At 36.8% G+C, this 72,089-nt stretch overlaps 5 protein-coding genes and 1 long non-coding RNA gene across 7 annotated transcripts; all 6 read left to right on the plus strand.

The window, feature by feature from the left end:
• Positions 1 to 8,595: 8,595 nt before the first annotated feature.
• Positions 8,596 to 11,018, plus strand: LOC111784474 (heavy metal-associated isoprenylated plant protein 20-like). 2 transcript variants are annotated; one of them, XM_023665167.1, is made up of 3 exons: positions 8,596 to 8,716; positions 10,408 to 10,483; positions 10,634 to 11,018. In XM_023665167.1, exons 1-3 carry the CDS (start codon positions 8,636 to 8,638, stop codon positions 10,924 to 10,926), a joined length of 450 nt encoding a protein of 149 aa, XP_023520935.1. In that variant the 5' UTR covers positions 8,596 to 8,635; the 3' UTR covers positions 10,927 to 11,018. The 2 variants fall into 2 exon arrangements, with proteins under 2 accessions (XP_023520935.1, XP_023520934.1); XM_023665166.1 differs by lacking the exon at positions 8,596 to 8,716 and adding an exon at positions 9,758 to 9,878.
• A 9,165-nt stretch (positions 11,019 to 20,183) lies between these two features.
• LOC111784472 (heavy metal-associated isoprenylated plant protein 37) lies at positions 20,184 to 22,055 on the plus strand. Its single transcript, XM_023665164.1, has 3 exons — positions 20,184 to 20,448; positions 20,652 to 20,727; positions 20,934 to 22,055. The coding sequence occupies exons 1-3, from the start codon at positions 20,410 to 20,412 to the stop codon at positions 21,836 to 21,838; spliced, it is 1,020 nt and encodes a 339-aa protein (XP_023520932.1). The 5' UTR covers positions 20,184 to 20,409; the 3' UTR covers positions 21,839 to 22,055.
• A 3,373-nt stretch (positions 22,056 to 25,428) lies between these two features.
• On the plus strand, positions 25,429 to 26,116 carry LOC111784477 (probable calcium-binding protein CML31). The gene has a single exon (XM_023665170.1). The coding sequence runs from the start codon at positions 25,574 to 25,576 to the stop codon at positions 26,000 to 26,002; it is 429 nt and encodes a 142-aa protein (XP_023520938.1). The 5' UTR covers positions 25,429 to 25,573; the 3' UTR covers positions 26,003 to 26,116.
• Positions 26,117 to 55,205: 29,089 nt separating this feature from the next.
• On the plus strand, positions 55,206 to 55,918 carry LOC111784473 (extensin). The gene has a single exon (XM_023665165.1). The coding sequence runs from the start codon at positions 55,308 to 55,310 to the stop codon at positions 55,725 to 55,727; it is 420 nt and encodes a 139-aa protein (XP_023520933.1). The 5' UTR covers positions 55,206 to 55,307; the 3' UTR covers positions 55,728 to 55,918.
• Positions 55,919 to 55,979: 61 nt separating this feature from the next.
• LOC111784476 lies at positions 55,980 to 57,371 on the plus strand. Its single transcript, XR_002813541.1, has 2 exons — positions 55,980 to 56,089; positions 57,240 to 57,371. It is a non-coding gene; the product is annotated as an uncharacterized LOC111784476 (long non-coding RNA).
• A 4,071-nt stretch (positions 57,372 to 61,442) lies between these two features.
• On the plus strand, positions 61,443 to 61,865 carry LOC111784470 (extensin-1-like). The gene has a single exon (XM_023665163.1). The coding sequence runs from the start codon at positions 61,443 to 61,445 to the stop codon at positions 61,863 to 61,865; it is 423 nt and encodes a 140-aa protein (XP_023520931.1).
• Positions 61,866 to 72,089: the final 10,224 nt, after the last annotated feature.

Here is a 72,089-nt window from a genome sequence, read left to right on the forward strand (position 1 = left end):
TCTATCCCTAAAAGTGGGTAGGAGTGAATTCCGTCTTGCACCCCACGTCCCCAGCCATTCACCCAGTCTTACCCCTGAAATGGGAGGCCTGTTGAGTCGGCGAACTAGAGCCACTCTCACCCATGCAAATCTAAGGATAATTCCGAATAAACAGGAGTTCATGGTTAGCTCAGGATTAAAACCGAGTTACCTAGGTTATCGAATGAAAAGAAAATCAGTCTCAACAGTAAACGACTTTATAAAGTGAGAGTGGTTTTCTTCATGGTCCGATCTTATGCAATACTCATTGCATAGGACGCCCCCACTCACATGTCTCCACATGCACAATTTAGTGATCGCATTGTTTATATCATATACAAAAGTGGGCCGCATCCATAGTGTCCCCAGAATAAGGTACTCAGCCTTATCCTTATACTATAGATCATTTTGACTATATACTTGAACTTGATCCACTCTTATGTCTCTACATATAGTTCAAGTAATCATACTATAGCCAGAGTGTTCTTAGTTTATTGGATTTAGATTAATGATCGTAAAGTTCACTTTATTCAATAACAATCTTTACTGAATAAACAACAATAATAACTTTATTGAAAATAGAATATCTTTTTGTTTACAAACTATGAGTTTTAGGACATAAAACCCAACATTCCGCTATGTATATGTATATGTATATGTATAAATCATGCTGAAAGGAGGTTGAGAACTTGTGAACTTTGTGCTCCAGGAGCTTGATGGATGTTATTGCCCTGTTGAGCATGTTTGCTTATTTTTGCATGAATTATGTATGATGAAGCTAGATATAGCTGCTTGCACACTCAATTAGTTTTCTTGAACCAATGTAATAATAATTCTAGGGTTATGTAGTTAGAGTGACAAGTCACTAAGTATAGTCCTAACCCTTCCTTAGGAGCCTAAGAAACTACCACGGCATACGAACCACCTCTAGAGTACCCTTAGGCTACTTGTGTGTGATTGATGTTATAGCTTCGTGGGGGACCAGGGAGTTCCTTGTAACGCCCCTAATTTTCTTTAACCTAATTAGTGACGTCACCCATGCATTCATAATTCATTACGTGGAAGCTCATCATAAATAACCTTGGAAACAAAACAAATTCTTTCATAAAGATTCATAAATCCAAACAAAACCTAAACTCCGAAAATAAACCTTCAACAACTTAATTCAAAATAAATCCAAATAAACCATACTCGGTGCTATAACTTAAAATAGTCTAATAAAAGTAAACTCCTAAAACATCCCATCTCCAACTTCCATGGTGTCCTCAGCTCCACCGTCAACCGTACATTGACACCTTGCCTTTACCTGAAAAATGTAGGTAGCACGTTGGCTTGAGTATTTTATGAAATACTCAATAAGTCACCCCACTGTTGGGGTTAGGAATGCAAACACATGCAACATATGAGCGGGACCTAACTTTTCATAAACTTTTCATAGCNACCTGACCCGTGTTCCTCAGCTGACCAGACACTCTCGTGTGAGCTTGTCCCGGCGCGTGGCTAGCGCGTGGAAATGCGTGTAAGACCGTTTTCGTCCCATTCGACTCCTGTTTTCCCTATTTTCCTCTCGAATCCAATCCTAACTCTATTTTATATGAAATAGGATCTAATTGAGGAAAAATCAGTACTCTTGGACATGCTAATTGTGTGGAAATGCTAACGTAAGGACACACATCATCCAAGTAAGTCGCCACATGGAACTTTAGGAAGAAATACTTGTAGGAGTCGCTTTGTTATGCATGCAAGCTAGTTTAATTACCTTAGGTGGTAATTTGATTGTTACGAGTATGGATGTATTATGTCAAGTATTATGAGAATTATCTGAGTATTGCAATTCATTTTTAAGCTTTCGTGATGGTGTTAATATAACACATGCGGAAACAATTTGAATCTTAGGCACTTTTAGACATCAATTATAGTAAATAACTAGCATGTTCATACGTATTAAAACTTAATGAGTTTGAANTCACTAGCTAAACCTCATACTATTTATCAAAATAAACCCTCGACCTAATCTGTCTTTAATCTTTAGGAACTATACTGACCTCGGATGGTAAAACTAAGGGCAGAAACAGCTTGGGAAGGGCTAAAAACCTTGGAATCGATATATTATAGTGATACCTTGCTGCTAAGCCTAGTTGCCGAGCCGGCCAACTAAGCCGCCAAGTCGAGCTGCGGGAATTGACGGAACCGAGCCGATTTCGTACACGTGCGAGCCGACCCGCACTGTGTACGCATGTGAAGCTGCCGGAGCTACTGGTGTGCGTCTGCGGCTCGACCCTATTCCAAAAACCTTGCCTTCCTTACCCGACAAGCGACGAAACTCTAGTTTCCGCCTCCCCGATTCCGGCGACGCGCCGACAATTCCACAACGTCCTCAACACCGATTTTCGACAGTCAACCTTCTTTGACACAATGTTCCCAACATCAATGCCTTACTTCTACTCGATTCTTCCTCAGAAGAGCAACCCCAACGTTCCGGAGGAAAGTTTGGAGAGAAAATCGTTTTCAAGGGAGGTAAAAGGTTGGGTATGGGAATATAAAAATAATATGAGACATTTGCATTCAAGGGTTTTAGGATAAGGAAACTCAGATAAACAGGAATATAAAAGGTTTTTATGACTTTTTCTTTAAGCGAGTAACTTTCTTGTTAGAAATCGCACCCTTTTCCAGCGAGAATAAATGCTAGCATAATATCTTGTCATTTATAGAAATAAAAATAAAATCTTAACCAAATAAGGAAAAAAAATGGAAAATCTGAATCGTTACATTCCTGATCAGGACTCGACTGCTCGATAGCCATTTTAGCATGGAAAACAGGAGACCCACGTCGTAATTGACCATTTAGCTAAATGGGATAGGGGGAGGTAGTCCTCCCCAATACAGGGGGATTACCATGGGACTAGGGCGTTGCAGCTCACTTCCTAGGTAATACACCAGGTAATTCTCATAGTCATGTCGTGGTAGCTACTCACAAGGCACCAATCAAACACGGGTTGGCATAAGGGAACTCTTAAGGTTTAAATGAAAGGACAAAGACCCAAAGAAGCCCCAAGCGGCAAGGCCAAAGGAGCTAAGACCATAACTAGATGTTCTAGAGCTAAAGAAACGACCGTGGATGTTTGTTAAGTTCAGGATGCGCTAAGAGCCTACAAATAGGTGGCTTACTCAGTATAATTCTATACTCATTCTTGCTTTATCTTTCTTTTTCAGGTACGTGAGGTGTTGGGTCAAGAGAGGGCGTGTTAAAAGATGTGGATTGTCACTGAGGAAGCGTGTCCCGGGGCATCAGTCCGATCTTACCGATTAGTACACTTTGTCTTTCATGTTTTCTTCTTTGTCTAAAACTAGTCACCTATGTTCTCTTTGTATTGAAACGCTCTTCTTACAAAATAAATGATTGATTTTTTTGAAATGATGTTTTTCTTTGAATTTCTTACATACACACTACACGTCATAGTCATAATAAGTCACGACTCGAGGTTAAATTTCTGGGTCGTGACAGAGACCTTCTATTGACAAAAGAAAACATATTGTATGTCTCAAGAATGGGAAAATTGAGGAAGAAGTTCATCCAGGAATGTCACGATACTTTATGGACCAGACTCCCTTGGTGGCAACAAACTTATGCATTGGTCAAGAAATGGTACTTTTGGCCAAACATGCGTGATGACATAATGCAGTATACAAAGAAGTGCCTCACCTACCAACAAGATAAAGTCGAGGAGGCCAAGGTCTTGGGACTCCTTGAACCCCTACTTGTGCTGACAAGACTTTGGGAAAGTTTGTCACTAGACTTCATAACGCACCTCTCGAAAGTTGGCAAATATGAAGTCATCTTAGTTATCATAGTCCGGTTCTAGAAATACGTCATTTTCGTTTCCACCCCCAAAATGTGCTCGACCGAATTAACAGCCCAATTGTTCTTCACACATATTGTGAAGTCATGGGAAATTCTGTTGAGCATCGTTGGTGACAGAGATGATAGATTCATCGAAATGTTATGGATCGAGTTATTCGCATTCATGGAGACAACTTTAAACATCTCCTCAAACTACCATCCTCAAACTGATGGACAGGCAGAACGATTCAACTGCTTGCTCGAAGAATACTTGCGTCACTTTGTTGACGCTCGTCAGAAGAATTAGGTACAATTGCTAGATGTGGCTCAATTCTATTTCAATTGCCAAACGAGTTTGTTTACCGAGAAGAGCCCCTTTGAAATTGTAAGTGGACGACAACTAGCCATGCCCCATATTATGATCATCCATATGCAGGGAAGAATCCTCAAGCCCAAAACTTCTCAAAAAGAATGGAAGCAAACAAAAGATATAGCCTAAGCTTATTTAGAGAAAGCTTACAAACACATAAAGATATGGGCGGATAGGAAGCATTGCCCCCTCCAATTTCGAGTAGGGGATCAAGTCCTTATCAAATTGATGCTTGAACAAATCAGATTCCGCAATCAAAAGGACCAAAGACTTATTCAAAAATATGAAGGACCGGTTGAAGTTCTCAAAAAGATCAGGGCTACATCTTACAGAGTCGCGTTGCCTACATGAGTGAGAATTCACTCAGTAATTCATGTGAGTAACCAAAAGCCTTACCACCCTCGATCCAAGCGACGACCACCAAAATGTCATCACCACACTTGGTATCGATCTGAAACAGAAGAACACCAAGGAAGTATAAGCAATCCTAGCCGACAAAGTAAAGAAACTGGGAAGACCTGTACAGAGGATTCGAGAATTCTTGGTCAAATGAAAGAACCTTCCTATCGAAGAAATAAGCTGGGAATGCATTGAAGACCGAGACTTTGCTGCAATTCATATCATTGAGTTCGAAAATAGCCAATTGACAGGGACGTCAACCAATTAGGTGGGGGAGGATGTCACGATCATGCTCGTCTAGGGCGTGTTGCCCATGCCATGCAAAACCCTCTATTTGATTTCATGTTGTATTGCCTAACTATTTATATTTTCTGTTTGTATGATTATTTGGTAAAATCATGTCCACACCTAAATCACCTCAAAACGTACTCTAGGGTGAAGCGATTAATCATCAATTCTTCCTACCCGAAATTTGTCTGATTGTTCGATGAAATCATGTCTAGGCCTACCAGACCTGAATTGCCTCAAAATGTACATAGGGGGATGCAACTAGTTTTCAAATTCTTCCTACCTGAAGTTATATGTTATCTAACTCGTTGTGTTGTCTTTCTCGCTTATAGCCTATAACATTTCTTTCAAACTTTCTATCATCTTGCTTTCAAACTCTCTTTCAAAAGTCTCTCTACCCCCATTTTCTAAGACTTTCTTCTCAAAATGCCCCTAGAGACTTAACCATATGTCATCGGGCGGTAGGCGGCGCGATTATGAATTGGCTTGACTCACTTAGTGCTGAGAGTAAGTGCCGCACAATCACTAGTCCGCTGCCAAGAATATTGCGATTGCGATACTTTCCACCACCCCTAGGCCCTATGGCCTAAGTGAGCTATCCTATGGCACATACGGGTATCGCAGTGTGGACAAGTATTGCGAGATGAGCGTCTCAGACAACTTCCTTTGAAATGGGTCCTTCAAGAACAGTGTCAGACGGAACGAGTGTTTTGACATTGGGCCTAGTGTCGAAGGTTGGATTATGCACCCGCTATCTGGAACAGATTTCGTAACTGATTTGACATGGACCCGAGAGGGTCCACTGCCTTGATAAAATTTGGATGGGTGGGTGTTCAGGATGTCCGAATGTTATGAGAGACACATTGGCCAGTTCTAATAGACTTGTCCGAGCAAGCCAAGATGCCCGAGTTATCTCGAGACATGGGATGGATCACGATGCATGGGTTGGTTGATGAGAACCAAGATGATGACGATAATCGACTCTGGGACTCTAGCCAACTTGCCTCTATACTAAGATCCTTGGGTTGAGCCAAAATGTCACCGATCTCTCACCCTTTATCCTAAGGAGAATTATCTAGAAACTTTCCTCTTTCAATTCCTTTAGGATTTTCTTTCAAAAGGCTCCCACAAGCGTTGGTTTTGTGTTCGAGACATAGCAAGGAAGAACTTGTGGTTGTGAAAGAACTTTTGCATTGTTGCAACATATTTATTGGTTTCTTTTAATTCTTAATAAAATCAAAATGGTTCCCAATACTTCCACTGTAAGAATGAAGAGTTCATTCCCATCAAGACGCTCATCTCGCAACGCTCGCCCCATTAAACACGGTAGCTCGGTTAGGCCACAGGGCCCAGGGGTGGTGGAGAGCTAACACTATGCCTCCCCCTAAGGCACATTTTAAGATATTTTCAATATTCCTAGAGTAGACGTGATTTTAGCGAACGGTCATACGACCTCATGGAACATTCATCTAGTGTTCGATTGACACAAAATTTGGCAAACATTCATATTTCATATGGATCAACTTAACTCTAGAGCTGCATGCCTGAATTTTCTCTAGAACCTCGACTTTTGAGGTTAAGATCTGGGGCCTTGCCCGACCATGACACTTACATTGACGTTGTTGTCTTTGTCTTGCTTATGCCTCATCTTGATTTTCATGCACATCTATGTGGTGTGTTGGATCCATCCTCCTCAGTCGTGTGCCTCTAGTGGTTTGGGCACAGAAGAATCGTGAGATACGATTAGAGGGTGAGACCATCCAAACTTAAAGAGTTGAAATTGAGATTCCTTGAGACATAAAACCATGTTAAGATTGCCAAACCACCCTAGAGATTTAATAAACCACCACGACCACCCTAGAAGACAAAGGTAGCCTCCTAGGCCTATAGCAACCGGTATGTGTTTGAGGAGCTTCCACTTCCCTTCTCACTCCGGTATGATATTGTTGAACTAGGCATAAGGTTGGTTAGGGACGTTTGATTGGGTAGCTTGTTAGATTACCCAGCGTGGTCGATTTGTCCTGTGGTTGGGCGTTGATCATGTGAGTAGTCAGTAATTACCCAATACAGAGGATCCGTCCTGTGAGTGGACATTGATTATGCGGGTAGCTAGTGGAGATGGAACGTATCGGGGGTTGCACTCCCCGACCTTGGGCGACTACATGACTTATGGGATGGGTTCGCTAGCTAACCTCCAATGGAAGACGAGCAGACTTGTACTCACCATACTATCCCCACCTAGTATGAAGTCCTTTGAGGTAGTGCAACATCTACAGATATCGATTACCGCTGCGAAAGCCAAGCTAGCTACCCAAGCCTATGAATAGAAAGAGTTATATCCCTAGAGCCTAGAGTAAAGCTCGTGGTCTCCTGCTAGGTCAAGGATGCGATAAGAACCTACAAATATGTTGCTTACCGGGTATATTTATATACTCATCCCTTTCTACATTTTCTTTTTCAGCTGTGTGACAACACTAGTTGAGGTGAGGGGATGACTTAGGAGCTTAGTAGCCATAGAGGAAAGTTGACCCGAGGTGTTTGTCTGGTCCACACATATTGTAGTTAGCATTCCACATTTATCTTTTGTATCCCGACCTAAACTCGTTTCCTTTTTTAACGAACAATCCAAGCACAAGTGCATGTATTCCATTTTACGTTGATTTTTTTTTTTTTTTTTTTTTTTTTTTTTTTTTTTTTTTTTTTTTTTTTTTTTTTTTTTTTTTTTTNTTCTATCAAAATTATATGGCAATTTTCTTCCATTGTTTTCTCATACCTCCATCTTTTATCGCATAGTCTAGTAGTTACATCCAGTTTTTTTATGCGTCAAATTCGAGGTGTGACAAATAATGAGCTGGATTCATGTGAAATGGCTTTAGAAATCTTTGATAACGTCTATTTTATTCGAGAATATGATTTATTAGAATTTGATATAATCAACGTTTTATGGAATTGCAAATTTCTAAATATAAAGTTAAGTATTATGTAACACTTTCATTAAATCTTTATGATTCATATTTTATTTTACCTACCCATTTATTTAAGTATAAAATGGTGGGCCATTACCTATTTTATTATTTGATTGAAAAAATCAGTACATTTAAAGAAAATATAAAATACTTGAAACTTGTATAAATACAGGTACAAAAATTGAAATATATTATCTCTAAGACATAATTCCAAATCTAAATCATTGAAAGGCTTAAATAATGTTAATTAGAATGTTTTTATTATATTGCCAAAATTTAAGTCAATTTACATTTTCATGTTACAATATTTCATTTCACCAATGAGTTTAAAATGCTTGGTTGAGACATATTGGTTTGAAAAAGAAAAGATAAGAGCTAAAAATTGGAAGAACAAAATTAACTTCTTTCTCATTTGGATTAATTAAAGTTTGTGGGTTAAAACCATATATTGAACGAAGTCGAGCCAAATTTGATCGAGTGATGACAAGCCTTATCCGACCGTCATTACGAGATCAACACAACAAAAAATTAAAATTTTTGTAGCAAAGAGTTGTCTTTCGATGATTGGCGACAATACACAAAAGGTCAAATGTTTTTTTTTGTAGCTAAGAGTTCACTACTTGCACTCAAAGCTTATGTTTTGGTTTCGTTTGTTTATTTATATGCCCATAGAGACCAAACTTCCACAGTTCAAGGTGTTCTTTTTCTCTCTCTCTCTCTCTAAAAGTTCAGAGAATTAAGCAAAATTAGAAGATGGGTTTAGTTGATTTTCTTTCGGATTATGTTTCATACCGTTTTGGTTCGAGAAAAAAGAAGAGACGAAAGCCAAACCAGGTAATGCTCGTGTATGATGATTTTGTCTGTGTTTGTTTTGAATGTTAGAGGTTACGAAACTCCACAATGATATAATATTGTCTANTAAATTCTATCAAAATTATATGGCAATTTTCTTCCATTGTTTTCTCATACCTCCATCTTTTATCGCATAGTCTAGTAGTTACATCCAGTTTTTTTATGCGTCAAATTCGAGGTGTGACAAATAATGAGCTGGATTCATGTGAAATGGCTTTAGAAATCTTTGATAACGTCTATTTTATTCGAGAATATGATTTATTAGAATTTGATATAATCAACGTTTTATGGAATTGCAAATTTCTAAATATAAAGTTAAGTATTATGTAACACTTTCATTAAATCTTTATGATTCATATTTTATTTTACCTACCCATTTATTTAAGTATAAAATGGTGGGCCATTACCTATTTTATTATTTGATTGAAAAAATCAGTACATTTAAAGAAAATATAAAATACTTGAAACTTGTATAAATACAGGTACAAAAATTGAAATATATTATCTCTAAGACATAATTCCAAATCTAAATCATTGAAAGGCTTAAATAATGTTAATTAGAATGTTTTTATTATATTGCCAAAATTTAAGTCAATTTACATTTTCATGTTACAATATTTCATTTCACCAATGAGTTTAAAATGCTTGGTTGAGACATATTGGTTTGAAAAAGAAAAGATAAGAGCTAAAAATTGGAAGAACAAAATTAACTTCTTTCTCATTTGGATTAATTAAAGTTTGTGGGTTAAAACCATATATTGAACGAAGTCGAGCCAAATTTGATCGAGTGATGACAAGCCTTATCCGACCGTCATTACGAGATCAACACAACAAAAAATTAAAATTTTTGTAGCAAAGAGTTGTCTTTCGATGATTGGCGACAATACACAAAAGGTCAAATGTTTTTTTTTGTAGCTAAGAGTTCACTACTTGCACTCAAAGCTTATGTTTTGGTTTCGTTTGTTTATTTATATGCCCATAGAGACCAAACTTCCACAGTTCAAGGTGTTCTTTTTCTCTCTCTCTCTCTCTAAAAGTTCAGAGAATTAAGCAAAATTAGAAGATGGGTTTAGTTGATTTTCTTTCGGATTATGTTTCATACCGTTTTGGTTCGAGAAAAAAGAAGAGACGAAAGCCAAACCAGGTAATGCTCGTGTATGATGATTTTGTCTGTGTTTGTTTTGAATGTTAGAGGTTACGAAACTCCACAATGATATAATATTGTCTACTTTGAGCATAAGCTCTCACTTCCTCCAACCATCCTCCCTTCCAACAAAGTACATCATAGAACCTTTCCTGAAGTCTAGGTAGCCCTTGAACAGCCTCCTCTTAATCAAGGCTCGACTCTTTATTCTGGAGCCCTCGAACAGAGTATACATTTGTTCGACACATGAGTCACTTTTGACTACACCTTCAAGACTCACAACTTATTTGTTCGAGAATTTTATTGACATGACTAAGTCAAGGGCATGACTCTGATATCATGTTAGGAATCACGAACCTCCACGATGATATGATATTGCCCACTTTAAGTATGAACTCTCATGAATTTGTTTTTGGATCTTCACAAAAGGTCTCATACCAATGAATATGTATTTCTTACTTATAAACCCATGATCATTCCCTAACCTCAACTGGGTTTGTGATATATTTTGTTTCATTCGGATTTACAGACAGTAGAAATCATGGTGAAGATGGACTGTGATGGGTGTGAAAGGAGAATTAAGAATGCTGTTTCCTCCATCAAAGGTCTCCCCTTTCTACTTTTTGATTTATACGCGTTCTTACCAATTGAGTTATGTTAAACAATACTAAAAAGACACGAACAACGACTTAATTACAATGTATATCGACTCCTTTTCTCCTTGTTTGTTTGATATTTTACTGATTCCTGATAAGGAGTGAAGTCAGTGGAGGTGAACAGGAAGCAAAGCAAAGTAACAGTGATTGGATATGCTGAGCCAAGCAAGGTCCTAAAAAGGGTTCAAAGCACAGGAAAGAAGGCTGAGTTTTGGCCTTATGTCCCCTACAACTTGGTGGCTTATCCTTATGTTGCTCAGGCTTACGACAAGAAGGCGCCTGCCGGGTACGTAAAGAACGCCACTCAAGTGCTCTCGGTTGCGGAGGCGCCCGACGAGAGGTTGATAATGATGTTCAGCGATGAAAATCCTCATGCTTGTTCTATTATGTAAGAAAATGTATGGTTTGAACATGGAGGATTAGGGTTTGTATGCTACATGTTTTGCTGAAGAGAAAGATGGTAGTGGCTGTATCATGGTAGAAAGATGGTAGTGGTTTGAATCTACATGTTTTTCAAGTACCAAAACTATTATCGCCCAAATCCATATAGATTCAAACCAATAACTTAATATGTGAGCATAAATTCAAACCACCTCTTAAGAGCATAAATTCAAAGCATAAAAGCGTGGAAGGGATAAAAAACAATAAATCAATGCATTAAATCAATTAAATCATAGTATCTAATAGCTAATGCGGAGGATGGTTGGAGTCCTATATTAGTTGACTAAGGGAAAGATTATGAGTATATAAATAAGAGACACTATCACAACGTTTAGATGTTATACGCACGAAACTATATTAGAAACATGGCTTGATTTCTATCTTCCATTACAAATCTTCGTAACATAGAAAGTATTTAAGAATAATCTCGGTTTGACTTTTACAAATCTTGTTTTTGAGTGATTTCGTTTTTGAATTAGTGGTATTGTCTACTTGTGAGACAATATGGATATGTGATTCTAAATAATTATGTGTTGTCTATTTTACTATTTTAAGGAAATTCTATATGTTCCTTATAGATAATTATGATGTAATCTAGAGTTCCAAAAAAGGGAAGCTTCTTAGTGTCTTTCTATTTCTCATTCTCTTCTAATTTATCGAATTGATTTATGTAGAAACTATATGAGTTTTATCAACAAGCTGGATCCTATATTGAACATATATAGACTGAAGGGCACTTACGACACCTAAGCACGTTGAATTAGGTATATCGACCCTTGTTTTCCTTCCTAAAATTCAAAATATATGCATAAAATAAGATCATGAGATTCAACTCTTGAAACTATGCACTAGATAGTTGTAAAAAGAAGTGTCAAAAGTCAACTTACTCGAGGGGTCTCAATGGTTGAGAGAGAGTAAGAAAGAGAGCCGAAAAGGAAAAGGGAGAAGGAAGAGGTGAAGGTTTTGGGAGGAAGAAGAAGGGAGAAGTCAACTTGCCCCAAAATCTGCCATTGGAGATCGATCCAAGGCAAGGAACTCCGAGTCGACACTCCGCTTGGTGCTAGAAGAGAGTTTTGGGTGTGGATATGCTCTTTACGTCAAGAAAACCGAAAAACACATCAAGGTATGGTTTTGGCCTTTTCGTTTCGATTTTACCTAGATTTGAGAGTTTCTTGAGTGATAGGTTTGAAATTTTTGAAATGATTAACTGAAAGAGGATCACACCTATTTCTTGAAGAAAAATCGGACGAAAATCAGAGTCCAAGTAAACCAATCAAGCATAGGAAAACATGAGTTTTTCCGCATCCTTAAACGTCCTTATTACACTCTGTATTCAAGTAAAAAATATAACAAAAGTAAGTCAGCATAGGTGGACAGAAACTCTGTGATGTTGGTAAAGAACCAAGTCCATTTGAGTTGTGTGCTTTTAAGTTACAAAAATTCGAAAGAATTGAATTGAAACGTGAAAAATGCTAACATTTTGGAAATTTGAAAATCGTAGAAGAGACCCAACGTATGGAGGAGCGCGGAAGATTAGGATTCACCAATAAAATTTCAAAATTTTTGGAACCCTCTCCGGTAACAAATTTGATCTCAGGAAGGCGCGCGTCAACCATGTAAGTAGCCATTCGGATTCCCATGAGCAATACTTGTAGGAACCGTTTGGAATAAGCATGCATGCTGCCAAACGGATAATCGCAGACTCGTATATAAGCCATGGAAAAAGAATTAAATAAGAAAATTAATGGTATTTATAATCGGTTGACTATGAAATTACTTCGAGTTGAGATTGTGATATTGTTTGCATGTGAAAGGAGCAATGGAAACTTGTGAAATTTGCGCTCTGAATGAAGATGAATGCTATCTTCCCGTCGAGCATGCTTGTTAATTTTGCATGAACTGCTGCATGTTAATCAATTGTGTGATTGTTTGTGTTGTCTTTCTTGTTGAAAATATGAAGAAACGATGAACCTAGACTAGGGTGCTTGTGACTAAGTAGGTTAGACAAGACTTAGAACATGGTACCTCTTGGAGACCGTACATTCAAGGTCACGAAAGGATAACCGGCGAAGCGAGACCCCAGTATTCCAAGCCATGACAGGTTTGAGAGACTTTGTGCGAGAATCCTAGGGATGAGTGAATCCAAGTCCAAGTGACCACGATCTACCCTAGAAAGATCTAGTAGAACATCATGATAACTGTAGACAACCGAGGTAGTTCGCCGGACTTGAGCAGTGTGAATAGCGCACCAGAACCTCCATTTCCCTCTCAGCTCCAATACCTACCATCGAGACTGTACTCTGATATCGAGATCATTGAGCTAGGCTGAGCCAGATAGGGTAGTGTGATTCGTGCCCCGACCTAGTGGTGATAGCTAAGGAGTCTCTTGAATAGGACCTCTGAGCCGTAGAAGCTTGTCCCTAAGCAGGGGAGCGTGGGACCACGTAGGATGACCTAGTAGTTGACCGGCACATAGGGGAACGCAATCCCCCTCCCCTCCTCTGATTTTAGTGGTAGTATGGTCCCGTGGGAGGTTGTTTAGCTAACCTCCACGGATGATGCTCAGAGAGCGATACGAATTGAAATCCAGCCATACTATCCCCTCAAGTTTACTCATGAGATCGCGTCTAATCCAAGGACACTAACCATTCACGGCATGAGATGGGCAAGCCACCTAAATTGTAGAAAAGAGAATTGGAGCTTAGTACGCACTCCCTAGAACCTCAAGACAAGGCCATGGATACCTTCTAAGATAAGAATGCGAAAAGAGTCTACAAATAGGTTACTTACTGAGTATTCTTATACTCATCCCTTTCTACTATTCTTTTTTCAAGTGAGTGATGCCACGAATAAGCCATAGAGGAGTGTCTTAGAGCGTCTAGAAGTCTGTACATGTCATGCATTGTTACATCATACCATTTTGTACCCACAAACTTTTTGTTTTAAGAAATTCATACCCAACTTGAACAATTGTTTTTTTATTGGATTTCTTTTTCTTAATTGCTAAATTTTTTCCTAGTTTCTTCTCACTTATCTCTTTTTACATGTTTTGATTGGATAGTTTGTTAGTCCCACTCTTGATTTCAAATCACAAATTTTAGATGGTGACAACTTAAAGCATCTTTAGCCCCTTTTACTACTTTGTGGGTCATTTGAAGCTAATTTTCAATCTCAAAGGTCATCTAGGCAACTTTGAGACTGTTTTGTGAGTGGGCTAATTTAGTCATATTATTAATGCAAATATCTTCCTAAAATATTGAACCTATCAAATATCCAAATATTTAAATGTATTAAATGATGTTGAATTACTTCTCTACAAGTAAGATAGACAATAATAAATAGGTTAGGAAAAGACAAAAGTAAAAATAGAAGAAATTGTACGAGTTAGGTTATTCATAAATACATTTGCATTCAATTTTCTATGGTACACCGACATAGAATGCTCCCACACTCCCTCTAGAATTAGGTCATAAGATCCTTTACAACTTGATTCTCAACCAATTGCTTAAACAAAGTTTTGTTCCGAGTCTCCCTTTTGTAGGCTAAATATCAAACTTATGCACTATAATGGTTAAGAGTTGTCCTGAAATGAGGGGCTTCCTCTAGGATTTTTTTGGTGCCACAAGATAGTGGAAGCATTAAATGCACATCACAAATGTTTCAATTTAATGTGGTGTTGTGGTGTGATTTCAAGTATGTCTTTATGTACTTTTTTTTAGGTTTTTATAACTTCGACTTCACTTGAACGTTTTTTTTACTACAAGACTGTACAATTTTAATATTTAGTCACTAACCGTAGAGTCTCTATAATTGAGTCACCGAAAAAAGAATGTACGCCATGTGAGAGAGGGGAGAGGAAGTAATGATGTCCCTAAAAACTTAGGTTTTAGGTGTGTGGGAAGGAAATGAGAGTGTTATTTTGCAGTGAGGAGAAGAGGAGGAGTTGGGTTTTACTCTTTACTCAGTCTGCTCGCTGCTCTCTTGTCTCTTTCTCTCTCAGTCTGTACCTAATTCAGACACAGAACCACCACATTTAACACCCACACACACCCCCAAAACAAACCTCAAAATTCACCCATGACCATGCCCTCTACTACTTCCTAACAAACTCTGGTTCGGTTTTTGTTATGGATAAATAAAGTATTAAAATGTGTCTTCCAAAGTAAAAGTTTTCGATTCTTAAAAAATGTTTCATTACTCTCTCCAACCGATATGAGATCCAACAATTTACCACTTTGAAAGTCGAGTGTCTAAGCTAGCCTCCTGATTTTAAAATAGGTCTGGTAAAGAGATTTTCATACCCTTATGAGGTTATCTCCAACTAATATGGGATTTTATAATCTACCCTCCTTCGAGTCCAGCATCCTCGTTGGCGCACCGCCTAATGTTTGTCTTTATACAATTTATAACAACTCAAGCCTACAACTGAAAGATATTATCTCTTTTGGCTTGTTACATAATCTCAGTTAACTTCAAGATTTTAAAATGCATTGAGAGAGACTTCAACTCGTGTCCAACCAAATTGAAATCTCTAAAAAAAAAAAAGAAAAGAAAAAAAAAATCAAGCTTTTTGTCACTGTCCCCCAAATTTAGGGTTTTGGTTGGGTTGGTTGTAGTAATAGGTGACCTAGGTCTATTGTGTTTCTTTTAATGTCTGACTTCGTGTTCCTTTTTCACCTCTCAGTTTTGCCTCTTAAAAGTTGGCCAACACTCAACACACAACTCTTACCATTTTCTTAAAAAAAAAATTAAATAATTTACAAAAATTATTTTAACACGTGAGTAACAAAAATGGACAATAATAAGAGGGATCTCAAAAATAGGATGACTGAGAAAGATTTTAAAAAAATTAAAAGTTATTATTTATATTTATAAAAATACATTTTTATTTTCCATAACTCAATTATATAAACTTCAAAATTAAGTGTATAAATTTTATTGAAAATCATGTGAATGAAAACAATACATTTTGAAATGACTCACGTTAGTTTGTGGGGATGATCTTCACTTCTTGAAACGAAAAATAATTAATATGACATGTTGGTAGAGAAACGATGAGATTATAGTCGAGATTTATTAAAATTAAATGGAGTGAGTTTTAATATTTAATATTTAAAAGTAGTAAAAATGAAAGAAAGTAAAACAAGAAAATTCAAAATTCAAAAAGTTATTTTAGCCAAACATTTTCTGCAATTCATTAATTACTACCATATATATATCATAGTCACCCTTCCAACTATATCCTTTATTTTACTTCTTTTACAAATTAATGCCCCCGCTAAATTTTACCTTTTTTAAAAAAAATATCATTTTGAAATTTACTTTTACCTTTACCATGCAAATGTAAACTCAAAAGAGAAGAGAATTAGATTTACTTTTACCTTTACCATGCAAATGTAAACTCAAAAGAGAAGAGAATTAGCTTTAAAATAAGAGAATTTATCTGTACTAGTTAGGTTTATAGATTAAAATATTTCATGAATTTTTTTAAAAATTAAATTGGATTGAACTGGAAACAAATGAGTAGAGAGTGTTTAAAAAAAAAAAAAAAAAAAAAACATTGTCCTCGTAACTGAAACCGAATTTGTGGGTTGGTCCCACCACTCACGGGGAGATGTGAAACCACCATTCAACTGCTCTGTCATTGTGTCTTTTTTCCCTTTCTTTGTTCGATAAAACAAAATCAATAATTATATCTGAATAATTATTCTGCACATATCCATACAACATCATTTGACTTCTAATGTTTGCTACCAGGATAATTCCATTCTTTTTTGTTTTTTAAATATGTTCTTTTTTTTGTACGATTTAGGAAATAAATGGGAGTTTTTTTTTTTTCTCAAATATGTCAATTTTTTTTTTTTGAAGTTATTAAAAAAAATTGAGGCCTATGGTTTGCTCTCATTATAGCATTCCATTATTCAAATTATTGATAGACATTCACCAGTGAAAGACCATTTTTAACTTTTTGAGGTTAAATTGTCACATTCACACTTACACAGATGAAAATTAATTATTTACTAAGGTGAAAACGAAAAACTCTTAAGAAAATATATTATCGTATTCAAAATATAAATGCATTTAATTACAATTGTGTAATGGTACCATTCAACTAGTATTGTCACCGATAGTGAAGAGGTTGTTTCAAATGAATCTTGATGTCGTGGCCTCCTATTTTAGGATATAGGAACGCTCCATCGTCTCTGATGTGAAGAAGAGGTAACAAGGGACTCAACGTGACGTACACGATGTCGACGAGATAAAAGGTAGGATCCAACACTGTAACGAACAACACTGTCACAAAAGCAACGAACAACCACTCCAGACACGCCACGACAAGTTATACGACACCCTTTTGTAGTATTCAACTAGTATTGTTACGGCCCAACATCACAATCCACGCGCCCGCATTATCTGACTCGAGACCTGTGCCTCGATCCAATTTATGACCCGCATGCACATTAACTCCCCCAGCAACATGTATTGTGCATGCAGACACCGACTCCTTAGACTCACGCGACTTCATCGGCTCGGCGACTCCTCGGCTAAGAAAACTTGTTATTCAACCTAGGTTGACAATTTTCACACCTTTCCATATGTTTTTGACACTTATGGAGCTTATTTTGACCTTAATTAAGGCAATTGAGGTTAGTATAACTTCCTATTTCCTAAATTTAAGTTGAATTTAGTTAGAAATGTGAATTGTTAACTAAACGAGATGGACGTTCTAATAGGAAAAAACGTGAAGGATACTTGGAACAACTTTGAGGGACGTAATCAAGCATTCATATTTAGGGAGAACGTCAACTAAGGGCAACCAAGTAAGTGGTCTTACTGTTGGCTCGGTCAAAAAACTTGTCTTATGTATGACGACACGTACCCAGTGGCCCTTGCACGTGTTCTTTATGCTTTATGTTATACGATGATGTGATTAAGTTATATGATGATGTGATGATGTTTATGATGATGTGATGACGTTATATGATGATGCGATGATATTATATGACGATGTGATGATGTTATATGATGATGTGATGATGTACATGTTATGATGACATGATGGTGATGATGCATGATAACATCGTGATGTAAGATGCATAATGACGAGATGAGTTAATATGATGATATTTCATATTAAGATGATGTACATGTATTAAATGTCATGACACATTATGATGACAAGTTTCCTAAGACACATCCCTAATTAATGTTAATGATAATGAAGGTATGAAGGTCAATTCATGCGTGTTACCTAGGGTAATGTGTGAATGATGTATAGGATTATGTCATAAGATGAAAACTATATGAACCTCATGCATATTGTATATTCATATGGGTTACTTTTTCATTTATGATGATGAGTATGGATGCATACACTATGATGATGATGATCATCATCATGCCTTGCATAATACTCGGGGATTTGCTAACCTTCGAACATCCAGCTACATACAACTAGCTCGACTGTGATGGGTCTAGAGAGTGCGAACTGTCTGGGGACTCATGCTTGCATGTGTGAGTCGTGTGTAGGGAAGTACTACACATCCAGTTTTGTCAGGACTGGATGTCACCTCTATGATGGTTTTAACGATAGGTCCATAATCATGAGTTGTATTGTTTGCATTCCTTGACCCAATAGTGGGGTTACTTATTAAGTATTTCTTAAAATTCTCTAGTCTTGTGCTACTTCTATTTCAGGTAAAGACAAGACACCCCTATACGACTAACGACGATATCGCAAGTAAAGATCATGACACACATAGGGTAAACTGTATTTTAATTCTTAGACTTTAGGCTAATATATGATGTTTTTACTTTTAATCTTTATTGGTTTTATTTAGTATTTCGTTGGGTTGTTTTAAAGATGTTTTCAAACATGTAAGTCAATGACAGTGTTTTATGACGAAGTTTTAAATGTTTATTTATGCATAAGAGAGTATGTTATGATAACTGTGGCGATTTTAAGTTAGTAGAAATCTAGAGTCATTCTAAAAGGATTGTCTACTAACCTCTAAATCACAAGTTGTAACCCATTTGAATTCTCTTTTATCTTACCTAAAAACATGGTTTGGAAAAGGTTGTGTATTTAAAAAATTCATTAGGTGACCTATTGTTGGGATAGAGAAATGCAAATACATATAACATAACTATGACTATTATGATTGGAGGGACGTAAAACTTGATTCTTCCGAGGCTCCACTTTTTTGAGGTCTAATCAGGCTTATTACTCTTTTATACATGACTCATGCATACGCACATAGACTCATTGGGTGATCTTCCCTTCCATCTTCTTTAATCCCCATTTTGATTATTTAGGGTTTCAATAGTTTTGTTTGACAAAAAAAAAAAAAAAAAAAAAAAAANAAAAGCAAAATGTAAATCATGAAGTTACACATACAAATAAATCATAACCGGAGAAACAATTCACGACTAGAATAATCACACAAACATGCATGAGATCCCTCAACATTTTTGTTTTCCTTTTGTGCTTCGGGTCATTGTTGGATATTACCTCCCGTTGAATTTGCATGAATATTTTTTGAGAATACATTATGTTCTTCGCGCGATAATGAACATCATCTCCTTGTTGAGGTTGTATATATACTAAGAGTGATTTTATTGTGCTAGGTCATTGATAATGTCATCTCCTTAATTAAAGCATGAATGAATGTACTAAATTAAGAGTAGAGCACTAGAATTAGGATGACTTTACGTAAACCTAGGTCAGGACACTTTCAGTAGACTGAATAACCCAAGATCGTGATATGAGATTAGAGAATTTGAAACTTTAAGCACTCCAATAACTTAATACATGTATCTAACTTTCGTAACTCCTCAAATACTAATCAAGTACATAGGTCTCTCGTTGTACATAGATCCCACATGTTCATGTATCTTGCATAAAAAAGAGTTAAAAAGACAACCAACAATGATGTCCCTTATTTAAAAAAAGGTACTTGAGTTAGACCCAAAAAATTGGGGCATTCATCCAAAAACAAACCAAGTCTGTGGAGTAGAAAGAGAGAGAGAGAGAGAAACAGATAACCATAGAGACAGAGAGATTGACTAAATGGAAGGTTGTAAGCAGCCAAAATATGGTAACTGAGCGATAGACAGAGAGAAAGAAGTGGGGCTGTCAAGTCGCTGTTGTTTTATTTGTTTCCTCAGTGTTTAACGTTAAATCACATCATCTCACAATTTCAAAACCCCCCTTCTCTCTATCTCTCTCTCTCTTCCCACTTTTTCAAAATCAAAATCAAAATCAAAATCTCTCCTTTTCTTTTACCCCTTCTCTCCCATGTGCCCCCTTTCCTTTCCTTTGTTTGCTTTTGAGGTAACTCTCTCAGTCCTCTGAATAAATTAACCCCCCTCCTCCCATGCCTGCCCATTAACCCCCCTTTCTCTCTACACTAACCCCGTCCCCCCTCCAAGAAATGACCAAAGAGGATGATTTTAAGCTACTAAAGTTTCAGGTTTTCCCCCTTTCTCTACAACCCACTTTCCATAATTCTCTGTTTTTCTTAAAAAAGTTGCCTTTTTTTTCTCTTTACTTCCTGCTCCTATTACGTTCGCTAAAGGAACATTTTGTTGTGTGTGTGTGTGTGTGTGTGTGTGTGTTTGTGTGTGTGTGTGACTCTTTAAATCTCTGTTTTGAGTATTTGTTTTCTTTTTATAGACTTGTGATCTCAGAGTCAACATTTACTGTGATGGGTGTAAGCAGAAAGTGAAGAAACTTCTTCACAGGATAGAAGGTTTGTTCTTCTTTTTTCTATGTTCTTAGTAATGTAAAACAATGTTTTAAGTAGACTGCTGTTTAGTTGGATCTAGCTTGTTTGGTTACTGGGAAAGTGAGAGAAAATAAGAAACATTTCTGTTTGGTTTTGAAATTTTGTGATGAATCTTGTTTAAAACAGAGGAATTTAAGGAATCTTTTGATGAATGTATGTTGTATGAACAGGGGTTTTTCAGGTTGCTATAGGAGCAGAGGATCAGAAGGTTACAGTTTTAGGAAGTGTAGATTCTGCCACTTTGATCAATAAGCTGGTCCGAGCTGGAAAACATGCTGAGCTTTGGTCGCAGAAATCCGACACCAGCTCGAAACCAAAGAGCAACGACCATAAATCTTCTAACAAGGGACCGAAACTGGCTCCACTTTACTGCCACGATGATGACATTGATGGTTGTTTTGGTGGTGAGGAAGGAGCGTTTCAGTTCAGGGCAGCTAATCTTGATCTCCACAGGCAGCGAGCGACTCCCAGGAAGCCAATAGGCCCAGGTCAGGCAGTTGCCAGAAAGAACATCCCCTCTAGGATGGACCAGAAAACCTTGGAACCTCTGAACATGAACATTCCTCAACCGTTTGGCATGGGCAGAGGAAGTATCAATCCCGGGGAGCCGAAAAGAGCGAATAACAATGACCTGAATTCAATGATGAACATGGCGGGATTCAACGGCGGCAACCATTTAAATTTTGCCACACCTTCTTCAATTGGTGTTAATTCAACAAACACCTCTCAAGGAGGATACTTCAGCTACCAGCCATCTTCAACCTCTGGATTCCCCATGGCAACTGGTCAGTACCATAATCATCATCATCATCAGCAGCAGCAGCAGCCATTAATGAACATGAACATGAACAACATGGTAAACAGGCAGGCAATGAACCAGCAGCCTCAAATGATGTACAATAGAGCTCAATTGGTTCCACCAAATACAGGATATTACTACAATTACAATTCTAGCCCTGTTTATCCAAGTTATCCTTGTGCAGAGGATGGTCATTACTACCATGGACAAAGTAGTAACTCTGCAGCTGACATGTTCTGTGATGAGAGCACAAGCAGCAGTTGCTCAATCATGTAAGAAAGAAAGGGACAAAGATGATTGTGATGTTAAGGTTATTGGGGTGTTGTTTTTTCTTTGTATGTTTTAGGTGGGGGTTGTTTTTTTTGTGTTGAAGGGGTGTTTTCCTTTGTTTTTTGTCTTTTGGCAGTGGCAGTGGCAGTGTATTTTGTGGATTGTTCTTCAAAGATTATGTTTTGTGAAATTTGAAGCTGTCTCGTCGTTAGTTTTGTTGTTCCCTTTCCTTTGTTTCATATTAAAACTGACTCTTGTGTCTGGTTATGAGGGGACCTGTGGAAGACCAAAAAAAGGAAAAAAAAAAAAAAAAGTTCTTTTTGAGGGTTTAGGGAGTGGTTGGATTTTGAACAGATTTGATACTGTGCAACTTTGATGAAAAAGAACACCATTTCGAGACTCTTGTGTCGCAGCCTTGTTTGTCTACATGTGGGATTATGAACCTATTGTTTTCCTAGTATGGCGGTCACACTCTCTTAACTACAATCTCATCTTGGCCATATTTCTTCCCAGAGCAAAGAGTCCTTTCACTTGTGGGCAATTGTTGCATTGGCGCCCCTCTTGATTTTGCTGCACTTTCATTCTTCTATGGCTTTGACATCCAACTTTGTGCTTCTTCTCAAGCAAATATTGGTCTTTAAGACATTTATTGTAAAATCGCCCTCTCTAGACATGGGATGATGACTCAAGGAATATATGTGTGCTCACTTCTAGGAGCACTTATGCGTATGGGTGTACATTCAACCCGACAACCCAGACCAACCCAACCCGAACTATAAAGGTTGGGTTGAGTTGGATTATCATTTCGGGTAGGGTTGGATTCATTTTTCTGAATTCGAATTGAATCGATTCGGTTTCGGGTTTGTGGGACAAATCTTCGGGTTGACTCGAGCGACTCAATCCAAAATAAATATATAAAATATATTAAGAATCATGTAGTAATAATGAGTTTGCCAGAGTGGTATTTTGGCCGTTTGGTGAGGCCGACGCCCGAATTCGACTCTAGTCTCTTATATGTCTCATTTTATTATTTTCTTTTATTTCTTTTTATCATTTTTTATATATATACATGTTTCTTTTTATTATTTTGTTTAATTTCTTTTATATTATTTTGTTATATAGATATATAATATAATTAATTATTTAACTTATATATACACATATTTCTTTTTATTATTTTGTACCTATATATATACATATTTCTTTTTATTATTTTGTTTAATTTATTATATATACACAATTATTTAACTTATATATATACGTATTTCCTTCTATTATAAGTTTATTAATTATGATTTAACCAATTATTTTCTATTAGGGATGGGTAGAGAAAGACTCTGATCCTACTCCTTTCACTCGTGAACTTATCTATCCTTCCTTTATTTATTGAGGTTGTCAATTATTATTATTATTATTATTATTTTGTTACTTTCACCCATTCTAAAAAAATATTTGTATTTAGTTGTCTTTAATTTTATGACAATTTTGAACTATGTTAATAAGTTAGAATTTTCGCTGGTTGTTTTTTTTTTCTTTTCTGAATTTCTCTTTTTTGTTTTTGTATTTTTGTGTGAATAATTATAGATTGATTTTGGTTTGTTTGTGAAATTTTAATATATTTTATCTAAGATTGTATCGGAATAATTATAAAGTGTAGATTAATTAAACTAAAAAAAATGACAACCCAACCCCAACCTGAAAATAGAGGGTTGGGTTGTGAAAAATTTTGGATGGGGTTGGGTTACCAATCCAACCAACCCGAACTTTTGGGTTGGGTCAAAAAAAATCCCTCAACCCAACCCAACCCGACCATATACACCGCTACTTACGCGGCCTTACTTGCCTATCTCGTGCTCACTCTGCTTGGAGTACTTCTACAAGCATTGCTTGTCTTTTTCTTGTTCACTCCTCTCTTAGAACTTCCATCTTCTTGCTTCATCGATGGGTAAGACTCCCCACTCAAGGAGTTTGGCTTCAACCCACAGATACTTTGCCCAATCTGACAGTCATGATGTACTTATGAAATATTTAATTAACCTTTAAGTTTATTTTTTTGATTGTCTTGTCCGATAGTTTTTTTTTTTTGTTTTTTGTTTTTTTTGTTTGTTGTTGTACATATTCAACCACGCATTCAACAAATTTTGAATGTCACGTTTCTAAACAATGTCAACTAGATCAATACTATATAACCTACCGATCTTTGAGCTTCCACTATGTTTTTAGACAGTGTCAACTAGATCAACCTTAGAGCCAAACAATCATTGAGTTTCTACTACATTTCTAGACAATATCAACTCGATCAACTTTGGTGCCTATTGAACCTTGAGCTTCCACTATGTGTCTGGTTAGCATCAACTAGATCAACCTTAGAGCCGATCAATCCTTGAGTTTCCACGGCGTTTCTAGGCAGTGTCAACTAGACCATCCCTACAACTTACCGATCTTTAAGCTTCTACTGCATTTTTAGACAGCATCAATTGATCAATCCTGGAGCCCATCAATTCTTGAGCTTCAACTGCGCGTGTAAACTGGATGAATCCTAGAGCCTACTAATCCTTGAGCTTCCACTACATTGTGAACTAGACCAACCTAGAATATAAAGCAACAATAAAACCTTGGGCTTGTGATTATTGTGATTGGTTTTGCAGGAGAAAGAGAATCCTCCCAACCTATGCGGCAATGGGCAAGGTGGTCGTTGGCGACAGCCAGCGGCGTGCCTTAGCGCTGCAACTTCTTGATCTTGTAAGTGGTTTTGTTCTGATGTGAGGCAGATCCATAGCTGCCTCCAGAAACTCAGATTGCGCTTCTGATTCATCTGATTTTGAAAGAGCATTCCAGAAGACAAGACTTTTCCAAGAAACAATCATTGGATATTGAAAATCCTGCAGGAGCTCTGTTGAATTTATGTATCTACAAAGGGAACAAAGGCAACCATTCTTCAATATTATTCCTTCATCAACACCTCTCCCTCCCACTTCCAACCTTGTTCATAACATTTTCATAACTTCTATTACAAATCTCGAATCAAAATGATTCCTTTACGAAAGTAATAGGTATTTTTCATAAAAATTTTAATCAATCATACTCGGGTCTAAAACTCATCCAAAACTAAGAACTTAACACATTTTTTTACTTTGTAACACCTTCTTCCCATCAAAATATACTAAAATTTCTTAAATTAATTTCAAAATAAACTCTCGAATTTGAAAGAAAATTAAAATCAAGAACTTAAAATTCATATCATATGGATGGAATAATTCAAACCCCCAAAATTATTCTTAGAATTTGGTTAAAAAGTTATGGTTGTTGTGTTTAAAAGTTTTGGTGTTAAAATTGAAGTTTTGGTTCTTAGAATTTGAAGAAATCAGGAAGTTTCCTTCCAATGATAAAAAGAGAAGAAAAGTGTAATAGTCTTCTCTTTCTTTTCTTCAATGCTGCTGGAAGCTACCACCACATTCTCTAATGTTCTATTCACAACATTAAACTTCAATTATCCATATTCTTATTGTAATCTTAATATTCATATAATAATTTATTTAAAGTTTCAACCCAAATTCAAATAAATGATTTATTATAGAATTTCCTTTCTCATCCACCGCGTCCACGGATCGAACCAGTTTCCTCATCCCCTTCGTTATCTCTGTATTTACACGCAATCCCAACGCGCAAATTCCCTCTACATAAACACCTCCAACTCAAATTCATCACCCAAAACAAATCAATCTTCCCCAATTCCTGGAGATGCCCCAATTCTCGCGCTACGAGAGAGTGTTCAACAGTATAGACTCCGACGGCGACGGCAAGGTCTCCTCTCAAGATTTGCTAACCCGGTTCGCGGCGGTGACAGGGGAGGAGCTCACGGAGGAGGAGGCGGCAGCGGTGGTGGCGGCCTACGATTCCGACGACGACGGGTTATTGGAGATTGCGGAGTTCGAGAGGTTCGTGGAGGAGGGGGATGGAGAGGGGAAGGAGATAAAGGAGGCTTTTAAGATGTATGAAATGGAGGGATTGGGTGTGATTACGGCGGTGAGCCTGCGGCGGATGCTGATCCAGCTGGGGGAATCGAGGAGCATCGGGGATTGCAACAGAATGATCGCCAAGTTTGATGTCAATGGCGATGGAGTTCTCTGTTTTGATGAGTTCAGGATTATGACAGAACATAAAATGTAGTTTGCACTTGCATATATATTATAAATTTATTTTATTTTATATCGGTTCTTTTGTCCATCACAAGCTCACTCGGTGTTTAGAGGATGTTTACTTGGGGCTGCGAATCTACAGGATGGATAGCCTATCTTAGTTTGGGATGAACTATTTTTATTATTTTTAACTAGTATTTTGGGTTGAGGGCAACATCATCATATCTGTTTGGACAATATGGCATCATATGTGTAAGGTTAGTTGTTGACCCTTAGCACAAGACCATGAAATGACACTAAACCTAAGGGAGCTACATGTGTGCCAGCTAACTACTAGGTTTAACTGCGTGGTGGCTCGTCCATCGACAACCCTATTTAGGAGGTTAGAGCTATTTTCACACATGCTCGGGGCACTCTGTAACGATACACCTTTCCAAGGAGAGAGAGAGAAGAAAAAAAAAGAAAAGGGAAACGCCGAAAATCTCGCGATTTTCGGCGGGACCAACGCAGGCCCTCTTAAACCCTAGGAGCGGCCGCCTCCTTTAGGTAGGAGCAAACGCTAGGGGACTTCGGACCAAGGAGAGGCAGACGCGCCACTGGAGACGAACGAACGACGACGCTTCCACCGGCGACGGTAGCCAAGCTCTGTGATTAGGGTTTTCGAACGAGGAAGACGAAGCGGCAGGCGTGGGTCGACCCTCGGCTAGGTTCGGCTTGGCAGTACGGCTTGGCAGCGCGGCTTGGTGGCTTGACGTTCAAATAGGATACCGATTCCTAGGTTTTCGACCCTTCTGGAGCCATTCCCACCCTTGTTTCAACCATCTGAGGTCAGTATAACTCCATTTTGACGAAATAGTTTGCAATAGGGACATACCTTGGTAGCTAGGCACAAGGGATAGTGGTGAAAGAGCTCTAAGTGTATCATATTATCTTATAGGAGGTAGTTAGGCGCCGAAGTTAGCGTTGTAGGTAACTTCGGCCAGGGCCAAGGAGGTAAGTAACCTTACTGTTGGCGTGAGTTATGTATGTATGATGGTGCGTGCCTTGTGGCCCTTGCATGCACCATGTATGTTGTTGATGTATGCTAGGCGAGGTGTTCCTTGCAGTGAAATGCTATGTATGCCATGTTTATATATGTGATCCTTACAGTGAAATGATGTATGCCATGTTGTGTATGTGATTCTTGCAGTGAAATGCTATGTATGCCATGTTTATGTATATGACGTTTTGTGACACGGTTGCTACCCTGTATGTATGAGCTTGATTGACATGTCGTGAATGTAATGAGAACCCCGCATACCATGAATGAGACAACTAGTATGGTATGATATGCTTGCTCGATGCTGACCCAGTTATGCTATGTAATGTGGTGAGGGGATGGATCGTTGCATGTATAACGCCATGGAGGTAAATCTTACGAACCTCATGCACGCTATGGTTATGTACCGGGGCACTCCCCCGTTATGCTACTGATGGTATGGATGCGTATGTTCGATATTGTGTTCGCCACAATATCATGCAGGCCCTCCTTTGTCCGTGGCGTTCGGTATTGTATGTCATACATACCCGACCAAGCCAAGCCCATGGAGTTCGTTTGCGAGCTCGCCTGGTGGGCCCATCGTCACACGCATGGGCCATGTGTGAGAAAGTATCATGCATCCACCCCCGCCCGGACAAAGCAAGGGCCTAAGGCCATGGGAAGGAATGGAAGCAGACCCCTCTCATGGTTCCTCTCTTTTAACACTTGTGCTCATGTAGGTGTATTGTGTGCGATAAGTATGTGTATTGTGTGCGACTGCTTGTATCCATATGTATGATTATGTGCTTACCCCAACAGTGGGGCGACTTACTGGGTATTTTATATAATACTCAAGCCACGTGCTACCCATATTTTCAGGTAAGGGCAAGGCTCCCATGTACGGCTGACGGTGGATGCTGCGAAGGCCATGGAAATTTTGAGGAGTTTGTAGGGTCGTAGGCACCTTGTTGGATTATTTTGGGTTCATAGTTATTGTAACTGTTTCCTCTTGTTCTCTGTTGATTATTTCTAGGTTAGGTTGTCGTTGTTGTTTTCCCCAGGTATGAATTGCTTATAATAATGAATGCATTGTCGTATTTGAGACTGTTTTATGTGGATCCTTGTTCTGTTGATCATGCAAGTATGAAGTAACGTCGCTAATTAGGTTAGAGAAAAATTAGGGGCGTTACACACTCATCTTGAGCTAACTACTCATGTAGTCCCTAGCTCCCTCTGAAGATTAATTTACAGAATCATGACCTCAACCTTTGACCCATTTTTGTACACGATAGTAACTCAAGTAGTCTTGTGAAACTATCATGTCTGATCGATTTGGGACAAGCTCGACTGTACGTGTAACGCTATAAAAAAAAAAAAAAAAAAAAATCNTAAAAGGGGCATTTTGCCCCTCAGCCCATTATAGGGTCTTAAGGATTTTCCACAGAGCACCTGCAAAAGAGAAAAGTGTGAGAAAGAAAGTTGGGAGAAAAGAAACTTGATAGGGGAAAGTAAACCTCCGGATTTCTCATCGGGGAACCATCGTCGAAGTTCATTCTCAACCGAGACTTACACGCTGGAGTTTCTTCTTGAAGAAAAAGAAGACTCGTGTTGTTGAGGTTCCATTTTCCGTCAAGATCCGAGAAAAATCCGTAACGTAAGATCTCGAACGTTCCTCTTCAGATATGAGATCTTCCTTTGGGAATAGGGTGCTAAAGTTTGTTATCTTAATCTAGGGAAGATCTGCCGCTTATGTCGTGAAGAAAATCGGACGAAACGTTGAGATCTGAGAATCTTTCCAAGCACGGTAAGGATGTTAACGAACCTCCTTCCGACGCTCATAACTCATCGTATGGTTAAGTAAAAATCAAGAAAAAGATACTAGCACATAGCTTGTAGTACGATCTAAAACTTTGATGAAGAAATCATTTCGGTTTGGATTAGAAATCGAGAGATAAAAAATGAGAAGAACGTCGGAAAACTAATCGAAAACCCACTTTTCTGTTAGGAGAGAGAAGGCGATGGCGTGCCACGTGTCAACCAGCGAGAGGTTTCTCGCATGCTAATAACCACCGGACACACATCAAACTCCGCCTGGAGTGACGCAGTTCCAGCCTTCCAGCGATACGCGTCCATGGCAGCATCAACCCGACCCACGTCCTCAGTCTTCCCGATACCCGCGGTCCACTTGGACCATCGCACCTGAACCGGACCGACGACCCACTGCTGCAGAAAAGCGCGCGCGAATGGCACTCGCTAATGGAACCTGCGAGTGAGCTTGTCCCAGCGCGTGGCTAGCGTGTGTAAGCTTGTTTTTGTCCCATTCGACTCTTGTTTTTTCTATTTTCCTTCCGATTCCAATTCTAACCCTACTTTTATATGAAATAGGATCTAATTCAGAAAAATCAATATTTTTGGACACACTATTTGTGTTGAAACGCTAATGTAAGGGCACGCGTCATCCAAGTAAGTCACCACATAGAACTTTAGGAAGAAATACTTGTAAGAGTCGCTTAGTTATGCATGCATGCTAGTTTAATTACCTTAGGTGGTAGCTTTCCATGATTGAATGTAGGTAATTTGTTTTTAAGAGTATGGATGTATTATGTGAAGTATTTTGAGAATTATCTGAGTGTAGCAATTATGTTTTAAGCTTCCGCTTTATATGTTTATGTTTAATTCATGCTGAAAGGAGGAAGGGAACTTATGAAATCTGCACTCTGGGAGCTTGATGGTTATATAGCCCCATTGAGTATTTTTGTTTATAGTTGCATGAATGTTGATGATGCTAGATAATGGGAACACTCTGTTAGCTTTCATGATTCAGTTTAACGATAAGTCTAGGTTTTGAGGTTGGAGTGACAAGTCCCTAAGTGAAAACCTAACCCTCTCCTAGGAGCCTAAGAAACTACCATGGCATATGAACCACCTCTAGAGTACTCTTAGGTTACTTATGTGTGATTGATGTTATAGCTTCGTGGGTGATCAGGAGGTTCCTGATCAGAACTCAACTGCTCTAAAGCCGTTTTAGCATGGGAAACGGGAGACCCACGTTGTAACGGACCATTTAGCTTGATGGGAATGGGGGAGGTAGCCCTCCCCGAACAAAGGGGGATTACCATGGGACTAGGGGGTTGTAGCTCACTTCCTAGGTAAGACACTAGGTAGTCTCATAAACATGTCGGGATAGCTACTCGCAGGGCACTAGTCAAACAGAGGTTGGCATAAGGGAACTCTTAGGGTTAAATGAAAGAACGAAGAACCAAAGAAGCTCCAAGGAGCCAAGACCAGAATTAGGTGATCTAGAGCCAAAGAAAAGACCGTGGAAGTTTGTTAAGATTAGGATGCGATAAAAACCTACAAGTAGGCGGCTTACTAAGTACATGGAAGTTTTTTATACTCATCCTTGTTATATCTTTTTTTTTTTTCTTTTCTTCAGGTACATGAGGTGTTGGGTCAAGAGAGGGCGTGTTGAGGGATGTGGATTGTCACAGAGGGAGTGTGTCACGGGGCGATAGTCGAGTCTTACATTTTAGTATACTTTGTCCTTTATATTTTCTTCCTTTGTCTAAAACTAGTCACCTATGGTCTCTTTGTATTGAAACGCTCTTCTTACGAAATAAATTATTGATTTTTGAATTGATGTTTTTCTTTTAATTTCTTGCATACACACTACACGTCATAGTCATTATAAGTCACGACTTGAGTTTAAATATTGGGTCGTGACAAATTTGATATCAGATCACCAGGACATAGGTCCTGTAGACACTTGGATTAGATTTGAATTTTGAATCACGTGCCGCTCGCGACCAGACAATCTCACAGATTTGAATTGTGAAGTTAAGAGCTAAGTTGTTGTCGTGTAGGAAATTTATCATGACTGTTTGTTGTGTTATAGTTGCACATTTACTAGAGGATGTGCTTTGAATGAACTGTAATCACAACTTTTCTATTGTGGTAGCTAATGGCACCAAAGAGACGTGAACCCTATCTTGGGCTTGGTCCCAGAAGGGGAAGGAGAAGAGTCACTCAGGACACTGATGTTCCATCACCTGAGGTGGAACAACCTGAACCTGAAGAGGTTGGTGAAATGCCCCAATGGTACGAGAGTTCTATACCACGGGCACCAAGATCAGGAATGAGTCAAAGGAGAGCGATGACTCAAGACTTACCTGACGCAAACTCTACTGCTCTTTTTCCTGAGGCGGTTCCACCGGTGCCCACCAATAATGTAGAGGTTCCACCTAGCCAGCCAACAACTAATCTCATTACGGATGTGCTACAGGCATTTACGTTATCCTCTATGGAAAATCAGACTTAGATGACTCAGATGATGTAGACTCTGGTGGCTAACCAGGCGACAATGCAACGGACAATACAACAGACAACAATGCAACAGACAACATTGTAAGGGATCAGAGACTTAGGGACTATGACTGTGGAGTCTCTTTATCTAAAAGAACAACAATGCAACAGACAACATTGTAATGTATCAGAGACTCAGGGACTATGACTGTGGAGTCTCTTTATCCAAAAGAACAACAATGCAACAGACAACATTGTAATGGATCAGAGACTCAGGGACTATGACTGTGGAGTCTCTTTATCTGAAAGACTTTCAGAGGCATAACCCACCTTCCTATGGAAACAACCTTCTTTTTTATGAATTGTCCGTTGGAATATCAGGTCCATTGCGGAACTTATATGTTGAAGGGAGAGGCTCATTTCTGGTGGAAGGGTGCTGAAACAATTACTACATCGCATGGAGAGTTTATCACTTGGTGTCAGTTCCAAGAAGCCTACCTCCGCAAATACTATCCAGTCACTACCAGAATGAAATTGCAGGTAGTGTTCCTTAAGCTCAATCAGGGTGACAAATTTGTGGAGGATTATGATTTGGAATTCATTAGATTGACAAGATTCTCCCCAGTATTTGTCAGCATTGAAGAGCTAAAGGCTGAACGTTTTATTGCTGGTTTAAGGGAGGACATTAAAGGTTATGTGGCATCTCAGGCATCCACAGATTATACAGAAGCCCTCAAAATGACAACCCTCATTGATATGCCTCATATTGACAAATTACAGTTAGGATCAGCCCAAATACCCCACACCACAGCTTGAGGGAAACAAATAAACTGAAACCTTCCTAGAACTGGTAGACCACCCTGTGGAGGCATTATTAATCGAGGAAAAGCCCCAATACAGAATAAGAACCCATGTCCTAAGTGTCAACACCCTCACCTAGGGGAATGTTGACAAGGAGCTGCTGTATGCTACAGTTGTGGCCAAACCGGACACTTTGTAGCAAACTGTCCTCATAGGAGAGATCATACCACTAACCGACCTGCAATAAAGAATCAAAGGGGTCAGGGTCCCAACAACAGCAGGGGCGAGCTATAGCCCATGCAACCACAGGTACACTATCCGTCTTTGGTCATTTGGCTTTTGTATTATTTGATTCAGGTTCTACACACTCGTTTGTGTCTGAAGAATTGGTTGAGTTAGCGCACCTAGAAAAAGAACCCTTAGAGACCATTCTATCAGTGTCCACCCTGCTCACGAGCTATTGATGGCTACTCATAGAGTTAAGGGAGGTAGTGTGACAGTGTCGGGACGTGCCATAGAAGCTGCTTTAATAGTGTTAAGTATGCAGGACTTTGATGTCATTTTGGGTATGGATTGGCTAAGCGAGAATCGCGCTCTAATAGATTTTGAAACTCGAATAGTTACTCTCAAACTCCCGTTAGGGGATAGTTTTACCTATAAGGGAGCCACTTCCAAAAGAACCCCAAGCGTCATAACAACACTAAGGTAGGAATATGATCCACAGTGGTGCAAGCACATTTTTAGCCAGTGTGACCCTAGACAGTAGTTATGAACAGACAATCTCGTTAGTACACATTGTCAGGGAGTTCGTTGATATTTTCCCAGAGAATTTGCAAAGTTTTCCCCCAGTTAGGGAAGTTGACTTTGGGATCGACCTAGAATCAGGAACTGCACCGATCTCCAAGGCACCCTATAGAATGACACCTACAGAACTCTGGGAATTGAAGTTACAGTTACAGGAGCTGTGAGATAAGGGTTTCATACGACCTAGTGTATCGCCCTAGGGAGCCCTTGTTCTGTTTGTCAAGAAGAAGAATAGATCCCTGCATCTGTGTATAGACTATAGAGAGCTAAACAAGGTCACCATAAATAATAAGTACCCCTCTCGAGAATCGATGACTTGTTTGATCAACTATAGGGAGCAACGGTTTTATCCAAAATTGACTTAAGGTTAGGGTACCATCAATTGAGAATAAGAGAAGAAGATATACCCAAAACGACATTTAAAAGTTGCTATGGACATTACGAGTTTCTCGTCATGTCCTTTGGTTTTACAATGCACCAGCCGTCTTCATGGAACTAATGAACAAGATGTTTAAGGAATTCTTAGACACTTTTATTATATATTGACGACATTCTGGTGTACTCTAAGTCAGAGGAAGAGCACGAAGAGCATTTGAGGAAAGTTCTGACCGTAGTGAGAACTTAGTGACTGTACACCAAGTTTTCCAAGTGCGAGTTTCGACTATCTGAGGTAGCGTTTTTGGGTCATGTGGTGTCAAGTAGAGGAATCATAGTGAACCCAGCTAAGATAGAGGCAATGATAAAGTGGCCAAGGACAACCACAGTCATAGAAGTACGGAGTTTTCTGGGATTAGTTGGATGTTAATGAAGGTTTGTCCAAGACTTGTCTAAAATATCGTCGGCGCTAACTCAGCTAACCAAAAAGGGCAAGCCCTTTGTGTGGACATCAACTTGTGAACAGAGTTTTCAAGAACTCAAGGAGAGGTTGGTGACAGCACCAGTCCTCACCGTTCCAGATGGATCAGGGAATCTAGTGGTGTATAGTGACACATTAGGAAAAGGTCTAGGGTGCATGCTCATGTAGAAGGGTAAAGTGATAGCTTACGCTTCTAGACACCTGAAGAAATATGAACCAAATTATCCCACTCATGACTTCGAGTTAGCAGCAGTGGTGTTTGCACTGAAAACATGGCGACATTATCTATATGGAGAGAAAATCCAAGTATTCACTGAACACAAGAGCCGTAAGTATCTATTTTGCAGAAGGAGATTAATATGAGACAGAGAAGATGGTTGGAACTAGTAAAGGATTATGACATCGAGATCCTGTACCATCCAGGCAAGGCCAATGTTGTAGCGGACGCAGTGAGTAGAAATGTTGTTCATACTTTCGCGATGATCACCAAACAGGAAAGGATACAGGATGAGATGAAGAAGGTTGGAATCGATGTTGTAATTAGAGGTGGTATTGCCCAGATAACACATATGACCATGCAACCCACCCTGCGAAATCGAGTTATTGACACCCAGAAGTCTGATGAACACCTTAGGAAAGTGTGGAGTCAGACAGAGACAAAAAGGCCAGCGAGGAGCTCTATCTCCTCAGACGAGGGCCTACGTGGAAAAACCTCATGTGTGTCCTCGGAAGGGGAAAATCCTGAAGGATATTATGATGGAAGCCCATGATAATTCTTACACGTTCCACCCTGGAAGTACAAAGATGCATCAGGATCTTAAGGAATGTTATTGGTGGCCAGGGATGAAGAAGACATAGCAGATTTCGTAAGTTGATGTTTGACCTGTCAACAAGTGAAGGCCTTGGGACAATGCCCAATAGGATTGCTACAACCCTTTAAGGTCCCTCAGTGGAAATGGGAAGCAGTTTGTATGGATTTTATCTCGGGTTTGCCCAAGACCAAGCAAAGTTTCAACATAATCTGGGTAATTATTGACAGACTTACCAAGACGTCTCACTTCATCCCAAGCAAATCCACATATCGTGTGGATTGGTGGGCTCAGTTGTATATCAGAGAGATAGTACGCCTGCATAGTGTACAAGTGTCCATAGTATATGATCGGGACGCTAGGTTCACCTCTCAGTTTTGGAAAAGTCTCCAAAAAGCATTGGGAACTCAGTTAAGGTTTAATACAACATTTCATCCTCAGACGGACGGATAGGTCGAAAGTCTGAACCAAATCTTAGAAGATATGTTGCGAGCCTGTGTCATGGATTTCGCTGGGTGCTGGGACGAACATCTACCTCTGATAGAATTTTTTGAGAATAACAGTTATCAAGCGACCATCCAGATGGCCCCTTTTGAGGCACTGTATGGGTGTAGGTGTCGAACACCAGTCTTTTGGGAAGAAGTAGGCACGCAGCAACTATTGGGACCAGAGTTGGTTCAGGTCACCAACTTAGCGGTGCAGAAAATTAAGCAAAGAATTCTCACCGCACAAAGCCGACAGAAGAGCTATGTAGAGTTGCGTAGAAGAGACCTCGAGTTCGAGGTGGATGATCATGTGTTCCTGAAGGTAGTCCCTATGAGGGGGGTGATGAGGTTTGGAAAGAAGGAAAAGTTAAGCCCAAGGTTTATAGGCCCTTTCGAGATGTTAGAGAGAGTTAGGGTCGTGGCATATAGAATTGCTCTACCACCAAACCTCGTCGCCGTTCACAATGTGTTTCACGTTTCTATGCTGCAAAAGTACACCCTAGACCCTACTCGTGTGATCGAACATGAAACGCTTCCTATTCGGGAAGATCTGTCCTATGAGGAAAGTCCTAGCAGAATTTTGGCTGGAGACACTGAGCAACTGCACAACAAAGTCATTCCCTTGGTGAAGGTCGCATGGGGTAACCATCGAGATGAGGAGGAAACCTAGGAATAGGAAGATGAGGTAAGGAGAGCCTATCCTAAACTCTTCCAAGAGATACTAACTTTCGGGGATGAAAGTTTCTAAGGAGGGGAGAGTTTGTAACGCTTAAAAAAAAACAGTCAAATCAGAGGGGCAAAAGGGGCATTTTGCCCTTCAGCCCATTATAGGGGTCTTGAGGATTTTCCACAAAGCACCTGCAAAAGAGAAAAGTGTGAGAAAGAAAGTTAGAAGAAAAGAAACTTGAGAGGGGAAAGTAAACCGTCGGACTTCTTGGCGGAGAACCATCATCGAAGTTCATTCTCGACCAAGACTTACACACTGGAGTTTCTTCTTGAAGAAAAAGAAGACTCGTGTTGTTGAGGTTTCATTTTCCGTCAAGATCCGAGAGAAATCTGCAAGGTACGATCTCGAACGTTCCTCTTCAGATGTGAGATCTTCCTTTGGGAATAGAGTGCTAAAGTTTGTTATCTTCATCTAGGGAAGATCCACCACTTATTTCGTGAAGAAAATCGGACTGAATGTTGAGATCTGCGAATCTTTCCAAGAAAGGTATGTTAACGGATCTTCTTCCGACGCTCATAACTCGACGTATGGTTAAGTAAAAATCAAGAAAAAAAATACTAGCACACAGCTTGTAGTATGATCTAAAACTTTGAAGAAGAAATCATTTCGGTTTGGATTAGAAATTGGGAGATAAAAAAAAAAAAAAAAAAANAAAAAAAAAAAAAGAAAGAAGAACGTTACAAAACTAATCGGAAATCCACTTTTCTGTTAGGAGGAGAGAGAAGGCGATGACATGCCACGTGTCAACCAACAAGAGGTCTCTCATGCGCCGATAACCACCGAACATGTGTCCAACGCCGCTTGGAGTGACATGGTTCCGGTCTTCCAGCGACACACGTCCACGACAGTGTCAACCCGACCCGCATCCTCAACTGATCCGATACCCACAGTCCACCTGAACCACCGCACCCGAACCGAATCGACAACCTGCAACTGCATAAAAGCGCGCGCACGTGGCACTCGCGCATGGAACCTGCGAGTGAGCTTGTCTCGGCACGTGGCTAGCGCGTGTAAGCTCGTTTTTGTCCCGTTCGACTCCTGTATTCCCTATTTTTCTTTCGATTCCAATTCTAACCCTACTTTTATATGAAATAGGATCTAATGGGGGAAAATCAATATTTTTGGACATGCTATTTGTGTTGAAACGCTAACGTAAGGGCACGTGTCATCAAAGTAAGTCACTACATGGAACTTTAGAAAGAAATACTTGTAGGAGTCACTTAGTTATGCATGCATGCTAGTTTAATTACCTTAGGTGGTAGCTTTTCATGATTGAATGTAGGTAATTTGTTTGTTAAGAGTACGGATGTATTATGTGAAGTATTTTGAGAATTATTTGAGTGTTGCAATTATGTTTTAAGCTTCTGCTTTATATTTATATGTTTAATTTATGCTGAAAGGAGGAAAGGAACTTGTGAAATCTGCGCTCCGAGAGCTTGATGGTGCTAGATATAATGGGCACACTCGGTTAGCTTTCATGATTCAGTTTAACGATAAGTCTAGGGTTTTGTGGTTAGAGTGACAAGTCCCTAAGTGAAAACCTAATCCTCCCCTAGGAGCCTAATAAACTACCACGATATACGAACAACTTCTAAAGTACCCTTAGATTACTTGTGTGTGATTGGTGTTATAGCTTCGTGGGAGACCAGGGGGTTCCTGATGAAGACTTGACTGCTCTAAAGCCATTTTAGCATGGGAAACATGAGACTCACGTTGTAACGGACCATTTAACTAGATGGGAATGGGGGAGGTAGCCCTCCCGAACAAAGGGGGATTACCATGGGACTAGGGGGTTGCAGCTCACTTCCTAGGTAGTCTCATAGCCATGCTGAGGTAGCTACTCGCAGGGCACCAGTCAAACACAAGTTGCCATAAGATAACTCTTAGGGTATGAAAGGACGAATAATCAAAGAAGCCCCAAGGAGCTAAGACCAGAACTAGGCGATCTAGAGTCAAAGAAAAGACCGTGGAAGTTTGTTAAGATTAGGATGCGATAAGAGCTTACAAGTAGGTGGCTTACTGAGTATAATTTTTATACTCATCCTTGTTGAGAGTGTTTGATTAATCCACCACACCTAAATGGTGTGAAAGTTATCTTATTTATAATCAAACAAATTACAAGGATATGAAAATAGTAATAAATGGAAAGATACCTATGGTAATAAGGCAAATATCTAATATTTGCCTTATAATAAAATATCAAATATAATATATATGGTAAACTATAATTTATTACTAAATATCCTTAACACTTGTTGTATCTTTTTTTTTCAAGTACGTGAGACATTGGGTCAAGAGAGGGCGTGTTGAGGGATTTGGATTGCCACAGAGGGAGCGTGTCCTGGGGCATTAATCTGGTCTTACCTTTTAGTCCTTTATATTTTCTTCATTTGTCTAAAATTAGTCACCTATGGTCTCTTTGTATTGAGATGCTCTTACAAAATAAAGGATTGATTTTTGAAATGATGTTTTTCTTTGAATTTCTTGCATACACACTACACGTCATAGTCATTATAAGTCATGACTTGAGCTTAAATATTGGATCGTGATAGTACGGGTTCTTGATTACCTACGGCTTGGTAGGAGAACTCCTTGGTTTTAGTTTGGTTGACAAATAGTGCTAAAAAGTACCATAGGAAATAGGATGTGATTTTGGCTTTGGTGATATCATTCATACTGCCTCCTTAATAAGTTTTCTTAGTCATTGTTAGTTGTTGAGGTTTCTGAGGTTCTTCGGATATCTAGGTGGTTCAAATCTCAAACTCATATTTTAAGGAAACTCGACACTAGCTCTTCAGGGCTAATATAATTCCTAGAAGTGTTATAATTCGACCACAAATCGCCATTCACGATCCTAGGGTGCTCAATCTATTAGAAACGTTTTGACCTAAATTAACATTAAACCATCCTATTTCTAGTGTCCTAATCTTAAATTAGTAAATTCATGCATGATTGTTAGGAAGATAATTCTATCAGTCCCCTAAAGCACAAAATATATTATTTGAATATTCATGCAAGTTGAACGAAGAGATAATGTTCATCAATCACCTAAAGCATAGATCACAACATCCCTTCCTCATTTCTAACCTAGTGAAAAATATCTAAAATAGCATGCATATAAAAATCTCATCCTAAAGGAATTTTAGTAATTTATACATCATGCTAACCATCTAAGATCAAATATACTTGCATGCTAACATGTCCTAGCGAGATTCCTAGCTTAAAGAAAGTTTAAATGGTTACTTAGGCGACGTGCAAGTTGTTTTTGGATTTGCTAGGAGTTCCAAATTTTGTGAAATTTATGTGTACGGTCCTGATTGAAGTTAATGCAAGGTGAATAAGGAAATTAGGACGAAAAATAGTTGAATGGAGGTTGAATTAGACAAAAACTCACCCTCCACGCGCCTCACGTGCGTGTTAGAGAGCCTCTCCCAGCCGACCTGCTTTCCAACTCAAGCAGACACTGATATTCTCATCCTTCTGCATTCTCAGCTTCCATGTTTCCTTTCTGTGTTTTTTTGCATCTTTAATAGGTTACACGTGGTCCCTCCTCTGCTGGACGCGCTTCTCCCCCCTTGCTTGATGCATGTTCTCTGGCTTCCTCGAGGGCATGAGTTCGAACCTATTCCAGCGTGTCAACATCAAAATTCAACTATTATTTTTAAAATTTCTGGATTTCGTTTCAGTTTTTGCGTTTTTCCTATTTTCTCTTGATTTTCTTTTATCTCTTTCTACATAAATTGATTGGTTCTTTATTAGAAGTGTGACATCTTGGTAACTAATAAGATGCCTAACAAGGACATATGACTTAAGATCCAAGTAAGATACTACTAACGAGCTACTTATTGAGTATTTTTAAACTCGTTCATGCAACATATATTATTAACAGGAAATTAAGCTGCCCCATTGAGCTGAGAGCATTGACGAGCGATAGGACTATTGGGGTAGAGGTAGTTTTGAGTTTTGATGTCTAACTTTTGATGACTTTCATGAATATGTTTTGGTATTGTATTTTTTAATTTGTCTCTCATTGTCTTTTGTATGAACTTGTACTGTTTTATCTTGATTTAAGTTAATACATGCATGTTCCTAAATTGATCAACTTATTGTATCGTATTTTGAAATCATGCGTTAGTGAGTGGCGATCCATGGTTTGTGTACTTGGAAAGTAGATTTTTATAGTCATTCAATAACAACTAAATGATTACCTCACTCTCACATCGCCACATAGTTCCTCCACATCTCTCTCCTCATGGTTGCATACACTCACATGAGAGACCAGACGGTACAAGTTCACATCTCTCTCCTCACCCTCACGTGTAGACCGACCAAACGGTAACTCAACTCTCAAAAGACACTTATTCGACCATGTGAGAGCCAAAACAGATAAGTGTCATGATATGACTAAAGAAGACATTGCATCATTCAACAAATCAAGAAAAATGTGCATTGAAACCAAGATGAGATATACACAATATAAAAGCAACAAGTAGACAAGAGTGTCAAAGATTCGTCAAAATCAATACTATTCCTATCGGTCTAAATATGTCTCTCTAGGATATGGGGCCTATGTGACCTACCCTGGGCACATATGTGTGTCATAATGTGAACAACTATGTGCCGACATAGTCACCTGCTATCTGGTAGGTATTCATAAATGACTTAGCATTGATTTGGGATAGTCCATACCTTGCTATAATGTAGATGGATAGATGTCCGAGATGTCCTAATGATAAGTTGACTCATGGATTGATTCTTGATGGCTATGTTCGAATAAGCTATGATGGCCGATGATATCCTAGAACTTGGGATCACATCACAATATGTAAGCCATATTATTGAAAGCCTAGATGGCAAGAGATGAGATGTAACAATGCATATGAGAGACCTTCACCTAAATTAAAAGAAAGTTCGGATGACTTGGCTTAGTATAGAAGCAAGTCAGCTAGAGTCATAGACAATTGAACATGCATGCACGGTTGGTGTGTGCGGCTGAACAAGTTTTGATCCTACATAAGTTCAGATGGCGAAGACAAATCTTTTGTAAGATCATGATGACTGACCATAAACAAATTTTAATTCACATCAGTTGTGTTCAGTTGGCCAACCTAAACCTTTTCTAGGATCATGATACCTGACCATAACACAATATACATATCTATGAAAATATATTCAGTAGAAAATATATTCAGTTATGATTTTTTTTTCCTTTATAGTATATTTGATATATTTTATCTCATTTTTAAGATTTGTTCAAGTAGAATATTTCCTTTTATTAGAATTTAGTTTGTATTCTATTTAACAAACACGAACTTTCAATCCCCAACCATATTTCTTAATAAGATCACGGCTTGTTTCCACTAATTTTGGGTGAACTATTCAATCATATATATATTTTTGCTAGTCCTGTCTGATTCAGCGGATTTGTCTCAGTCCAACTGGCTCTGTTTGGTTTGATCCAGTTAGGTTGATTGATTCTAGAAACTTCAAGATCCATCATTCGCCCTCAATTTCAACTTTTTAGCAGGTAATGTAATAATCCAAAAATAATAATAATAAAATTAAGAATATTTAGTAATAAATTATAGTTTACCATATATATATTATATTTGATATTTTATTGTAAGGCAAATATCTAATATTTGCTTATTACCATAGTTATTTTTTTATTTATTGTTATTTCTATTTATTACTATTTTCATATCTTTATAATTTATTTGATTATAAATAAGATAACTTTCACATCATCTAGGTATGACTTATTAATCAAACATTCTTAAGTAATAATAAAATGATTCAAACATTCTTTTAAGTAATAATAAAATGATGTATATGTTACTGTGTTTATATTTGTTAATAATAATAATAATAAAAATAATCAAAAATCAAAATCAGAGGAATGTACAGGTGGATTGAAGGGGAAAAGAAAGACAATTGGAGTGTATGGTGGTGTTGAAGGGTGGTATGAGATTGTTGTGTTGGTGAAAAGTTAGGGTGCTGTGCTGTGCTGTGGGATTACAAACGAAGAACAGAAAAGAAGGAAAAACAGAAAACAGAGGAAGAGGGAAAGCAGAAAACTCGGGAAGGATGTTCTAATCTGTGCTAGTAGACGGGCCATATTTGTCCGAGAGCGAGTCTTACGTACGAGTCCGAAAATTCTAGATAAGCATATAGATAGAGTCAGTAACCTAAGTTGGAGGTAGCTGAGATACCTCGTTAACGAACGGATGACCCTAGTAAGAGAAACTAGGAGTCAATGACGAATAAAACTTAAAAACACCTGGAAAGATTAGTTATAATTCACGAAAGATAAGTTAGCTACTTGTCGGGTAATTTAATTACTCATCAAAATTATTTTAACTTTTCTTTCCACATTTAGATGATGCAGGACGAGACGAGCATGCTAGAGACTATTGGAAATCCATGTCTGGGTCTGTTTGTGTATTTATGCTTTCGTTGTTTAAAATTTATGTAGGTTGTTTTAAGTTTTAAATGGTACTGATTTTAAATGTTTTAGATATTTTTTTTAAATTATAAATTTAATTCTTTTAGATATTTTTTTTTTTTGGTAGACTAATTGTGGGTGGTTCATCTCCATTACTAACAATAATAATAGTATCATGATCGTTAGGAGCTTGATCAACTTAATAAGAGTGGTACCTAATCCAACCATACTCTTGTACTGTTGGGTTGATCGGCAGTCAAATCAACTTAAAAAGAGAGAGTTGGGAGATAACAATAAATCACCTAAGTTTTTCTTTTTCTTACTTTTGTAATTACCTATCATGATCCAATTTCGAAAACTTCGAAAACACGGACCCTGATCAAAAGGTTAAGCAGAGTAAATATGTGTAAACGATAATGATAAAAAATTTTACAATTTAAAATTATCAACACCATTTCTAAATCCATTACAATACGTTAGAAAATGTGAGATGTTCAAATTGTTCACAAATCAAGAAATGGGTTCAAGATACAAAATATATTCAAAGACAACCATTAGAAATGTAGACAACATAAATCCCTCAAGTCGACACCCCTTTGTGGCTGTAGAACTTCCGAGCAATCCCTTATCTCGACCAACGACATCATTCACCAGAAAAAGAAAATGTAGAAAGGGTTGCTTAAAGTGTTCTATCCTTGTGTTCTTAGACTAAGGTAGCTTACTTTGTCTACGTAGTAGATGTTCGATGTCTTGGGATGAGAAACTACCTTATAATACTTTATTGGGACTGTATGATGTTTGCTAGCTTGAACATCCATGGGAGGTTAGCTGGCGACCCCTGAGTGCTTGCCAGCTACTACGCTACCTGTGTGACTCCACACCTCCTTTTAGGATGGATTCTGATGTATAGAGTAGAGCATCGGTCGTCTCAATACACTACGCTATCTTGTTATCTAACTCAATGGATCAAGGTCAAACTCACTAGTGCTCCTGTCAAGCAATAGGCTTCTAGGAACCATATCGTCGAGCTTGACCAAGGTCAAATAGGATGGCGCATTTTAGCGACTTGAGAAGTTACTATTGTGTGTAGAAACAGGTTAAGAGCTTAAGTCGTGATTCCGTAAACCAGTCTTTAGAGGGAACGAGGGACTATATAAGTAGTTTAGCTTATGATAGGTGTCACTCTCGTGTGAAAATAGTCATGAGTCTCCTGAACTGACTCAAGTACTATAATCCCCTTGAGAGGGACGAGGGACCGTATGGGTAAATTGAGTAGCTAACAAGCACACAGGTCACTCCCCTAGATGTTTACAGTATGGTTTTCCTATGGTGGTGCCTCGTTAACTTTACACATATATGTTTAGACAAGATGTTATATTATCCTATGAGATAAGATGAGGTCGCGACTCAACCTACAGTATCGATGACTCATTGATTTGACTATGCAAGCTTACTGCGTATGAGAACATAAATTCAATTCACCTCGAGATGAGATTCGTCGTCCAGCAATTCTGCGACGCTAAGACCTGGTGAGTAGCTTCAAGAACCCAATAAGATGTGTGACATGGAAGAGAATCACTTGAACCTTTGACCCATTCCCAAAAATTCATATAATTGTGCTTCCTATAGCCTACATAAAAATTTGTGAAAATCTACTGGACTAAATGCAACGAGAGCCTACTTACTAAATCTTTTTATACTCACCAATTTCTTCATTTCTTTTTCAAGTGTTTGCTAACAACTAATCGAAGTGGGAGAGCGTTTGAAAGTTGTGTACTCATAGAGGGGGTTGTCCCGGGACTTTAGTCCTATTTGTATATTTTGGGTCTTTCATATCTTGTTTAAAATTGTATCTCCAACCCATTTTCTATTTGTATCGAATCTTCTTGTATTCGGGTTTCATTTATTTATTTATAATTTACTTACTTTTGGTGTGTTTGTGTTTGGGAATATGATTTGAGAAGGATATATTCAAAGAAGGCAGAGGCATGGCCCTCACAAAATTCTCTCTTTTATCGCTTACTTTTCTTCTTTACTAACCGCCCTATTAGATGCGTCTGTCTTTCATATTGGTCCTCATGTCAGCCGCCTCCAAACTCTCCTCTTTCTTCTAATCCACCTTTTTCTTCTCCAAAATCATGCCATCAATTATACAAACATGTTGCTTTTTTTTTTATGCCATGCTTCACAAAATTTATCCTTCCGGTTCAACCCGTGTAACGTATAGGTACAACGTGTGCATATTAATAAGATTGATCGAGCAATTTGGTCGTACTTTTTCATATCTTTTATAAAATTGTGTAGTATATTTATGACCAATTATGCAAGGAAATTAGGAATATTTTTTTTTAAAAAGGAACCTCTAAATAAAAATAATTGATGGAATAATATTTGAAGTGAAAGACAATATATATAAAGCTTGGTGTTATGAAAGAAAGCTACTTTCCATCAAACTTTCTTATCATTTTCTCTGTCATTATTAACACCTCATGCTTTTGCTCTACCTTTTCTAAAACATCATTTTATACAACCACATCCATCCCATTAATTTCTCTTCTAACAAAAACACATCACCATGTAGAAAATATTTTATAAACAAATTAGTATTTCACTTTTTGAAATAAGTTTAAATTCTTTTTATTAACGTTAGGTCCATCGTCAGTGATATTTTGTTGATATTCTTATAGTTGGTCGATTATTTTATGACATAATGGAAATACCTATTTAGCGTTCATGTGGATGTTGAGTTGCTCGAACATTCTTTAGCATGAAGTCATCCATGGTTGTATAAAACGAAACATGCCTAATTTTACGGTCCTTATGATTAAATCGTGAAAAGGGAAGATGCATCTTGTTGGTACAAGTAGTACGACTAATTTTTTTAAAAGTACTTAATGAGTATAATTTCATATTGTTGGAATCACCCTCATTCAAATGTGGTATTAGTTCATTTATGTATCTCTCGTACGAAAGCGAAATTTTTTCTAGTAGGATGTGGTTAAAGAAGCTGGTGAGCATATGATGCTATAGTAAAGATGGGGTACATGAATGAACTGATACCACATTAGTACGATTACAAGAGTTTGATGGTTAAGAAATATTTTTTTTTTAAAATGGTAGTAAATACCTATACCAACATGATACACCTTCCTTTTCAGTAGTTGAATCATAGAAACTCTACAATTAAGCGTATTGACTTAAAGCAATCCTATGTTGGGTGAGTGCATCACCAGAGGATTCAGTCTCTAGAGATCCCAACCGAACTAGACTTGAGTAGTTCGAATAGAGAAACTTAGAGACGTAAATCCAAGTTAGAGCCACCAAGTCAGTCTAGGGACCTAGAAGACCACCACGAAAACCTAGGAAGACAAAGGTAGTCTCGTAGACCGATAGTATTCGGTACAGTGTCTGGAGAGCATCCATTTCCCTTTCCACTCCGATATGAGTATTGTCAAGCTAGGCATGGGGCATGTTAGGGATTGAGTGACTGCATGGGGCAAGTTAGGGATTGAGTGACTTGATAGTTCTGTTGGATCACCCTACGTGGCAAATACGTTCAATGGTAGGGCATTGATCATGTGGATAGTCATTGGAGTTGGCACGTACTGGGGGTTGCAACCCCGACTTTGGGTGACTATATAGTCTTGTGGGACGAGATTGCCAACTAACCTCCCATGGAAGACAAGCACGCTAGCACCACCATAATGTCCCCACTAGAGAGTGAGATCAATGATGTAGCGCCTCAACCTAGGACATTGATCAACCACTAGTACGCTAAGCTATCTATCTAAGTATGTGAATGGAAAGAGTTGTTACCCTACGACCAAGAGTATCATGATAAGTCCAGAATGTGATGAGAGCCTACAAATAAGTTTCTTAAGGGTTATTTTATGCTCACCCCTTCCTACATTTTTTTTTTCCAGGTAACTAATGTTGTTGGTCAAGGCGAAGTGGTCCTCAAGAGCTTTGCAGCCACAGAGGGTTGTCGACCCAAGATGTCTATCTTGTCGAAATATTTTTGTAGTTTGGCATATCATACATATCTTTGTATCTCGATCTCGTTCCCTCTTTAAGAATCAATTGAACATATGTACATGTATATGTTTTACACTGGTTTTGACTATGTTGATGAATGTTTTTAAAATTGTGTGAACTTTATGGTAGTTTTCTACTGTGTTCTCATACATCCATGTTGCATTGCATTATGTTTTGGTTTGGACCTAGTTTTTAATTCTCGAAGTTTCAAGTTCTGAATAAGGTCAAGTGTCTTATCCTAAAACACTATTAATATAACTCACTTTATAATTGTTATAAATGATTTGATGTAAATCATTTATGGGGAGAAAATGTCAGTGGAGGTATCCTGTATAGAGTTTGTGTAGAAAATGTCAGTGGAGGTATCCTGTATAGAGTTTGTGTCATAGTTCAATTTTCATGGTTTTGAATCTCGTATGCTTTTATCTCATGTGAATAAAAATATTTAGTAAGCAACCTACTTGTATGCTTTCATCCCATCCTTAACCTATCAAGTTACCATGGGCTTTTCTCTGATGTTTAAGAAGTCTGGGTCTAATTCCATAATTATTTGAACTTCTGATTTTGTCTCGAAGTTTGGAGCGATTCTCTTATGTGTCTTAGACTTTTTGGAATTTGGAAGCTATTTACCGAATTCTAGTGTCATCTCATAGTGAACTAATTTTCTGTTGTGATGCTTAGTACAGTTACTAAGCCCAAAGTAATGAACACATGGTATCTTGGTTTGAGGCGTGACCTCATCACATCTTATAAGATAATATGGCATCTCGTTTGAACACATCGGTTTAAGGTTAACTGGTGACCCTTCTATAAGAAAAACCATATTGTCAATATTTGGAGGAGCAACTCGGTATGTCTGCCAACTACTCAGTTTACCCATATGGTCCCTCATCCCTCCCAATGCAGTTTTACAGTACAACAAGCCTGTTCAGGGGACCCATGACTGTTTCTACCTACGTAGTGGGACCCAATTGACTCAACGCGCTACACTATCTGCCCTAGGCCTGGTTCGACAATACTTGGTTACTACCTCTTGATCCGATGCGGCTAATGCTAAAGACATATGGGAGAAGATATGAGGTGGAGTCTCGGTGATACTATTATACTTTTTAAATTCTCTTTGTTTCTATTTTTGCAAAAAAATTGTCCTGTCATTTTACACCATAGAGTCAATCGTAGTCGCAATTCATGCTATGGACTAGCTCGAAAATCGGATCGTAACAGCCATACTCGCTTAACTTTGGGCTAGCCGCGGAGGGTGAGATCTATCTGAAATGGTTGCAAATTGACGGAAATCGACTGAAAAGGGATGTTGTCGAGTGAACGGCGAAGGGTTGGAGTCAAGGGTTTGAATACAGTTACATATCTCAAGCGGCCAATGGTTGCACCAAAGGTTGAAGGTTAGGTGAATGTCTAAATTTCTTGAAATAACCGGCAAGGGCATGACTCCAACTCCCACCTTCATGGCGAGCCCTGTCGGTGGTCGGTCGCCACTTGTCGCCACTCAGCACCTACATTTTTTTTTTTTTTCTAAATTTATTTACGGAATTTAATAGATTTTAAATTTTTAATTCTAGAGATCATATTAGAAATAATGGAAATATAAATTTTAGAGTAAAAAATTTAGATTTTTTATTAAAGAAATAAAAAGTAATCCACAAGAAGAAATTATGATAATCCATTAATGGATGAAAAAATATATTTTTTAAAAAGTGTGTAATTTTCATGTGAATTATTGGCTCTAACGGCCAACTATATATAATAATTTGCATCTCAAATGTTTCCTACCTCTAATTTGATAATGAAAGTTGCCCCATGGAGACAACGGATTAATTTAATTCAAAGACTCTATTTTAAGTCTACACTCAACATAAGTTAACCAACTTGTTAAATATTTTTTTTTAGTTTATAAATTTTTAATATTTTATTTAATTTGGGTCGTTATGTTTTTATTAATCGTTCATGATTAGGAAAAAAAAAATTAAGATGGATTAAAACAAATGAAAAAAAAAAAAAAACTAAAAAAAATCCATAATATAGCGTTTTATAAAAAGTTATAAAATGTCATCCATCTTATAAAGATTATAAAAGCGTTGTAATAGAAGCCTTTCAATACCATAATTTCATCTTGATAGCATATTATAAAACCTATAAAAAGTTTTCTATAGTCTAAATAAAAAGCTATTGTTTGTCAATGACACCATTTATGTATAGCTTTACCCAAAAGCTATTAAGAAGCTTATGAATGATCTAAACTTTTGCTATTTGTAGGGTTCATAGACTTTTTATATAGTGTAGATGAATATCTTTGTTGTGTCTTTTGTAGCTTTGTTTAATAAGTTTGTAATGATATGGTTACCACCAATTACGCTCTCGATTTTCATGAACACAAAAAACAATGAGATAACTTTAACAATATAATAATCTATGATATATAACAATCTGAGATACATACCATATATAGTCATTTACGGTACATACTATTTTTAAGTATAATAATTAAGTAAGCCATTGATTTCTGACGTTCAACTGCAACTATACTACCAACAATATCTGCATATATCATTTTTAGATCGGGCTTCTATAAAAAAAGACATTGATTTTTGTAACAATCTTATTTTTCTACTATAATAAAGTCGTTATCGTATACATGACGTGACATTTTTTATGTAAAAATCTTCATTTTAAGTAGTCCATAAACGATGTCATGAAGTTACACGTTAAAAATCAAATCTTTAAACCAATTAAAAAATATATAAGAAACAAAAATAAACAATCTATCCAAAATTAGAAACAAAGCATGTGCTACTCATCTTATTTTATAATCTTGGAGAGTAGGGCAATGCTTTGTTCATTCTCTTAGGCCGTATTCCAGTCCAGTCTAAATTGCAGTTGTGAAATACAAACATATGCAACATGGTGAGACCTATCATTTAAAAAATCAGTTCATTCTCTTAGGCGGTATTCCAGTCCAGTCTAAATTGCATGCCTAGTATTTCTCTACACATGACTCAAACATGCAAACGTGGACTCACCAAGCGGGCTTGCACACCTCCTAGGCTTGCTGGTCGAGCTAGCACTTGCCGACGAGGTGTTGTCAAACACCCCAAGGGAATAGCGGTCCTCATATCATCATGGTGAACATGATTGTCATAATCAGTCGCATAGTGTATGCGTCCGTACTCATCATAATGGAGAAGTATCCCAATGTACATGTGCAAACGGTTATGCATGAGGTCCCCATACTTTCTATAATGGCATAATAAATGATGCGAGAACCACCTCTATTCTTTCATAACATATTAAACCTGGTAATTATGTATATATAATTCTTCTTATACATTATTTCATGTATAACATAGCTTATATGACATGGCATAAGGAGGTTCGGGCATCATTGATTTCTTATTTCAAAACATATTATGATATATTATTACATATTATGGCATAACATAATATGTCATAGCAGGTAAGAACATAACATAACTTATCGTTGCATGTTATGACATTTCGTTTATCTGATAGCACAATTTGGAATATCATATAGTATAAAATAACATAACATAATATCACATATCAAAATATATCACACATATGACATATACAGGGGTTATTGGGCACGTGTCATCATACATAAAGCAATTCATCATAAAAATGTCTAGATCGAAGAAAAAGGTAAGTGGTTATTAGTTTAGTTCGTTATATTAGGTTACAATATCTATACTTTTATGGCCTATTTTTCATAGCCATCCTCTGTAGTTCTTATTTCTCCGAATTAAGTTGTATTCCATATTTTTGTTTTTAAATTGTGTTGGGTAATAAATCTTGAACTAAAAAAATATGTCAATATTAGTTCGTTATTTGGTTACATAATCCAAATATTGTTTATGTTGGTGCAACTCGACAAAAAAGGAAAAAAAAATAGAAGTTCTGGAGAATCAACTGTGACGGCCTCTTTTTAAGACAATCATTCTTTCACCAACCAAATTTTTTGAGGAGAACTTATGGAGAATTTCTACGGGGCGTGAGATAGAATTTTACATGACAAAGTAGTCACTCCAAATCCCAGTCCTCCAATACATGACTAGGATTAAGAACTTTATTTATGGCATCTTTCAGCTTTTTGAAAGTTTAAACCAACTTAAATTTGTTATCATATTCATGCTTATAACATTTTAAAGGTAGAAAAATGAAAACGTGCACGTTACATACTCATGAAAAATAGATGGATACTCTTTTAAAATAAATTACTTAAGATAAAAAAATAAAAAAAAAATAAAAAAAAAATTACCATCAATACACTAAGTTTGCAAACAATTCAAAAAAAAAAATGTCACGTAAATTAAAAGCAAACAATTAAAGTAATGTAGAAGGCAAAATAAAATATAATGGCTATCTCACGTGGCAAGAAACGGTCCCTCATGTCATAATCTCTACATAGTCCTCTCCCTTATCTAAAAGCAGGCTAAGTAGTCTTAGTCATATTTGACTAAGAGAGTTCTTTGTTCGATATTTGAAAATTTACCAATCTATTGGCACGTCTAAGTTTAGGGCATGACTCTGATACCATGTTAGACAAACACGACTTTCCACAATGGTATGATATTGTCCACTTTGAGCATAAGCTGTCATGGCTTTGCTTTGGGCTTCCCCACAAGGCCTCATACCAATGGAGTTAGTATTCCTCACTTATAAACACATGATCATTCCCTAAATTAGCCGATATGGAATTTCCATCATCCAACAGCCATCACTAAAATCGTATTACAATGATATGATTTCCATGCATATAGATAAATGATTGCTGCAAGGCGATATCACGAAGAGGTGGTATAATTCTCATTCACATAGATAGATAATTGTCCTCAAGGCTATAACATATAATCCAATGTAATTTTCATGTATACAAATAGGTAATCACTACAATTTTCATGTATACGGATAAGTAATTGACTTATGTCTTACTGTAATTCTCAGGCATATAGTAGGTAATTACTATGATTTTCATGCACATAATAGGTAATCACCTCGGATTTACATGCATATAAAAATGTCCCACAATGTTTAAAAACTCAATTACGAGTATGAAGAACAAACCAATACACAGAACAATATGGGGTACACGACCGTTCACCAAAATCATGTCTACACTAGCCAAAGCTAAAATGCCCCGAAATGTACTGTAGGGGATGCGACTAGTTGTCAATTCTTACTGCCCTGAGTTATATACTATTTAAGTCATATTTTTTCTTTGTTTGCTTATAGTAATATAACGTTGCTTTCTTCAATTCTTTCAGATTATTTTCAAATGTATTTCTTCGCTTACGTTTTCTAAAATATTTCTCCCAAACGTGACTCGAGACTCGAGCATACTTCGATGTTGACTACAACGTCCGAATTTCTCACGACTGACTTGTTCGCTGGGTTAGAACAAGTGTCGTACAGTCGCTATCCCGCTACCGTAAGAATGCGATTGTGACAATTGGTATCAGAGCTGAGTCAACTCTTTGAAAATTATTACACAAACATGTCCACTCCAAAACAACTAGGCAAGTCCAAGACTGACCGATTTGCTGATACTCTACATGAATGAAGTTCCTGATGAAATGGGGATTTTGGAGTCTCGCATGAATGAGATTGCTATTAAAGCTTATAGGCTCAATGAGATGACAGACCGCCTTGAAGCAATGCCTACCCACGAACTAATAATTAGGGTCGAGACCCTAGAAAACAAGGCCACAACTGATGGTGACTTCAAGTGTAGGGATAGCTCGACGGGCTCTGTTGCCCAAATGGAAGCACAGGTCGAGGGCTTAAACAAGGCACAACAACTGATTGTTCAGATGGTCTTAAAAATGTATGAGGATTTAAGAACAACCCAAGGAGCGGTCAGGGCAGAAGAGGCAGATTCAAACGCAGATTAAATCTGACCATGAGAGTGGTGGGGAACCAAACATCAACGGGGGTGTAGTACAATTTAACAATATAAAGGCCATGGAGCCCAAGCTCTTCTATGGGGTTTGAGATGCCAAGGCTCTAAAGAACTTTATTTTCGACCTAAAATAGTACTTTCGAGCCACAAATGTCGTGGAAGAAGAAGCGAAGGTCATGTTGGCAACAATGCATCTAACCGATGATGCAAAGTTACATGGGCATTCGAGATGGTTGATGTAATGTGGTCACTTGGGATAGCTTGAAAGAAGAACTTCACTCATAGTTCTTCCCAGAAAATGTTGAGATAATCGCAAAAATGAAGTTAATATAACTGAGTCATACAGGCGGGTATCCGAGACTACGTTAAGAAATTTTCTAGGCTTATGTTAGATATTTGTGATTTGTCCGAGAAAGTCAAGGTCTTCACTTTTATTGAGGAACATAAGTCGTGCTCGAAAATCAAGCTCTACAAACAAAGAGTTCAAGATATTTCCACGGCTTATGCTACCGTCGAATGATTCTTTTATCTTAATATTGATGAACCCCAAGAGATAGGGAGGAGCCAGGCATCTGCAAGTGGTGGAAATGAGAATACGAGTCCTCTCAACAAGGAGGTAGGACTCCATGGTGGAGACCATATAGCCAGAACAGTCAAAGTCAATTTGGCAACTTTACCCGTCCTAGGAGTTGCGAAGAGAGCTCTCATCAAGTTGGGACTTAAACTAGACGAACTGACTTTGTGGTAGTCAAGATAGACGACTTCGACATTGTGTTAGAGATGGAATTTCTACTAGAACATGAAGTCATTTCCATGCCCCTAGAAAAAATATTAGTAGTAATGGGTCTAACTCGATGATTATCGAGACAAACACCCATCAACTAGGAAGGGTGAAAATGATATTGGTACTACAGTTGAGAAAGGATCTCAGCCATGATGAACCTACGCTCGCTGCCATTACCGTATTTGAAGACGGAAGCTCGAGTGAGCCAACTCTAACACAAGACTTGTGATCAATTCAGAAACACGGTGACGTGAGACAAGGAAGTCAGACAAATTAATTATCTCCACCGAGGTAGATAAATAATAATATTGATGTTATATCATGGGCGAGATTGCCTGCCACAAATGAATATCATATGGCTCAACCTAAACTAGTTAACTTCTACAAGCAGCTAAATGACTTCCTAACAGTCGGATTTATTAGACCCACAAATACCGCTGTTAGTAATCACCCGAAAGATGGGGAGAAACACCAAGTTAGTGTCATCGCTGAAGGAGAGCGACAAAAATAAACCTCTAAAATAACACGTTCACGTAGAAATACCATCTAGACGAACGAAGATAAGGGTCGGTTAGAAGTGTCGGCCACAAAAATTTCAAGATGGAGACAAAGTTTTGATCAAGTTGATGTCATATCAACTCCGAGGTCAAAACAACCAGAATCAAAGACTGGTGCAAAAATATTATGGACCAGTCGAAGTTATCCACAAAATCGAGAAGGCATCATATAAGATCCAATTGCTCTCATGGATGCGGACTATCCCTGTTATCCAGATTAGTAACATGAAATGTTACTCTTCAGACCTAGAAAACGTCAAGCATAGAGAGGCAACACAACCTCACACAAAGAAAAAGAATTCCCAAGCGAAGAAAACATAAGAAACTCCGATAGAGAAGACACCAAGACTCAACGAACCAAGAAGTGATTTTCAATAGTTTCTTGCGGATTGGAAGAGACTCATCAATATTGAGATCAGCTGGAAGCGCATTGAGAGACCTGAAGTTAGCCTCAACCTACATCATTAAGCTTGTGAAGAGTCGATTGAAAGAGACGTCAACCAATTGAGTGGGGAAGGATGTCACAATCATGCTTGTTCAAGGTGTGTTGTCTATGACCACATGTTGGATGTCCCGATCATGTTTGTCTAGGATGTGTTGTTCATGTATGCCCGTTTCAAACTCCTTTGACATGCTTTGATCTTAGATATACCTTTACCATTTCATGTTGTGTCAATACCAGGGTGTATGACCATTCACTAAAATCATGTCTACATCCGCCATTGCTAAAATGCCCCCAAAATCTACGGTAGGGGGATGCTACTAGTCGTCAATTCTTCATGCCCTGAGTTATACGCTATCTAAGTCGTGCTGTTTCTTTCTTTCCTTATAGCCATATAACGTTGCTTTCTTCAATATTTTTCAAATCATTTTCAAATGTATTTCCTCGTTCACATTTTCTAAAACATTTCTCGCAAACATGACTAGGCTCGAGCATACGCCAATGTTGTTTGACACGTCCAAATTTCTCACGACTGACTTATTCACCGAGTTAGAACAAGTGCCGCACAATCGCTGTCCCACTGCAATAAAAGTACGACTGTGACACCAAACACTCGAATTGTCAATGCGATTGATTCGATCCTTAGAAGCAAGATGCAAGATGAAACTCCAAACAACATCCAAACTCCACCTCGCTTCCCCGTTGAAGTTGTTGAAGTAGTCGACGATGCAATATCCCAACCCATGATGCAAATAGAGCAAAAATCTAATTTCTCTTAAGCTAAGTGAGTTTGTTTCCTTTGTATATCTTTTACAAGTTAGGGTTCTTATTGTTTTTTAATATAGCATGATTGACCACATTATTTGAAGAAAGGTTTGTTTGTTTATTGCCAAATTATTAATACGTAGGAACAAACAAAAAGGAGTATAGTCACAAATAAACAAATAAACTAAAATTACCACTTACCCAACTCCATAAGAAATTCAATGAAATTAAATGTTCAAAGTCATGGGTTGGGCAGCTATGTTGTTCCTTCTGTTTTTTCCACAAACTAATTTATTATATATAATTATATTCACATCAAAATCATAATAAAGCAATGTTAATTGATAGAGCCGGTTGGTGGGGCCCTCAACATGGACCATGCACATGCACTTTGATTCTTCTCCCAGCCAAACCCAAAAATAAATAAATTAATTAATTAATAAAAAGAAATAAAACTATTCCCTTAGCTGGGAATCCAAACACCCCCCTTTCTCTCTCTTAAAAACTCCACAAAGTTTTATACAGTTTCCATGCACCCAATTCCACCTCAACTCATTTCCCACTCTCAAAAAAAATGCTTCCTTTCAATTCTCTCCTCTTTCTCACCCTCCTCCTTCTAATCTCCCCCTCCTCCTCCTCCGCCGCCGTTCGCCGCCTCGACGACACCCCCACCGACCCCACCGTCAAGTGCTCCCCATGTGAACAAAACCCCCCATCTCCTCCTCCTCCTCCACCGGTCTACCCCTCCCCTCCGCCGCCCTCTCCTCCACCGCCGGACGTCGTCATCTACTACTCTCCTCCTCCCCCCCCTAAGAAGGATCACAAGAACAACGACTGCCCGCCGCCGCCGTCTCCCAACTTCATGTACATAACCGGCCCTCCCGGCGACCTCTACCCCATCGACCAGAATTATAACGCTGCCGCCCGGAGACTCGTCTCCGCCGCAGCCTCCGCCGTGATTGGGTTGGCTGTTGCTGGGGTTCTGATGACGTAAACGGAGGGAGCTGGATCCAATTTCTCGTGAAGGTAAAAACTAATTATAATCCTCTCTACGAGATTTTCCGATTTGGGATTGTTTTTTAATTTTTATGGATTTTGTTGTCTAATAACTCTGTAATTTGTACTAAATATTGAATTTTCCAGAAATTTGTGATCAGAAAAGAAAATATTTGTGTTTTTTTAGTATATTTTGGAAAATTATTTTCCCATTTTCAATCAAAATAACAAAAATTNGAGAGAGAGAGAGAGAGAGAGAGAATCGAGGAAGAAGGAGGTAGTTCGATCTGACCAGACCTGATCCCGTCTGATTTGGCCCGACCTAACCGGACCCTGTTTGATTCAATCCAACCTGACCTGGTTCATCCAACTGGACTTGTTTCGCCCATTTCATTGATTTTGCCCATTTTAACTCCATTTTTTTGTGCTACCTTCCCCGATTTTCATGATCTTTCTCAATGCATGACCTATTTGAGGAGTTTGGCAAATTTTTGAAACTTACTAAGGACCCGAACCATAACAAAAAGTATCACGTTATCCAAATAAGTGAGACCTTTGAAACTTCGAATTTAGCTATACTCGTAGTATATATGAGCATGTCATAGAAATTTTAGCCTAGAGTTGATTCGATCTATGAAAAATCATATCGAAGTTATATAATGCATGTTTCTTAGATCCCTGATGAAAGGAATTGAAAACATACCTCATAGAGAACTATATATATATATGAGATGATATACGTTAGAATATTATTATGCATGATTTCCTTAGAAAAAAAAAAGGTATGAATTGAATTATGAACTATGAATCGTATGAATAAGATATTTATGACAGAGTATCCATTTTACGTCGCTATGCTATTTCTCTATTATATGTATGTGATTTTAGCGGTTATATGAGTTGATTAGGGGTTCGCCAACTAGCTCTTAATCGTAAGCTTGATTGTCAGTGGTTCAGATAACTATAGAACTAGTCTATGATGAATTATGATGTATGATCATATTCTATGGGGATACTTAGGAAGTTTGCCAATTAGCTTCCCTTTTAGTGAACTTGTCACGAGTGACAGAGGTCCATAGTAGTACCTTTGAGAGTTGATCGAATCTTAGAATGCATGAACCTTCTAAGTGTAGTACCGAGGTCGTACCTCGAGGGCCTACTATTTAGGTTGAGAATTTATGACGATGATGAAATAGACTAGTAGAAACAATTAACTAGGAGGCCTAGAGAATTTAAGAATATTTGGAGGGCTAGAGGTCCAAATGGGATCAAGAACTAACAAACTAAACTAGTTTCCACCGAGATACCCTCAGCTGAGCTTGTATGGAATGAGTAAAACTAGGGTGTAACCTAAGAAAGCTTATACATGGGAAGCTCCCAAAGGAGATGTGACATCGAGAGAACAAACTAAGATCAATAAAAATTAATAATGAACTAAGAATCACCGACAAGCTGTTTAATGAGTATATTTTATATACTCATCTCTGTTATATTAATTTTTTTTTTTCAGATGAGACATGATGAAACGATTGGGATGGAGGCGCACACGAGCGAAAGGTTATGTAGATTCAGGCTAGATCAATGTCATGTACTCATGTCGATATGTATTATGAACTCTTGATCTTTATATTCCTAGACTTTATGAACTATCTATGTCATGTTTTAGGTCGTGTGTGATTGGAGTTGTCAGTTTGAAATTTTGTACTTTGAACGTTGTTTTAAATCTAAACTTTTCTTTATGCACATGCATATTTAAAAAGTTTTAAAGTAATGCGTATTTTTAAATATTTCATGTCTATAAAGAACGATTTGTGGTTCGAGTTCCTTGAAAGACGAGTCGTTACATCAATAAAAAAATATATATTGAATTTTTTTTCCTATTCTTTCGAAGTGATCAATATATTATTTTTTTACGAATAATTATGTACTTGAAGTATAAGTCATATAACCAAGAAACGAAAAACACAAAAACCCAAGCTTTAATGTAAAGGAAAAAGAGAAGAGCTTGGCTTAGCCGAGTTTCCCTCCTAAGCCTCTACAAGGGAATGTGTGAATGGCACACCCTCGGTTCATGATCATAGTTCGATTTGGTATTAAATTTCTTTTTGTTTTTATAGATCATGTTTCTCTTGTGACACCCAAGTAAAGAAGAGGTACAAATGAAAGCATTTTTGAAGATGACTAAAAAAGACTAAAAACTACTGAAAGTTGATACCAATACCAACCAGATGCATCTACGATGCTAGTAAAAAATATATATATATATATTTTTATTATTAGTTTTAATAGAAAAGAGAATATATTCCTCATTTAATAAAAGTTGGTACAAATGAAAAAGAAAAGGGCATAGAATATTCTCATTATATCACTTGTAAAAATTAAGCATTTTTCATAAAAAAAAAAAGAAAAAAGAAGAAGAAGAATATTTCAACTTTTTTCACTTATTATAGAGAAAAACTGTCATATCCAATGGTAAGGATTATCTATTTCTAATTTATTTACTAAAGTCTTTTTAAAATAAATAAAATCCCATAAATCCAAGCATCGAAAACATATGTGAAAGTTTTTAACTATACCAATCAGGTGCACTTTGTTTTTGGTGGCACAATCATTGAAACTCTATAATTAAGTGTGTTTTTTTTTTTAGGAACAATTTTATTAAGGTTCACATGAGTGAAAACAAAACATGTTGGAAAAACTTGTGTTGATATATGAAGATAGCATTCACTCTTAGTAGCAAAAAGTAAATAATGCAACCATGTTACAAGGAACATAAGAAAATGTCGGGACTATCAGATGTCAAATCCGAATTCTAAATCTTTATCTGAATCGTGGATATGGATGGATATAAATGGTATTATATATATGATTAAATTAATTTTTCAATCTGCTCAAGATTCAAATTCTTAAATTTATTCATCTCATCAAAATGGTGGAAGAATATTTCTAACTTTTTATAAAGATCCTAACTTTTTTTAGCATTTCACTTTTATCCCTTCCATCCACTTTCCTTTAAATTTAAAGAATATTAAAAGTATAAAATCCCATAAAATTCCAAAATTAGAATCTCCTAGAAAACTCACCACACTATGAATCACTCATACAAAAAAGACCAATCAAGGAATATTATTTTCGATAGAGGGAACCTTCTTAACTAATTACAAATAATAGGCTAATTTGAACTACAAAATGGATCAACAAAATCTTCATCGTTATGAATCTGGCTTTACATGTGCTGCTTNTTTTTTTTTTTTTTTTTTTTTTTTTTTTTTTTTTTTTTTTTTTTTTTTTTTTTTTTTTTTTGTATTAAACTCAAGCAGGGTGTTAACTCACACAATTACTAACGTATAATGTAGTTTCTAAATTGTCTCAAAATTCGTTTAAATTAATTTTAATATTGAGTGAAATGAATTGTAAGAATGAATAAGATTGAGAAAATAAAGAGAGGGCATTAAAAGAGATAAAGTGGATGAAGGTTGAATATTCAACGTTGATGAAGCAAAGAAAAAGAGTTGGAAGGAATGAATGGTAGATATAACAGCTTCCATGAAAACATCATCCAAACAAATCCAAAGCACTTTATGGATATTTCAACACCAAACTCTCCACCGACACTAACATCATTGCTACTCTAATCATCAAATTATTAGCATCAAAAATGGATGGAGATGTTAATCACTAATGACGAACGGAAAAGATGGAAATTGAATGTGGTTGCCAATTCTCTTATGTCATTTTCTTTTCTTACTATTTCTTTATATAAACTTAAACTTTGGCTTTGGCTTTGTCCTAACGATTTGGAGGTTGGCATTCGCTCGAATTTTGACTCTACCATACGTGTCTCTGGCTCCAAAATCAGCTACAACATCTTGACTATTTGTGCCTTTAACTTTGTTCGTGTTTCTCCTTTACTCAGATGACACATATTCACCGGTTTTTGCTTTGGTTTGTCCTCGAACTACATCTTACTAAGAGAGATACCACTCTAATATCATTTGTAATTACCCATGTCCAAAATTCGAAATTCAAATCTTGTATATAATAATCTAGACATTTCCCTACATCCCTGGGGACGTGGTCACGTTACTTTGTTCCTGACTTTATGAAGCATTTTTATCTCTAGAATTATAATTCTAACAACCCAAAAAATTAAGAGGCTAATAAAACCAAATACATTAATGACACTATTATTTATAGTCAATTAGATGAAATTATTTGATGCAATTAGAGAGATGGTAGATTAAACTTAACCTCCATTATATATCTCTAATTCACTCAACTTTTTAGCTATATTTGCATTTGTGTGATATTTGGGTCTTGGAAATTGAATTACCCTTCTAAACTCACCAAACTTAATACCTATTCACACGAACAATGCTCTAGACACGAAAGTATGCAGTTCTGCTCTACTATTGGCTACTAACCACTTGCTCGCCGATTGCTCGGGCTCTGCGTTGCAAGTTCGATCCCAATATCTTGCCTTCCAAACGGTCATAAATTTTGTCTGAATCTCATCTTTTTCTTTAGTTCAATCAAGTTCAAACAATGAAATTGTGAAACGGACAGGACAGAACATTTGAAACCTAATTTTGTTACGATAACTGATGTGTTTAGACTATTTCTTCCTCTCAAAATACAAATTTATTATTGCATCACATGCATGGTAGGCGTGTTCCCTTTGTCGAGATTGCCCATTAAGTGGAAATAGTTGAGAAATATGTAAGAATTTAATGTAATGATGTGTAAATAAGAGTATACGAAGGATGTTAGTCCTTGGTGGGTTCAAGCAATTACTTCCCCAACCTCTTGTCATTATCCAATTTTAAGGGAGAGCATGACAGCTTGTAGGATTCAAATGAGGCCTAAATATATCACATCTTTAGGTTTCAATTTTGTCCCCAATATATAAATCGATTACAAAAACACCATTAAACGTAACTTAAACTTTATTCCCTAAACCTAAAATTTATGTCAAGTACTCACTCTTGTAATGACTCATGTTCATGATTCAAATTCGATACCGGATGGTCTCATCATTTCCCTGCATCTCTTGTGACATGGTCACATTACCTAATTTTTGCTTTCAAGAGTAAAGATTATCCCAACATATCAACACGAATCCTTCCAACATGTTTTGTCCTCACTCGCATGCATTCTAAGAAAATTCATACGAGTTCACCTAACATAGAATTGCTTCAAATAAAGTACGCTTCACCATGAAGTTTCTATAATTGAGTTATCGAAAAGAAAAGTGCACTTTATTGGTAGAAGTAGTAACTTTTTTATTTCAAAATACAAATTCATTATTGAATCACGTAAATACCTATAAAAAAAAAAAAGATAACAACTACGAACTAACATCTTTTCGTTTTTGACACACTAAAGGTGTGTTAGAATACATTTTTTTTCAGCTTATAATGCAATTTTGGGGTTTATATTTTGGGTTTTTCTACATATTTCTAAATATTCAATTATAGTTTCTCCAATTTCAATATTAATTAAATAATAATAATATAAGGACTAAAATAATTTTTTAATTATTAAACTACTTTTTTATAATAAATATTATTTTAACATTACTTCCAAAATATGGTTTAAAAATAAAATAATTAAAAAAAGCACCCACTTTTTCAACCTTCTTTCCCCCACCTTACAATTATCTTCACTTCACTTCCATTCACACATCTCTCAAATTTTCTCTCTCCTCCAAAAAATGGGTTCACACCTAAACAAGGTTCTCTCCACAATCCTCCTGGCCTTGATCCTTTCCGTCCTTCCGCCGGCGACTAGCTCCGACGACACCTGCCCATATCCCTGCTACCCTCCACCAACCGGCACCGGCTATCCCGCCACTCCGGCCACTCTAACTCCACCGTCGCAAACAGACTCAGGCTCCTACTCTCCTCCAGCGTACTACTCTCCGCCGGCTGCATATTACCCATATAACCCGCCGCCGTACGATGGCGACAGCTTCGACGGCATCACTCCACCGCCACCGGATCCGATTCTGCCGTACTTCCCTTACTATTACAAGAAGCCTCCTCACAAACCGGAGGATGAATCCGGTGGTACCGCCGTGTCGGAGATCGGAGCTTTTGTATTTATTTGTGTCTCCGTCTTATTGAATTTGATGTAATGGAATAAGGTAGCTACCTGGTTTGAATTTAATTTTTTTTTCCCTTTCGTCTGCAGCAGCTATGAATTATGTTAGTCCCATCAAGTTTTTATTCACAAATTCAAATCATTTATAATTTTCAACCATTTCTACCATTTTCTCACAAATTTTGGTCCATATACACAATTTATCAACTATAATTCATTTATAATTTAATAAACATTACAAAACAATAAATATTTCCCTTTACAAAAAATAAAATAAAATTTGGGAGCTTTCTACTCAATCATGTGTTTTAAGAAGATTTTATTTTACTTTTTCATTCTCAATTTTAAACAAAAATAGTTCATGTTTCACCCACACATAAAAATTATAGAAAACTTTTAAACGAGAGAGGAAAAAAAAAAAAAAAAAAGTTGGGTTATGAACTCTATCCCTGTTGCTCAAGTCATCAACCCAATCCGACCAACTGGTATTTCAAGTTAGCCTGAGGGGGAGGAGAAAGAATCAATCAATAGGTTCCAATTTTCAAACCAGAAGATAGCTCAACCACGAGTAATGGGTCGTGCTCTACTAGTTATTGAAGTTCTATTATAAATCTTGTTCGCAGTACTGCTAATTATTTGTTTAAAAATCTAATTTGTGAAAGCACAAAAAGAGAAAGAAAGACGGGCTTCAATCCCCACATCATGATCAGGGCTGATGGGTCTATTCCACAGCTTTTGAGTGGCATTGGACCGAGGCCGTCCCTCTCATCATAGAAAATTCCTCTGTCTCATCAATTACCTTATGTCGGACAATTTTTCTATGATAACCCTCGAAATGGCATCTCAATTGTGGAGCACTCTCTAATACAAGTCAAGTACATTTAATTACTTGATTTTCGAATGAAAATTTAGTTTCTACATGAGTGATAGCACGACCGCTAGAATCACCCACTGGGCTGCAGTTTTAGCAATTGGTTAAGAACTACTCGACATAACTAAAAAGCTCAGAAATAGCCTCACCTTATGGGCTGGGCTTTCTAACATTAAGGCCCAATTTTCAGTGGGCTTTAAGAATTAAGCCCATTAGTGATTTAACATGTCAAATTCAAAACAGTATAATAATATAAAACCTAAATTATTAATGATTAAATGATAATAATTGGTTAACGAGGGATGTCAAATTAGTTTCTTTTCCTTTAAACCCACAACTTTGTTGGGTTGTATTTGGAGGAGCTAGGCCACCCATCACTCGATTGCTTCTCTCCCACGTGCTATGCTGTGGTTCAATTATGAAACCCAAAAGGGAAATTAATGATTGGAACGTGTGTAATTAATCAAGCTTTGGTTCTTTACTCATTCATTAGCCTAAACTCTATCTAGCATGTGATATTAAAAGGGCATACCTCCATTCGTCTCCATCAGTTACACACACTAGTTTCAATTGTTTAGGTATTATTAGGTTGTTATAAAGTTTATGTCCCTTTCTAATTTGGAATGCAAGTCAAACTAAGTCAGTTCTGATCCGATCGAGCACTAAATGTTGATCTCTTCAATTTTATAATGAAAGTATTTCAATCGAATTGGGTTTGGTTAGTTAATGTGATTGAATTAAAATAATGTCTAAAACCCACATGAGTTTCCAATTTTTGATCTATATTACTATCAATTTTGTCAAGATTTCAAACATGTATAATCTCATATATGTGTATATATATATATAGCATTAAACTTTATACAGTTTGAGCCTGGGAATTTGATGTTAACTTGTGTTGATTGTAAAGAAAAAGGTATCGAGTATGCATGTGGGTTGGAGAGTTCTGCTAAACAGTGCCACTTGAAACAGAGATTGAAAAGGATAAGTTGATGATATGAAACTCTCAAAAAGAAAAGGCAAAAAAGAAAAATAATAAAGGTGGTGGGAATGAGAGGAAGACACAATTTATTCAATAAGAGTCACAATATAGTCGTCTCTTTACTACCATTCACGTGGATTCAACAATTTGCATGTTCCTGGTACCACAAGTTAATAATTCAAAGACGTTATTAGGAATAACGACTATTAATGTATCTTCATAATAGTATGATATAGTTTGAAATTTGAAATTTACTTTGATTCTTGTTTCATCCAAAAGTTATCACTATGTTATTTATCTTATCTAGTCAATTTGAAATTTTAATTGAAAATTTGCATGTTCTTAATAACAACCATATAATAATTGGAAGATATTGTTAGGGACAACAACACTCTACGTGTTAGACATAAACCAATTTCACTCGAAGGACCTTATATCAGTAAAGATATTGTCCTTCACATGCATATCCATGATATTTTTTTTATCTAACAAATGTGAAACTTTGGTCGTATTTCCAACAAAAGTAGTTTTGCAGTTTCTCTGTGATACCCCATATCGATTGGAGAGGGAAACGAGTGCTAGTGAGCATGCTGGACCTCGAAGGGGGTGAATGATGAGATCCCACATCGGTTGGAGAGGGGAACAAAACATTATTTATAAGGGTGTGGAAACTTCTCCCTTGGAGACACGTTTTAAAAATCTTGAGAGGAGTCTGAAAGGAAAAACTCATCGAAGAAATTATTCTCTAGCGGTAGACTTGAGCAATTACATTCTCCCTCCGAAAGGTATGAATAGTTCAAAACTATGAACCAAATCATGGTGGCTCCTCGAATACTTTCTCAAAGGTATATCCTACATAAACCCTAATTTAAGATATGGAAAAAGTGAAATGTGTTGTCATGACTTGGTTTGTCACAAGGGATCTCTCTCTTGCAATTGACGATTAATGGTGAATGTGTTTTGGTCCCTCTCCAATGGCCCAGCTTGTGTCCGTGGTTCACCCTACACGAACCATCACCCTTCTCTTTCTCTCTTGCTCTCTTTTCACAATGTAGATTGATTAGTTTTTGTATGGATGTATTATTTATGGCCATTACAAAACCCTTAGTTTTCAATAGTTTTGGTCCTCTTTCAATTCATCCATGCACATGCATTGTTATCCTTATTTCGTCCCTATATCTTGTCCTCAAACCAAATCATATTCTTTGAATCTACCGGAACGAAAAGTTGAGAGAATATCATTAGGATTTCATTCGTATAAATACACCAATTTTTTTAGTTGAATGATTGCTAAGAGATAAAGACCGAACAATCGACTCTTAAAATATAAACACGTAAAAAAATACACAATCCAAAGACTTGTTAGACTTGTTAGACTTGTTAATTGTGATAGAGAGAGTTTCTTTTGAGAAATCCTAATTTTGAGAAACCCTAATCATATCAAATTTAAATTTGAAAGAATATCCATATGACAAATTTTCTAATGGTTTTAATTTTGAGTTGGATTAAATTGAGTTATGTGTCATTTTAGATGCTATTTACAGATATAAATCCTAGAATGGTCTAAGCTAAATTATCTTAATAAGTGATGATTTAGATTTTTAGTAAGAGAAATTTGAATCTATAGCCTCAAAGTACATGTTGATTATCATTAATTAATATTTGTTCAAGAAAGGACGATTACTATGATCGATATTTGTTATTAAAATATATATATACAAAATTTCTATATTATTTATAATATTGTAATGAGGGTAACTCATACTCAATAATTTCGATACCTAGTATACGACATAGCCAACTCTACCTAAATTTAGCTCAATCATGTTGACAATTCATGTTCTTAAAATAATAATAATAATAATAATAATTTAATTTAATATGAATAGATTTTCTTATTTGTGTAGATTTAATATGAATAGGTTTAATTTAATTTAATATGAATAATAATAATAATAATATTCTTATTTGTTGGGCAATTCTTGTAGCTTCAAAAAACAAAGCTAAATTTTCTTATTTGAAATTGATAAGAATGAATAAATTAATTGAATGAAATTAATAATAAAAGTGTCTGTGACAGTCACACTCAATAAAGGAGAGATATAGAAATGAACTGGGACTACAATTGAATGAGAGCTATCCTCAGAACAAGATGACTAAAAAAGATTTAAAATAATTGAAAGTCAGTACTTACCCAAATGGCTCATTCATACAAACTCTATGCTTAAACATACTTTACTTGAACAATTCTATGTTTGGTGACTTTTTATAAATTTTTTTTTGAAATACATGTGAGTAAGAGGAAAGCCTGTTGAAAGGACTCGTGTTGATATGTAGGGATAGTCTTCACTCTTAAGAAGCGAGGAGTTGGTAACGTTACCATATCGCAGGGGATGCAGAAGAATTTTGAGGCCATCAGATGCAGAATCTAGATTTCGAATGGACATAGGTGGTTACGTAGATTCAAGTAGGGATTTGTCAAATTCTTTGAAGTTAAAAGATAAGAACTTCATTTATTATTATTATTATTATTTATGCCGAGACTGCGCGATTCTTGATGATCTTACTACCGATTGATCGAGATAGGTTCGAGTTAATTCAAACTTGGTATTATTCTTAGCTATTAAATTTGGTGAATCCAATTTTGAACATGTAAAATTACACACCCATCAAACGGAATCTCTTTGTATGTGTCAAATAGAGCAAATCTTCCATTAAAGGAGGAAAATTTTAGCTGAAAATCTTCTATTTAAGTGTCGTTGGATAAGAAAAATGTCACATGGTGTTGAAGGCTCATTGGAAGAAATCATAGAGAGCCCCTTTTCTCTTTTAAGTTAAAGCAACTTTAAAATTTGAAAACATTTTACATTTAACATCCTTTAATACGTTAAAGAAATCAAGTCATTTGTTATACAAAAATGTGTCCCATCCACATGTTACTATTATCACCTATCAAAAAGTTTGATATTGATACATTGAATATACTTCTCAAATAGAATTCGAAACTAGATTCAACACGAGATGATCTCGACATTTTCTTACGTTCTATCTAATTTGATCACTGTANCATTAACCTTCTAGTGTTATCATAGAACTCAAATTAGTCATTTTCTTAGGATATCATTACTATTTACTAACATTTATATATACTTATGCACATCTTATTATTACGGCTAATTGCAGTTAATGCTTGAACTTTTGAAAGCTCTTCTCGCCGTGTTCGCTACAAGGACAAGTTATACTTATGTGAATTGACTAAGTAAACTCAAAACATTCGATCAAATATTCTACGATCATGTCAGTAAAAACATTTTACTTTAAACATTGACGTGAACATAAAGTTAAATGTTTATAAATTCATTTCAAATATAATAATAACATGGTTGAAAATAGAAAAAATACTACTTCCCATCAAAGTTTAGAAATAAAATACTATCGATATATTCTAACATAGAGATTAGACGTAAATGCGGAAAACTAACTATTAGAACTTGATTGTATGACATCTTTCACTTCAGATGTCATCCATACATGGATCTATTGCCTTTATTTGAAAAAAAAAATGTTAAACTAGGTTGAGTATTTAAAAATACTCATTAAGTGAACGGTTGAGGTTGAGTCTAGTATGAGCCTTTATAATTTTTTCTTTTATTCCTCAAGTTTAATTAAGGGTTTTAGAGATTTAATTTTGATCCTTTTGAATTTTCTCTAAATAATGCCTAATTTGGAAAATAAGATAAAGAAGAAAGAAAAGAAAGAAGAAAAAGGAAAAAGAAAGGGAGGGTTAGGGTTTCTTGAGAGAAAAATTTAAAGTTGTTTTCAATCTTTAGATCAGCCAAGTGTGAGGCATTATTTGGCTCGACATCTTTCACGGAAGTTGCTGAGAACAGTATTCTCTATTGATATGAGCTTTTCAATCACCAAAATTGATCAAAAGTATAATTGAGTTTTTTGATACTTTATTTTTTTTGCTTACATTGAGGCTTTTACGTATTTGATTGCTTTTGAAAATTGATCCTTTGCATTAGGAGATCATTTTGTACAAAACTTGTGAAGGAATTCAAGAAAGAAAATGCTTGAAATATCGGATTTTACTTAAGATCCAAAAACGGTAAGAATCAAGAAATCACCCCTATTTTGAATGTGTTATCTTTGTTCAGTGGATAAAATTGTGAGAAATCAATTTGTTTTGGATTCCAACCATTCAACTTAGAACTATATGTTTAGAACTATATGTCATATAAGATGAATTATATGTCATATAAGATGAATTCTGTTCCACTCTCAAATTTTATATTAGAAACTACATTCTATGTGATTGATTGATTTATCTCCCAATTTGAGCATTCATGAATGAACTGAGTTAAGAATAAGAGGTTAGAGTTAGGATAGTTTTACAATGATTGAGGTCATGATGCTTCTTGTGGACCGAGCACTCGAGGATCGAGAGAGGCAGTTAGAGAATTGGACCTAGTTCTTCCAAAATCAGATTAGCAACGAGACTTAGTCTAGAAAGTTTTAGAAATTAGATCCAAGATTTAAATCATTTAGATGCTCTAAGAACCTAGGTAACCTCCAAGACACTCATACAAGACCAAGAAAGCTTACTCTACCTAGAGTTGTTCGGAAGAGTATCAACCAAAGCCAAACTGCTTCCTGTTTATTTTGGTACCTAATTAACACTATTTAGTGACGCATGTCATACCTAGTAGTACTCCTGTCGAGTGGTAGGTATTCAGAAGCTTGATATAGATTGGTCAGATAGGATAGCGCCTTGAAGCGACTTTTGTGGCCCTAACGAGTGTGAAAATAGGTTAAAAAGCCTCATGAACAGGATCACTGCTCTGAAAACCCATCGTAAGAGGGGACGAGGGACCACATAGGTAGACTTACTAGCTGACCTTCACACAAGGTTGCTCTTTTAGACTATTTGACTTTATGGTTCGTACGGAATGGTCACTAATTAACCTTACATAAAATGTTAAGAGAGATGATGTCATACTCTTCGATGACATGATTATGATGACGTTATGCCTCCAAATCCCAGATATTGATAATTCACGTCCATGACTATGTAAACTTGCTAAGTCGATAGCACATATTCTATGAACCAACTTTATGTTCTTTAAAGTAGACCAATCATAGTAACCAACAAAATGGATCATAGAATATTTATCTTGCCAAGAAATAATGTACACGATAAGATATGTATCACAAGCACAAGGATTATAACTCAGTTGGTAGATCACCTTGTTTACACGCACCAATATTTTTTAGAGAAGTATATCATGTAATAAAAAAGGTTGATCTTATTGAAAAATCGATGTCTTACTCCATTACTTTTAGGGAACAAAATAAGATCCATTGCGGTAGAAAAGGTAGACACCTCTAAGATCTCAATTTGATTTAATGAAAGCGAGAGAGAGATGTCCAGATTGATTGAGATTTGTGATAACATGAGAACTGCTTCAAATTTCGAGATCTCCTAGAAGTTAGATAATTGTAGTACCTAGGCTCAAACTTCCTAAAGCTTGTGGTGACTTGTTATTTTAAGGATGCAATTAGAGTTTGCAACTAGGTTACTTAGAATGTTTATGCTCATCTAATACTATCTTTCTTTTTTAGGTGATTGTTGATGGCTGGTTGAGGTGGAGGGAGCTGCTCAGTCACAGAGGAGGGTCGACCCTAGGCGTCAATTTTAAGTGTTACGGGTTGTTGTCCTTAATTTTATATCTCATTGTCTGGTCTTGTTTTGTAATAAACTTTTGAATAGTATTTTGATTTGTAAATACTTTCAATTTTGTCTTTTGATTTTAGTGTTGTTTGATTTTAAATTGCACAAAATTGTATTATATTTTTGGTGTTAGTCCACATCATGGTCTATGATTCAAAACCTCAAAAATTGGGTCATAACAGATCAAGAAATGCAATCACATGCAACATAGATCATAGCATGACCTACTTTACATGACTATTCCTTGGACTTTACTTCCGTTTTCGAAGTAGGGTTGGATGCATATTGCTCTTCTATACATGATTCATGCATGCGCACATGAACCCATTAGGTAGGCTCGTATACATACCCCCTAGGCTTGACTATGAACTAACACATGATCATGCTGTAAAAAACCAATAGAAAGAAATGGAGCGTGTATCATATCATAGTGTACATGTTTGTACATAATATACTAGAAAAGTAACCCATGCTCATGATACAACATGCATGAGGTCCCACATTTTAAATTATGGGATATGATGCACAAAATATTTCCCTACTTTTCGTGGACATGAATTCTTGATGAGGCAAACATACATGTGCATGACATATCATTTATACTTTTCATACATTGTTCATCAACGTGTCTCATAAGACATAATGTGATAATATTAACATAACATACATAAATCAATAAACATGAATGACATGCATCACAACCGTTCATTGGCATATTACACAGGTTGGAATTTATGTCCTAAAACCTCATAATTAATTATTTAATTTTTAGTAATAATTTTGACTATTTTATTTACTATTTAATATTATTTATTGTGCAAGAAAAAAAAATCAAGGTTAATATTGTAATCTTGAATTGTATGTGATTGACATCCAAGAGGATCGTATTCAAGCAATTGCCTGGGGTCTATAGTACATGGATAAGGTTAGGTGTCTTATTGTGGTAACACGATTGCTACGTCCTAATTTGTAATTGTCACAAATGATTTGATCCAATTCATTCATGTAGAGACATGTGAGCGAGGGTATCAGATACAATGAGTTTGTATAGGGCGGGACCACAAAATATCTAATCTATATAGTGAGTTTTTTATAAGACTAAATCGCAAAATATTTAATCTTCATAAAATGTTAATTGATGTAATGCCCCCTAGTTTTCATGCCTAAATGATAGTATCTGCATGAGAATGATTTTGTTAAGAAAGGTCAGATGTTTAGTTAAACGTCTCGAACATAGTTAAAATACGCAATATTATGACCATAGAGATGCATATGAATGTACCAACGCATACTAACGAGTAAGTAGTTTCAAATGAAAATGACTAAGGAAGCTTGATATACAAAAATATTTTAAAGTTTGCTATAGATACCGAAAGTAGTAGTGTCGAGACAAAATTTCGTCACTGTGAAGTATGCAAATATGAAATTAAAGTATTGGTATGAAAAAAAAAAATTATGCACTAAGACCATAAAAGTTTTAAATAGTGTATACTTAAATTGATTAGAAATGACATAAGTACCTTTAATGGAAGCTGAATTTTGGAAGTAGTGAGATGTAAAAAATTTCTAACCATGACATGAATCGAAAGGTTTAAGCTAAGTTTGAGAATGACTAAAGTCTCGGGTTCTGAGTTGATTTAAAGTTATTGACCTATGGTTGAATAAGAGTTATGATCATGGTCAAAGTTTGATAAGTATTTACGAAGATAGACTGCATTGCGAAATTTTCAAGATGTCTTAAACATAGGAAACCGTGATCTAAATTTGATTTGGGTGGGAGGATCCACTATTTAAAAAACAAAATCTCTAATTCTAGTCATGTTAATCTTCCCTATATTCCTACCCAAATAATTACAATAGCTTGATATAAACCAATTTCTATATAAAAAAAATTAAGGGTGATTTTTTTCTAGCCATGTCAAAGAAGTTTCAAAGGTAATATCGTAATTAAAGCTTCAAGATTCTTATAAAAGAGTTTTGTTACGTTTTCTTCTTAGTATTACAAAGAAGTTGAAAAAAAGAATTGTCTCGGAGGACAATGTAATGCAATAAATTGATTAAACTATTGATCTAGTTGATGCAAGAAAACAAATCATCTAAAAAAAAGTGAGAAGGTTGAAATTAAGGTTAAGTATTTAAGGTTTTCCAACTTTAATGTCCACATGAATACTAATTTCAATGAAGCGCGTGAGCTACAAATGTACTAAATAGATTCTGTTCATGAAGTTTTAGTGAAGAGTGAATATGACATGCTAAGGTTATGTATGAAATTTGGTGACCATTAGATTATGATAGGATAATCCAAGGGTAGACGTAAAATTACTAAAATGCCCTTATAATTATGCACCCCATGCTTATGACCAAGGTGACCTCTAAATGGTATGAAATTTGATGAGAAGTCTTATGTCATGGTTTAAATGGATTATACAAGGTTACGAAGCCATTGGAATATGTTGAGTATTTAAACTAAGATTTGGGGTGGTAAATGACCAAAATACCCTTACGAGAAATCTAAGATATATTCAAGATCCTAATAGACTCAAAATGCTATAGAAATTTATATGAGACTCATTTATGCTATTAAAGGGATTAGGATAAATTTGGGATATGAACCAAAAGGAAAAGTACAACTACCCCTTAAAGATACTTAATAAGGAACCAAGGTTTTTAT

Source organism: Cucurbita pepo, unplaced genomic scaffold (genome assembly GCF_002806865.2).
Source record: "Cucurbita pepo subsp. pepo cultivar mu-cu-16 unplaced genomic scaffold, ASM280686v2 Cp4.1_scaffold000209, whole genome shotgun sequence".
Classification (NCBI taxonomy): domain Eukaryota; kingdom Viridiplantae; phylum Streptophyta; class Magnoliopsida; order Cucurbitales; family Cucurbitaceae; genus Cucurbita; species Cucurbita pepo.

Excerpts from the sequence above, each read along its gene's own strand:
- LOC111784474 (XM_023665167.1), top strand. The coding sequence starts at position 8,636 with ATGGGTTTAGTTGATTTTCTTTCGGATTATGTTTCATACCGTTTTGGT. Across the intron at positions 8,717-10,407 it reads AGAGACGAAAGCCAAACCAG|ACAGTAGAAATCATGGTGAA; the intron begins GTAATGCTCGTG and ends TCGGATTTACAG. Across the intron at positions 10,484-10,633 it reads TGCTGTTTCCTCCATCAAAG|GAGTGAAGTCAGTGGAGGTG; the intron begins GTCTCCCCTTTC and ends ATTCCTGATAAG.
- LOC111784472 (XM_023665164.1), top strand. The coding sequence starts at position 20,410 with ATGACCAAAGAGGATGATTTTAAGCTACTAAAGTTTCAG. Across the intron at positions 20,449-20,651 it reads TTAAGCTACTAAAGTTTCAG|ACTTGTGATCTCAGAGTCAA; the intron begins GTTTTCCCCCTT and ends TTCTTTTTATAG. Across the intron at positions 20,728-20,933 it reads ACTTCTTCACAGGATAGAAG|GGGTTTTTCAGGTTGCTATA; the intron begins GTTTGTTCTTCT and ends TTGTATGAACAG.
- LOC111784477 (XM_023665170.1), top strand. The coding sequence starts at position 25,574 with ATGCCCCAATTCTCGCGCTACGAGAGAGTGTTCAACAGTATAGACTCC.
- LOC111784473 (XM_023665165.1), top strand. The coding sequence starts at position 55,308 with ATGCTTCCTTTCAATTCTCTCCTCTTTCTCACCCTCCTCCTTCTAATC.
- LOC111784470 (XM_023665163.1), top strand. The coding sequence starts at position 61,443 with ATGGGTTCACACCTAAACAAGGTTCTCTCCACAATCCTCCTGGCCTTG.